Raw genomic sequence first — 72,089 nt, 5'->3', positions numbered from 1 at the left:
ATCTCTTGAAAAATTCATAACTCGCGCTTGTGCCAACATTAATGCACGCACACACGCGCTTAGGGATAGGGAGCTTTTGCCAGGCTGCGAGTGAGTATGATCGAGAATGCGTGCAGATGGATCAACGCTCTGATGCGATGGAGCTTTTCCAAGCCGCATGTCACTTTAACCACACTCGCGAGTGAACACTCTACGACCGACAAAGAAACATTTGTGTTTGATTGGCATCCGTAAAACACAATATAAAACTACAATTTCACGGTACATATTGCATTAGCGTTTGTTTCCCAAGACGGAAAAATTGTGACTCGAATTGTTAGTAATGTTTTAAGTTATTGAACTCGAAATGGTAGAAATATTTTTATCTACAATACAAAGAACAATTTTGAATAGAAATCTGTTGTATGCAATAGATTAAAACTATGCAACCCCTATACCAGAGGAACTTTAAGAAGTGTACAAAGTTGAATGTATTATATTTGAAAACGAAGTTGAATGAGCAATCTGATTATGAATATATACAGATATTGACCATTTATTGCGTGTCCCTGGAAAATATGTAAATTGGACTAGCATCTTAAAATTAACTAACAAGTAAAATCCAATTTGATTTCACGTCCCGCATTTCCTTTAGATTTGTAGCTAAGTGTCCGACTAAGTGCCTTTCCAGGAGGTGCGTAAGCTGTGTCGCAGGTTGCTGGATTAATTGGGGCAGTAAATTATTGCACACAAATGGCGGTGACACCTTTGAAGTCGGTGCTGCGCTTTCCAAGGAGCGAGCGAGCGAGTATGAGAGCGGCCGGAGCAATCAGGCTCACCCAGTTCAGTGGGAACGATGCAAGTGAAAAGCGGCATTGTTTCCATTGAGAGGCGCAAAACTTGACAAGTTAGCAACAAGGAAGGAGAGCGAGCGACCCGCCATGAATGGGAACCGCGCCGTGTTTTGTCAGGAACGGGAGCAGAGCGCGCGCTGAAAGGCTCGGCGTGAGAGCGCGCGGGCCTGCTCTGTTAATAAATTAATAATAATCCGCCATGGATGCTCCGCCGCTGTTTATAAGTTCGCTCGGCGCCGGCATTAATAATGCGTGCTGCTTCTGACTTTGCGTCAGCCTGATTGTGAGAAGGTGTTCTCTCTCCAGCTCTCTCCGCGCGCCGGAGTATCGCCGCTTGCATAATGGAACAGCCGGCACGCCAAATTAATCATGCTGGAATAATGCTCTTAACCGGCGAATAATCGGCCCCGTTCGATGTAATTGTTTATCGCGACTCAATGACAAACATGTCAGCCAAACTGGAGAAGTTGTTCGAGTTGCATTCCGACGAAGCAAATTTAATATCGATACTTAAGTAATATGATTTCAGAGTGGAATAATTGCAGTAATGAGATTGCATAGCTCGGAATAAGCCTTGTTGTCATTGAATAAAACAATCATCAAGGATTGAGTTAAAGCCAAAAATTAATTGAAAAGCAAAACATTTGATTTTCAAATTGAGAGCTCTGTCACCCTACCATAAATAATATTTTAAAAAAATTTCTCTCTACGTGATCATGATGGAACATAATACCATTACATATATGTATATATCTCATCTTGATGGTTCGAAATCTACCAAGTAATTCGCAGTAAATATTTGGCAAAATTTTAAGGCATATTTTTTAAGGAGTGCGTTGAATTGTTGCATCACTTTTATGTTTGAAATTTAAACTGTAATTAAAAGTTACCAAACATTATAAGTCCTGCATATATAAAGATTTCGGATTTCGGATTTTATTTCTGATGATTATGCATAATTTTGAATGTATAAAGCGTGCTTTCTAATTGAATTCTGTAAAAAAAATACCTTCCTGTTTAATCAAACTCTCTCCGGAAAAGAGTTTTCCCTCAAGTCTTTGAGTAAGTTGCATTTTTACTTTGAAAACTCGATTTCAAGTTCATGTTCGGTCGGTCGTAACGACACCTCTCAAACGAAACTATGCAACGCGCAGAGGCAGTGTGCAACGCCGGTTGCTGCCGAGTTGTAGCCGTGGTTTCATTTCATTCCTTCCCTTGATGATGAAATCACCGGCGGGCAGGTGAGTCCGAAAATTTCTCCCGTCCGAGAGTAAATATCAGCTTGATCAGTTGCTCTTTATCAGAGAAAATGCGAAAAATGCGTGTTGCTGAGCACTCCATAAAATTGCTCCCTCTCTCCATACTCTGGACGGTTGCAAATTCGGCCCCTGACGTACAGCAGAAGCGAGATTTGCGCGAATAACGCTGACTTTGCTTTTCCGGCCGTAAAAAAACGGCGAGTGCGTGAGCGCTTTTCGGATATGTACCCGCTGCAAATATAGCGCAGACACTAACTATCCTGGCTCACCCTTCCGTTTTTTTAATCAAAAGTAAAAGCCTTTATTGTTATGATGCAGATGTATAAATTTCTAGCTGCCCTCTCAGCAAGGCACCACACACTGCACTTGATATTGAGCAAATGATGTCAAAAATAAACCCTTTGCAAACAGTATAAAGCGACCAAGATTAAAAGAAAAGTATAATAAGGCAATATTTTATACAAACTAAAGCACGGACCTCCTGAGAAAAAAAACTAATCTCGATTTTATGATTTTATTATTAAAATATAGTTTAGTTAGTAGTGAATTTCAATCACACAAATAAAAATTAAATTTTAATATTCCATGTAGAGTCTCTTTAAACAATGTAAAGAGACCTTTAAAAAATTAGTAGTAAAATTACAATTATATATTCTACTCTAAATGGCTTAGTTCTTCTTCAGATGTTTAAGAAAAGTCATGATTTTTGATAAAATAATTAAGTCTCGTTTTGTATACAATCTGGTTTCAACTGATTATTTTGCACACGATCTTAAAAACTGATATGAATTTAAAAGCGGATTCAATCGATTGTAAATTTTACAATACACGAGCAATGTTTGAAGAATCTTGGAATCAAGCGAATTTCATAGATCTATGCTTAACCGATATGATTTTCAAGGTTAACATGTTTTAGTTTGCTCAATCATTTGTTCCCAAGTTTGCAAATTTTGTAAAAGTATTTATATCAGTATTTTATCATTTTTTCGAATGAAAAGCAAATGAACTATCTTTGAAGAAAGCAGAAAAGCTAGACTTATGTCTTTTGTAAATTGTGCTCCATCAGTGTTTGTTAATAAAGTCAATTCGAATGCCAAATATCACGTTCGTTTGATTTTGAATATCTTTTAAAAGATAATAAGAATAAATATGCAAAATTTATCTTTTAGATTCAAATTTTGGTTTATTACGGATCAGCAGGGCAACTGTGCCCCATACATCCACATCCAGAACTTAACAAAAATATAACAAAGCATTTTTTTGTATTTGATAACAGAGGGAATAGTAAAATCAGTCTATCATATCAGTATTTGGCAAGAAATGTTTGGCTCAGTTTTTGTTTGAATGCACTTGAGTTCCCATTCATACACAGATTCGGCGACAGGTTGTTCCACAGGCGATAACAAATGACTTGGAAGCACTGCTCAGGCACTGTTACACTGACAAAGGGGGCCCGAAGTCGCATTCGATGCGCCCGTGACCTACCCAAAAAATCGACATCATGCATTGTTGTTACAAGATTGCGCAAATATTGAGGACTATTATTATACAAAATTTTGTGAGTCTGGACTAGAATATGCAGTTTACGTCTATCAGTGACATTTAATATTTGGCATTTTTTGTACAACGGGGAAAGTCGCTGACCACGTTTCACTCCGAAAATATACCTTATGAGATGATTTTGCAATACTTGCAGCCTATTGATCTGCGCCGCGCTCAAGTTACAAAACACAACATCAGAGTAGTCGAAATGGGGTAGTATCAACGCTTTTACTAGTTTAATTCTGATTTTTTCTGGAGTCACATTCCTAAACTTCTCTAAAGTTTTTAACGTGCCAAAGACTTTTTGAAAAATTCGCGAGACTTGCCCTTCCCATGACAGGTATCGGTCGAACACAATGCCTAAGTTTTTGACTCGGTCGCTGAAATCAAACTCGACGTAATCTACATCCACCTCGTCACGATACGGCAATTCCGTTTCCATTATGCGCACATTACTCAAGTTCTTTAAGTCGAGCCTGGAGTGAACTCGCTCGGACCCGACCAGCAGAACTTGCGTTTTCCGCGGATTCAGCTTAAGCCCGTGTCGCTCAGACCATATGACAACATCATTTAAAATAGCATTCATTACTGCGACAGAATTTACAATCTCGTCCGGCCTGCAGCTCAAGTATAGCTGTATGTCGTCAGCGTAAAGGTGATAATTGCAGCGCCCTTTAAAGAGATGCACAACGTCATGCGTGAACACGGAAAACAATAATGGGCCGAGAACCGAGCCCTGTGGAACACCTGCCTCGATTTCAACCCATTTTGAGAATCTTCCGCCTTCACCCCTGATCGCGTGCGTTCTCCCGCTGAGAAAACTGCGAAAAAAATTTATTGCCGATTCCGAAAAATTTAACTGCTGCAATTTAATCAAAAGAAGTGAATGATCAACAAGATCAAAGGCCTTGGAGTAATCTAAAAATATCATCAGCGTCAGCTCGCCTTTGAAAATTGAGACCCGGAGGTCTTCAGTTATTTTCAAAAGCGCTGTTGTGGTACTGTGTTTGCTCCGAAAACCAGACTGGAATGAATCTATCACGTTAAAGCTACTCAAATAATTTATCACTTGGTCATGAACGACTTTTTCGAGGATTTTTGACGCGGTGCAGAGGATACTTATTGGCCGATAGTCGCTCGCGGTGGCCGGGCGACTCACTTTTGGCAAAGGCTTCAGTATCGCCTTTTTCCATTCTGTCGGGAAGTGACCCGTCTGTAGCGCGGTATTGATAATGTGGGTTAAAGACGGCAGGATAACATCGACTGGTAGCTTAAGCATTTTGTTGCAAATTGCATCAATTCCTTCGGCAGATGACTCGATGCTACGCAGTGCCATTTTCACCTCCAGCGGACGGACGTACCTGAAGTAAAATTTATCATCGCTTTCAATGACTCGAGGCAGCCGAAGATTGTAGTCTATGCGGACCAGGACCTCCGGCTGTCTCCTCACTGTGAGCCCGTCAACTAGTTCGTCCACCGAGAGGGGGAAATCCGCACTGCTAGCCTTGCTTTTCATAAGCCCAAGAGAACGCAATTTGCCCCATAAATGCCTGCTCGCGCCCGCTTTATCGAGTGAATTATAAATAACTGACTTTTGGAAATTTAGGATTTTTTGCTTGACTCTATTTCTTAGTGATTTAAATATTTTAAACGACTCCTTATTTTTACTCTTTTTGGCTACTTTATGCGCTTTGTCACGTTCCACGGCTAATTTGTCAATGTCGGCAGGCAAACTTGGCCTGAATTTGACTGTCTTAGTGACTCTCTTCTTCGGCGCAACCTTGTCGTAGAGGGACAGCAAATTTTTGTTAAAGTTGGCTAAAAAATCATCAATTGACAAATTTTCAGCCCCTTTATGCCACTCAACTCCACGCGCTTCTCTCAACAGAATGTCACGCTCGATTTTGTGAAACTCACGGATAAGTATCACACTCTCGGTTTTATCACAGACTTCAATTTCGAGAACCACATAGAGGATAGAGTGACTCGATAAAAGGTTGTGCATTTTTCCACAATCAACGACATTTAAATTGGAGGAACAGATAATTGCATCAATCGTAGTGACCGCGTTGTATGCAAGATGAGTGTCATCGATCGGCAGCCTATTCAAGCCCAAATCTCGCATATTATTTAACAAAGAGCTGAGCAACAGCGACTTTTGCTTAAAGTTGCAATTGAAATCACCCATCAACATACAAAATTCGTAATTGGCATAGCATTTTTGTAACTCAATAAAAAATGCCTCAAAATTTACAGAATAGAGTGGTCGCCTGTAAATTATGCAAATTAGAATTCTGCAGCCTTTGAGAACGACTTCAAAAATACAAAATTCCGCGGAATTAGAGGCAGTCTGATCTGAATTTGAAATTATTTTAAAGGCAATATTTTTCCGCAGGTAAAAAGCAATACCGCCGCCTCGTGTTGTTGGTCGGTCATGCCGAACAAATTGATAGCCCGGAATTTCAAACTGCTTGTCGAGGTTGTGTTTATTTTTTAACCATGTTTCAGTTATTGCTATTAGATCTACGCAATTTAGTGACACCTGGTGCCGCAACAATCTCATATGGTCAATGTCGGCGAGGGACTGAGCATTAACACTGATCGCTTTAAAATAACAATTTGAATTCACTTTTTCATCACATATAAAATTTATGATATCACCTTTCAGCACCAGTTCAGGTGTCTTCACTCTGCGGTGGAGCCCTCGCTGCTCTCTCGGCTGTCCATTTTCGTTGACCTCGTCACCCTCTCGAGACTCCGAGCCTTCCTGCCCCCCTGGGAGTTGCCCACCGCCTTTGTCTGGCTGGACGCTTTCTTTTTGTTGAGGGGCGCGGTGGCAAAACCCTGGGGCAGGCCTGCTCGGGGTACGAGGGGCGGATTGTCGGGCGAGAGCATGGCAGTCTGGCGGTCGCGCTTCTTCGCCGCCGCCGCCTGGCCCCTGTTGTTCTGCGATGTGCTTGCCACGCTCTCGCCATCATTGCTGATCTTCTGCCGCGGCTGCCGAAGGGTATCGAGCCAGCCCACTTTTCGTATGTCCACGATAGTAATTTTTTCACCATTAACGATTAAGTCATTTCGTTGGATTTTCACTTGCATGCCTGCCTGCATAGCGGCTTTGCGCGCGTTGAGAAGCTCGCGACGAACAGTCCTCTCCTCAGGGGTCAGATCGTCAGTGATGGCTACATTTGTTCCCTTCAGCTTGGTGGAGTTTTTCATCACGCTGCTCTTTTGCGCCTGGCTACAGAATTTAATCACAATTGGCCGCGTTTGTCCATCAGGCTTTCCAATGCGGAAGAAGCTCTCAACGATCTCCTCCCTGGGCTTTTTTGGCAGCTTCAATTTTTCAAATATCAGGTCATCAACCGCTGATTCGAGGTTGTCCCTGGTTGGGACGCCGAATACCACCGCGTTTCTGCGTCGCCTTTCGCCCTCTTGAGTGGCGAGTTGCTTCTCTAGTCGATCAACCCGCGCGACAAGGGCCACTTTTTCATTTGTTAGTTCTTCGATTTTGTCCGACATTTTTGTCAATCGAGTACCAAAACCCTCCACGACGTTCTTCAGGCCATCGATCGCGTTGTTGGTGACCTTTAGTTTTTCATCGAGAAGCCTGCTGAGCGCCTCCATGCTAATGGGCTCGTCAGCAGGGCCAGGATTGGTCTCGATGTCCATCATGGAAATTAGGATGATGAGGAAATACGCTCCAGTTCCGACGAAACAGAAATAAGCGGTTGTCATACAATGAGAATTTACGCTACCCAGAAGAAAGTAAACTGGGCGGCGCGCCGTGGGCATTCCTGGCATGAAAAGCAGGTGCCGAGCAGCACGCTGCAGCAGCACACCGCTCTCACGCCGCCGTCGTTGTCTGCATACCGCACGACTCTCGGCCACTTCAATGCTTCCATAGTGCACTAGCAGCATCCAAACAGGTACACTCACCCTGTGGACAACAGGGGTGCGAACCGCACCATCCGGTGGTCGAAACTTTGTCCACGGATGTTCATGGGTGTTCTTGCTTCGTTGAAAGGCTCTGCTGGGCCGAAAAACCGCTGATATCGCAAGGCAAAGCAGGAGCCGCTTTACCAAGCGACCTGAGCCAGCCATTACTTTCTCCCCTCCCTCTTTTAGCTGTGCTACAGAGTTATCCGCCGACAATTGCAAACAAATTAAGTGTATCATGTAAGATACACGTCATTATATCAACCGGGGTTGCTCCAAATTCATGGGTTCCCACAACGCCCACACGGTCATATTCTTATGCAAACGCATACAAAGAAGCCTAAAATGTGCTGCATCGTCAAATTAACCCCTGGTCGGGGGATGGCTGCTTTTATTATCGAGAGTTGTAAAACGCTCTGCGCTCATACGGTATTCATCACGCGCGAGAGTAGGGGCCATCTCGCAAGCGCGTAATTATATCATTCGCACGTTTATTATCAACTTTTTCGCGCGGGCCGAATAAAAGTTTGACTGGCTGCTGCCGTTACGGCCCAACTTTGCGGCGTGGAGAAGCAGATTACTTGCAGAGTGCGTATACACGCGACATGCGACGTTTTTCCGTACGCGCCCCGTCTTGAATAATTCGGCGTCGCCAGCAGCGAGAGCGACTAATTCGCTTGTTCGTCAGCATCCATAAAGCAAATCATGCGGAGCAGAGTCGAGGCGTGCGTCAGTCAAGCCTGTGGCGCGCAATGACATCACGTTCTCTTATGCAAATTAGCTTATTCGGCGCACCCGGCTTAAAAATTCAGGCCTTGTTTGCTGAAATGTATTGTGGCATTAAGCCCGCGGCTCTGCTTGATCCTCACTGACAAAATGTGCACATTCTCAAGACGCCCCAGATTTTGCACGAGTTAATAAGGTAGTTAGCTGCTTTGCTTCATTACGGATCTCCTCTTGACGTTGACGTGTTGGGGAATCATTTTTGTGGCACATTTATCGCAGTCAACTTCATGCCTTTGACTTGAAATTTGTTCTGAGCACCTTTCGTTAGCAGGAGTTGGTAATAATGAAAAATCGGATGGGAAATTCCAGAAAAATATTTTTTAATCTACTTTAATACGTATATTTGATGAAGAAAACCACTACTAATTTGATTTTTTATTTGCATATTTAATGTAAATAAAATACCAAAAAATATTGGTGGGGATCAGTAACTAGCACAATTTGTATGTTCCAAATAAAATATTGTCATTTTTATCTAAAAAACAATACCCTATATATATTAAATTAGAAATTTTTTGTGCGCTCTTAATCAGCATTAATTTATAAAGTTGTTTACCCTTCTCCTGCGCGTGTTTTGCGCTTGGGCCGGTTCGTAGTAATTTGGCCGATTTCAAATTTCGTAGCGTTCAACAATTCCACTCTGCCGAAATGTATTCATCGAAGCAGAAGGCGGCCGCAAACAGCATCTCCAGATTTTCCATGTCGGCCTGCTCTCGCGCGCTGGGTGCTGCAAAGCAGTGGAAATATTTGCCCCGCCGAGCCATTATATAATTTTAATGGTTATTTGTTCAAATTAACGAGCTAAACGTCGGCAGTTTGCGAGAGAGAGTCAAGAGGCGAGCGCGCGCTGCTTTGAGCAACAAATTGCTGGCGCTGCGGATCTCTCAAACAAAAAGCACCATAAACTCTCATTAAATAAGCCAAGCAAGAATTTTTAATTAGATATCCATTGTGCGGCCGTCGAGGATGCTTTGCACGCACACGAATTCGCAGAGCCACCGCCGAGGTCTTGTAATTGAATAATAAAACCATCGGGCGGGCTGGCGGACGCAGCAGCAGCACTGGCGGACTTGTTATCGCCGCCACCGCCGACCCACCAACACTCTGAGTGTGTGGCGTTCTTTGAAGTGAGCCACTTGCTTGTTGGTTTTCGCCTCTCCATCGGTCCAGCTGTAAATAACGAAGGATCTGTCGATGCAGCACAACGTGCTCCCTGCCACCGTTCCAGAATTTTGGGGACAGATTTGTCATCACGCTTTCTTCACATCGATGGAAACCTGATTTTTAACTGATGGAATAAAAATAACAAATATGGTCATTTGTGCAAAGTGGATGGCAAGAAAACTCAATTAATTAAAATTTCCTGTTGAGTACCAAGTTCTCGAGCACCTCTCAAACCGTCACACACTTAAGAGCTGATTGTACGAAAATGATTTGTATTCTAAATTAGGCATTTTTAGAAATGCAACTTAAAAAGTTGAAAAGACAAAAATACCTCAATAAAATCAGGTTGACATTATATGAATAATAAAACTATTTAACTTTGTATTTATTGCTGCGATAAATTTTTAAAATGGGTAACATGAAAATACGGCATCTGAGTGTTCCCGTCATATCGAACGGTAACCTTAATCTATCTTACAGAATAATTAAAATACACAGAATATTTTGAAATATCTGTATTTTGCATTCCCCAATTTTAAAATATTGGGTGAAAAAATTATAATAATTTATTGGAAACCAAAGGTCGAGTAAAATTTTTCTTATAAAATTAATCTTCTAGCTGATGAGGGTGTAATACTCAAAACAGTCTGTGCTTGTCAGGGTGCTGGCGATGAAAGGAAAATCATTTTACAGTTATAACTCCAGTGCTTGTTGGATGTGTTCAGAATTTTAGATATTTAAATATATCTCTACGGTTTATGTTGCTTGATTATGCTTTCACTAGTAAGTGCGAGTAAATTCAAACGTAATTAGAAAAGTGTGGACTCATAAGACAATCAAGCAACTAGTCAGAATGGAATTTCAATGTGAGAAAATACACAAAAATTGGAATATTTCTCAGACATTCTTATTTCATTATTATCCGATTATGGAATAGATCACCGCATAGTTTTAAATTACTGTGAATCCGTTCTCTGAAGGGACCGATGCACTTACGCTCGTGCATGGCGAGTCATTTGTCGCTGTCCGCGCGGCGATTTCCAGATTAAGCATGCCTCGGTCGGGGGCTGCAAGCAGAGGGATGAAATATAATAATAATTACAAGCACTTGCATGCACGTTCACAGACTTGTCGAGTGTGCAAGACGTCGCGGCGCGGCTGCTCCTTCTCTCCGCCGCCGTATTCATACACGGGCATGCATGAACGACGTCGCGGCGTAATTAATTAAGCTTTAACATACAATATTACATCAGAGACGAGCAGCTACAAAGGCTTTGATGTGGCGCGTAACGTGTACATTATGTACCAACTTTTAACACAATTCGCGATGCACCTATTGTGCTATGGGAATTAATTTGCAATTATCAGCAACAAACTCGACTCCCGATAAACCGATATTACGTCTTGGGGCGCACACAATCGCTTTAAACTTGCAGGATTATGTGATTAAGGGGCTCATCGATCATGTCTCGCGCGCCGAGGCAAAAGTTAACGAGATGAGCTGCCATAATGTGTGTGCTCGCCGAATGAACTCGTGTCAAAATCAAATTTTCGGGGCTTGCTTCGTTAGTTGGAGAGGGAAATCGAGGAAGACGTCATTGCTAAGTTCCAAACAGCAGGATAAATTTAGTCTCAATAATTAATTGTTAAATATTTTCTTTTCATCATTAGCATCTATTCAAGTGCTTTACTAAACGACCAAGATGCAAGACTCTTTAGTTCTCTACATGTACTAAAGTTTTTATTTTTACATATTATATATTTGATAACCATCATCTTGGAGAAATATACCACGGCATTAGATCAAACGATTTACATTTTAAGAAGCGGCTGAATTTTCTTTTGCTATTTTATGATGGTATTTACGCTCCTTATTTAAGGTTCATAATTCATGCACGCGAATGGATACTACGCTGATTTTACGTTTTGCTATGACAGTAAAATTGAAGATAATTTAATCAAATTTATTTTTGTAACATGTCAATGTAAAATGCGGAAAGCAGTTTCAATTCGACCAACTTAGATAAAATAACAGAAAGTACACCAAATTTATCATATATATACATATTTTGTATATAGCAACATTTAAACACCATCAATATATTTTTTTATTTTTACAAATAAAAGCAAAAATACAATAATATTTTTACGAGTAACTAAAATAGTGTAATTCGTTATTGCAAATAATTTAGTAATTCCTATAAAATTAAACAAGAGTAATAGTAGTTCAATTATAATAAACATTGTATTACACAAATTTTTGTATTGCAAAAAACTCAACAGTTTTTTATATTTTTATTTTTTGTTAAGCAAAATGATCGAATGCGCTGAAGTTCATGGCCTCCAGTCGACGACATCCTGCAGATCGCGGCCACTTGAGCACCGGATAGAGTGGCGAAAAGAAGCTGCTGCACTTGGCACACATGCGGGGCCGGCTAATGTCAGTTTAATGAAGATGTCAACTTCTCAGGTTACGGCTCGCACGTGACACAAGATTAGTTGATAATTCCCTTCCTGGCGAGGGAGGGCGACGAGACACCTGAGCCGGCCGCGCCACTCCAGCCATTCTTTCGCGGGCTTCCCTCGTTTCGTCCCCGCGTATTATCCGGCACTTCCGCACTTGAAAAAGGCTTCCCTACTTGCTGAGTCATGTCGTCGTCGTCGTCGTCGTTTTTGTCAAAGGGTGCATCCCTGCGGCTGCGTGCATTTTTCGGAGAGCGAGAGCGGCGTGTCCGCTCCGAGATAAATGTGATTACGCCGCGTCAATTAATGCCCGTGTCTGGCCCCGGGGCTCAAAGGGTTGCGGCTTTGGATTTTGAGAGGCCCGACACGCTTTGTTTGGCTCGAAATGCCCGCGTGTGGCAGCCCGACACATTAATTAAGTTCATCTGCTGTCCACCGCCGTGCGTGGTTTGCAAATTCTTAATTGGAGATTAAAGAGACGGATGGATGACCGTCAAAGGTGGACAATTATGCTTTGCGGGGACGTTCCGCAGGGCTGGATACGGAAATTGCAGCTCGTTGATATCAAAACTGATTTCATCGGATTATTTACAAGATTTTTCATCTAGATTAAAATACGTATTTAATTATTTAAAAAAAATATGAATTAAAAGGCTCCACTACTTGTTTCTCCAGTTAAACTCCACACCTTTTAAAAATTGATTAATAAACATTGCTAGAGACAAATATTAATACTGAAAAAAAAACAATAAATTGAAAATAGTAAAGAGGCTAAAATTAGACCTGCAAAGGTGCGTGTAAGTGAATTCCCTGCAGTTGTGTTTCCCCTAACAAACAGATAGCCGTTCAAAACACAGTTCTCACATTTCTCCTGATTGAGAAGAGAGCAGATGCTTTCGTTTGACGCACTGTTTCTCTCTGCTGTGGGAGCTATGTTCTCTGTGTTTTGTCAACCTGTTGTAAAAAAATACTGCATCACACGCGTGAATCTAGAGAGGGTTGTGCATTGCGATGTGTGCCATCCCCTTTTGATTCCGCAGCTGGGTGCATTTATTTCGGACGTCGGGGCATGCATCAAAATACATCCACAGCTGGGACCGACCGACCGACCCCGACCGGCCGACGCAAGGACCAGCCAGGGGACAGACACAATAGGGGTGCGCTGACCCAGCTTCGGTTCAGGTACCACGGCTTTTGTGGCGCGAGCAAATACTTCCCTCGTAGAAGAGAGTGAGTGTGTACTTTTGATCCGGAAAAAGAGTGGAACACCTTTGCATTTTGCGCAGATGAAAGTAGCAGATGACGAAGTGGATCTATTTGAATTTGATGCATCGACTTTCCGCTTTTGTGGATTCCTGTTGAGTGCTGTCAGCTGAAGGAGTTAAAAATAGAGCCCTCTGTGTTTGGCGTTTTTTGCTCATAAAAAGAGGTTTTACGCAATATTAAAACGGGGTATGAGCAGCTGTGATGGGAGAGACGAGACGATAGTAAAACCTTGAACTCCCTACTATTCAATCAAATAGTTTTGTAGAAGAATGTCGAGTTAAAAAATATAACCTAAAAAACAGAACAGGCTCCTACGATGCGAAAATATTTTTCTTTTTGCATTAATAGTTTAAAAAATGTTCGGGCTGGAGCAAAATATTTTTAACAATTCTTCGATGCTCTCGATGCTACTACCTATTTATTTTTACTGCTTAAAATGTTCTGCTGTTTGAACGTGTTTTAAAATAAATTTCTTTTTTTTTTGTTGTAAAAAGAGGAATAGAGGCAGATGATGTAATAAGAGCCGATTTGTGAAAAAGTAAAAAAAATCTGCCTGGCAGCGAGCCAACGAATTTGGCCTGCAATTCGAAGGGAAATGAGCAAAAAACAAAAATCAGCAGGACATCTGTTCCAAGTTGATGCGGCGCAGGAGGCTGAGTCGGCTGCGAACGCACGCAACGAGCAGGCCTAGGAAGGTAGGAAGCCGCAAAACCGGATGAGCAGTCCAATAACTGGCCGGACGAGGTGGCCGCTTTTTAATCAGAGATGCCACCCACCCCCTATCAAAATATGCACGCTTCCACCCCATTTGCGCAACCCCTGGCTTGATAAGCCCAGGTGAGCCAGTCCAACAGCTGACGAAAGTAACAATGGGGGTAACGCACGCAACAAGTACGCGCATTGTTGTGTGTCTGCGGTACTCACACTCGGCTCGTTTCCCAGCTGGAGTGACGTCACTCCGTGCCATCCTGTGCCGATTTCCATATTTTATGCACACCACCACGGCACCCTTAATTTATTTTTCTGTCATGTCTCTCCTCCGTATAGACAACAGTTTGCTGGCCCTTATTTCCCTGCATTTCTTCGGGAAAATAATGTATACGCGAGTGTGTACAAGCGACTCTCATGCGAGAGCCAAATAGTGTATGTGCATGCGTTCCGGCCGCCAGCTAGCACTTTATTTGTTTTATTGCCCGCTCATTTGAGCTCGCAATCGGTCGTTTTTCACCAAGGGCACACAACATTTGCTTGTTTTTCCACCGTTTGTCATATTTAAGGGCGAAATAAATTTGTTTTTTGATAGTTTTTATTGCTCGGGATTCAAATGGGTTCCTAATGTTCCCCTTTTTTCCTTCTGTAAGTTCCAAATTGAAGCTATATGCCTTTTAGTAAAAACCATTGATTTAAGAAACAAATACAGTTTCAGTTCTTTCCAGGGAAATTATTAATATTTAAAAAATAAATGCATAGAAAAACATGGATTTAAATACTAGCAAATAATGTCAGTGTTAATAACGTCAATTATTTATCAAGAACAAATTTAGTCAAGCTCAGATAACTGTCTGAAATCACTATAAACTAACGCTTCAAAATCCCAATTACAAATTTGTACTATTTATCCTAGAATTGAGCACAATCGTTTTAGAAATATTGATTGTTTAAATTTTTATAAAGTAAAAGATCATTGAATTAAATTAATTTAAATCATCGCATGATTTTTACTTTCAACAGATGTACAGATTCTCGACATCCGACTCTTTTCAATAAGAAGCTAAGTTGGCTTGCGCAAAACGGCACTGCTTTGTAGTTTTCAACAATTTGTCAATTTGAAAGATGATCAATGGACGCGTGTGCGCGCGCTGTAAATAAAGCTGATAAGTGAAAGCAGTTGGCCAAAAATAGCAAAGGCCCCTTTTTCGACCGATTTATGGTATTGAGCGTATTATTTAATCGTTAAAACGGAGAAACCGCTGATGATTGATTATTATTCCGTTTCCGTGTGCAGAGCCGTAATGTTGGGAAGACGATGACATGAAAAAATATCTTATTTGCATTCGATTACACCGGGAAAAAATGGCTAAAAGTCAGCAATGCTGGCAGAGCAGACAAATAATGAATATTTAACGATTCTGTGCTGTGTCTTTTTGCCTCGGACAAGGGCATTTAGAGCGAGAGAAAGGGAAATGTTTTGATGATGAATTATTGATGACGACTCTTCCAAGGAGAGCTGTTGAGGCGAACAACAAATAGCAAAATCAAGGTTGTTGATGAATGATGATTGATTAGGCATAAATCACTCTCTCGTCCTCACCATCCAAGTTTTTTCCGTCTTCTACAAAGTAAGTCGAGATATTCGTTAGGTATATATATATATATTTTTTCATAATCTAGCACAAGAAAATAGCTTGAAATTCATTTTTCTAATGGGTTAGACCTATAGGTTAAGTCTTGTAGGTCCGTGCCCTTTTGCATTGCAGAAGGAACTGCTCTTTCTTATAAGAATAAGTTTAAATCTCTATATTAATATACAAACATAACTGTCACCTGTTCCCATTCACATGAAACTACAAAAAATGGTATTATCAATTAGTAAAAATATGCACAGTTCAATTTGATATCGTCTCATTCTTATGATGGTGAGAATGGACAAAAAACTATTAAATTTTTAATGTTTTCCTTTCCTCAGATCAAAATGACACTGTAGCTTAAGCCTAATATTTATATATGATTGTTTATTCTCACAATTTGTCAGTACATTCATGGGATTGGATTAATATTTAAAACATCTGCTGAAAGCGATTTTTCTGATATTTTGGAAGGATTTTTTTTAACTCAATGAGCTAATTGAATTCGTCTTTCTAGGTTTGTTAAAATTTAAAATCCGTAATGAAAATTCTTAAAAGCAAAGAAGTGTTGTCGTGTTTCGTACGGCCTGTTGGCTTTGCTCTTCAAAGCATTCTTAGTATACAGTGTTAAAGCAGTGGGCAGTATTTGAACATATCGGAGATCTCAAATATCGGAGATAGCAAATTTGGTTAATTTGGAGATTTGAATTTCTCAAATAGCTCACCGGGCTGGGAGGCGCGCCGGCGCCGACTTGCCACTTGCTGGTAATCGCACCTTTCTAGCGGCTTTATAGAGACTAAGTCTGGCGTTTAAATTTAAGACCTCGGTGCGGGGAGGCGAAAAGATGGCCAAATTGGACTCAAGCTCCTCTCCGGCCACCCGGGCCCTGTGTTCCATGTTTTGTTTCCATGAAATTGGGACCTGGTGCGTTAATAGCCCACGGGATGTGCTGAGCAGACGAGGCTTTGAAAAAAATACAGCATACGAATTGGGAGAGCTCTGCTTGAAGCAATTATTTTTCAATATCCACTCTACACCACCAGTGCCATGTTTAAAACAAAATAAAAAGCGAATTACGGAGCAGAGGTAAATTATTCATAATTCGACGACCAGGTGATGCGGTGCGAGTGGGGTATGAATTTCACGCGCGCTCTTCCCAAAAAAGAGCGGCAGACCTTTTTGTGCTCGGCATTCGTCCGTACTCTGACCCATTGTGTACGCATATTCCGCCACTGCCAGCCAGCCAGCCTACTCCCAGACCCAGACCCGGCAAAGAGAGAAAGAAAAAAGGGGGTTGAATGCACTGCTAATTCGGATCCGCTAGAGGGTAACCTCACCTGCCGGCTCGAGTCGCTGCTGCCGCCGCCACCGGGGGAGGGCGCAATCGAAATATGCAGCTGATGATGCTGATTAAAAAGACGCCCCCGTAAGAGAACACACACGCGGCCAGAGAGAAATAATATGACACACGCGCGTGCATTCACTGCGTTGTTCGCGGGCAGAAACGAGCAGGGTGAAAGTGATTAAACTGAGCGAGATGATGATGACTCGTGATTTCGAATGCAAAGAGTTTCGCCTCCGTGAAAAGCTTGTTCCGTCAATGCGGCACCTTGCCGATTATGACGATGAAAACGCGGCTGGTGGTCCTTTCTAATTTATTAGCGCTCTTATCCCGCCTGCATCGCGCGCATTGTTCTTATTACAAGGCTGTTGCTGATAGACTCCTCCCTCGCCGGCGTTTTACACCCGCGGCGCAGTCCTAATTAACTAATTTGTACCCTTCGCTTTCGAGGCCAACACCTCACACCTTGGTGAAAATTGATTGAAGAGGGTGAAATGCATCGTTTGATGCACGCAGAAAAATTTGATCAAATTAAAACGCACGAAAGATATAATCAAAGTAGATGGACTCAAACTCCACCCTCATTTATCTAGGAGTAGTCTGGTAGTTGATATGAATGATATATATGTAGAGGTAACAATATTTGAAAGTTCAAATGTTAGCTATTGATGCAGCATTCATAAATTTTATTGCTTAATTTCCACAGTTAAGAACCAGCTTGTTTAAATTAATACTTTTTACAATCAACTTAATTAAAATATAGCTCAGAAAAAACGTATGACGGTGGAAATAGAATATGGCTTTTTATAAATTAAAACTTGGCATTAATAGTTCATTCTTTATTATTAATTTTGATCTATTATAACCTATTTATGATTCCATTTGTAAATATTTCATGATGTTTATTTGAAAAAATGGATACAAAAACTAGTGTTGTGAGTGCAGAAGTATTCGGGCAGCAATTTAAATTTCTATGTGCCGTAATACCAGCGACGAGAAAACTACCCCTTTCACTCTCTCACCTAGCCAGAGTGGGACGGAGCCACCCCATCTGTTGCAGCACCCGCCGAGCAAGCAACAAAAGCATCCCTCTCGCCTCGGCAACACGCGGCCCGAGAGGGTGTAATATTCCCAATCTCTTTGCACATCACGGCCTGCTAAACTGCTGATTATGTTCGTCCCGCTTTGCAGCCGATAATACATATTATTTAGCCGCTGCGAAATGAGTTTCGCACCGGATATCGCGGGGATTTTCTGAGCAATTTATTGCCGGGAGTGCCTGCGGGCATTTTGATTTCCCCGCATTAGTTTATTTACAAGGAGGATTTTTCACATTAATCCTGCTGTCGCTGTCACATTTTTGCTTCCCGTGACTAATTGCTATAAATTTAGTCTCTCGTCCGCTGGGCGACACGGCGAATGCGGATTTGAATTAATAAAACAGTGGGCCATCAGCCGTCGGATTAGAAAGACCGTAGGCGCGCAGATTTATTGCTGGCGAAATGGAGGAAATTCCTCGTCAGCCTTCGTCACTGGCTCTGCAAGTACAGAAAAAATTAAAAACTTGTTTTTATAGCAATTTTATACGGCATTTATTTTTAAAAAAAAATATTCCAGTACACTCTTAAAATTAATGATGCTCCGATAAATCTGAATTACTTGTTAATTCTGGATGGCCAAATTGCATAGCATTTGATGCATAATATTAGGGCCGGCCCTATCGCTTTAAAATGAACCATAATTAAAATCGCAATAATTGAAGACATATTTACACAAGCTTATGCAAGTATTAAAAAATGCGGTTAGAAAGTAAAAAATAGCCAATTTTCTGGGCATTGTTTAAGAGTTTCCAGTCTAACTAAAGCTAACCTTATTTCTTCTCTCGTGGACCAAGCATTCATATTGCAAGTTGCTTTCAATTTCTATGACAATGAGAGTGAAAAGCCGCTCTCTTCTGTCTCTGCCACATCTGTGGTATAGAAAACACCTTTTCACCACTTCCTTTTCCCTTTCATTATGCTCGCTCTTCAGTCATCAAATTTCAATTTCACCCTCGCCCCCGACGCAAGCTGCTGATAAAGGTTTTGGGCTTTATTATTTGCGGATCACGGTGCAGCACCCCATTAGAAAATAATTACAGGGTAACGGGCCGCTAAGAGAGCAGAAAGCGGAGCCAGGTGGAAGAAAGTGAAAGGTGAGCGTGCATCTGCGGCTCGCACACACACACACACACATACATAAGAGGAGAATGCTTTCTCACTTGTGTTTGTTTGACCCAAAAATCGAGAGTGAATATTCTCGCGGCGACGCAGCTGCCGAGAGCATAATGACGGAATGACGGTCCGAATGAGAAAAAGAAGAGTGTCTCCGGTACCTGCTTTGAAAATATTTAGCCGCCGGAGCATGGGAGACTCTCTCAGGGCGCAGTTTAAAAAGTGTTTTGCACCACCGGCGACACCAGACATGATGATAAACACGCGCGAAAACAAATAAAAAGGGCGAGTGGCGCAGCAGGAAGATGGATTTTCCGTGCCCGGCAAGCGAGCGCGTCGAGTGTGTGCTAAAGTGGATTCCACGGTGACGAGGCAGTCTGCACTTTAAGGTGGAAAAGCTGCTGCTCCCCTGCGATGCTATATTTTCTCTCCTGCAACCGGCTTACACTCATTCAAGCAAGCACATTGTTCGAGGTGAATAAAGGCCTGTGTTTTATCGAACCGGCTACACGGTTCAAAAAGGAACCTGTCGTATACATCATCTTGTAGTTTAATTTATAGAAGAAAAGTAACTCGGCAGGATTTATAACTCTGATTTTTTTTTTCGTCAAACGGTTCATATCGATGAAGCTTTACAAAGTTGTCCAAAAGCACTGATTTCAGGATATGTATTTTACTGATAACTGATAATATATACGTAGTTGAAATTGGGCTAAATAACAATATTAATTTTATGAAAATTCTCTTAAATTCAGATATAAAATTCAGGTTGGTTTGAAAAGATATTTGTTACGAGTTTGTTTAGCGTATAGTTTTTAAGATTTTGATTTTAATTTTATTAAATGTGTTCTCTCACATTATTTTCAGTATCAGAACTTTCAGATCAGCCCGTTAATTGCAATGTAGGTATATACATGCTAAATTAAAACTTTGGTTTTGAAAAGATCTAAATTTACATCTAAACGAATTTCAATACATTTGGAATTGCCCGCATTTTAAGTGAATTCCCCTGTAACGCAAAACATGGCGAATATAATCCAAAGCTTCCAAGTTGAGCCCCGCGGAAACGGCGTACGCAGTCGTTTCATCCCGAGGCCATTCATATTCGCATCCATCTCGGAATGGGTTTTTCTGCCAAACTTCGGCAATAAAACTTGGGTGCCGGGGCGTCGGGCCGGTTTTTCCGCGTGGCGGCGGCAGGATTGAATCAATTTCTCGGATTGCACGCGGCTCGCATCATCAGATATGATATTAGCGGCCGCCGGTATCGATCGGCGGAAAATCAATTAGAGCGAGCGAGAGCAGAGAGAAGTATATGGCACACGGCGAGCGAAATATACACACGCGGGCAGGCAGACAAGAGTGCGTGTTGGCAACAGTTCGAGCCAAGCAGTCTTTGCGCCGCAGCATACTCTCTCGGTACCAAGGAGTCACCACATTTGGTCCGAATTTGCAAAACCAGAAAACTTGAATTTAAAGAGTAAGCTGCAACAACGGAAAATGCTCATATATACAACCATTTGGTAAGATCTCTTTATTAAACATACTAAACATTGTAATATTTGTTTATATAAATATTTTCAACAAAATTTTTCATTTTATATTTTGATTTTCAGATTAAAAAATGTTTTGATATAAATCAAAAGTACTATTTTAGTTTACAGTTTATTAAATTGTTTAACTGATAATAATTGCTATTTTATTTAAAAAAACAACAACTCATTATAATCTAAGGTTAACGTTATTTATTAACCGCCTTAATTATAATTAAAAAATTATCGTTTAAATTAACGAGATTTCCATTTTAAATGTATCTAATATAACCATGTATTCATTCAACAAATTTAATACTTTTAATTTGTTAAACTATTAATGAAATTGCGAGTAATTCTCCGTTTTTAAATTTAAGCTGAAATGCAGTAGCAGCTTAAATATTCGGACAAAATATGGTCCCCTGGTGGTGAAGCTGGCGCTCCAAATTCGCAGACTGCGCTCACCAAGTATGGATCCATTTTACACACATTCAGCTGCGAGAGAGGGTTCCCTCGCTTTGGTTCGCCCAAATGCAGCCTCGGTTGCAGATCTTTAAAGGGGATCAGTCCAAGTACCTGCGGCCGATGTCGAGTGTGTATCCTCTCCGTCCGGGGCGAAAGCCGCACAATTCGCATAATGGAGTGCGCGCGCGGCCGGCCGGCCGGTCGGCTGGCGTAATTTGCATTTAATTAATGCGGCGGGATGGACGGCTTTCGCATCGAAAATGCCTTTTGTTACTGAATAAACGCGCCGTCAGAATATGGATTTGTCGTGTCCGCCTCCCTCTGACCGTTCTCTCCCTCTCGAATTGTGTTCGTGTGCCGACTATTTGCGCCTGTGGAGTTGTTTCGTTTCTTGTTTTATTAAAGCCTGCGTACATCTCGTCCCGCACCCGCCTGTTCACCCGCTCTCGCACTTCTCTCTGGCCAGGAATTTAATCTTGTTGCTCTCCTCTTGCGGGCGCAACGCTGTTGCTGCTTGTCGTTTGGATTAAATTTGTTTCTCGTTTTGAATGCGGCCAGCAATTTACATTTCTTCGCAGATATCTTTGCCACTCTCTCTCTCTCTCGGCCTTTCATTTCTAAGCTGCCGAGCCGGATTTGCTCCCGGTCTGAATATGAAAACATTCTGCCCGCGCCTGTTAAAGGGGAGATTTCTGCGAATTCAAAAGCCGAGACATCTATATGCAAATGGTCCGTCTGAATAAGGAATGGCCAAAGCTTTCGGTCCACAACCCAAACTCAAGTGGGAAACGCGAAAGAGGAAAAATGAGCGATTTAAAGTTTGTCCAAATCTCCATATATTCAGACCACAAATTTTGCAGGGATTTTACAATATATAAGATTATCTTACGTTGATATATTGAATGATGCTGGAGCAAAAATTTTTAATAAGTAACAAGCTTGTCCCTAAACACCGCGATAACCTTATTTTATAAATTTTCAGTTCAACATTGTTAATCCAAAATATTTAATCGAGTGTTTTCCCGAAAACAATAATCCTGTATTTTCACACAGGTTTTTATACCTTTACTGGGGCTATTTTTTAATTTTTTCAGATTTTTAATTGCTGGTTTGAGCATCTAGGGTATAACTAAAATATATCCTTCATGACTTTTGATCTAAGCCCTTAAATTTGGCGTTTATTTGATTGATCTTGACAAAAGGAAAAACAATGTTTTTGCACAGCTTCCATTGCTTCCACTCATTTTTTTTCTTTCAGAAAGTCACCCGTTTGTAATTCATTACATACAGTAGAATGACACAACTGGAGTACCAAGCAATAATTCTTAAAAATTGGCCGGACTTAAAAAAGGTGTCAAATAAAAATCTATGTCTAAAAAATCATTGTTTTTTACTTGTGCCGACCCTTGCCTTTCGATCTGAAGTTCGTGGGTAGACGATTCCCCCATTTGAATAAGAAAATGCAAAAGTAATCACTTAATATATTCAGCTTGAACCTAATTACCAATTTATTCGCAAGCCAAAAAATCATGGATCATCGGACTATGAACGAGTATTGGATCGTAAAAAGCTTTGCAAAGAATGATCTCATCAAAACATTCGCCGATTCCGAGCCGACGGATGGAAAGCTCATCTTTCGCTCTGCTGGTGCGCACGTTCTTTATTCCCAGCGTGCTTCACAAACATCGACGAGGCAGCAAATCAGTTCAAAAAGCCATCAAGATAGCGGTGGAGCATTTTTCAATCGGAACGCTAATGAAGCCGCAAATGCAGCACAAACACATACACACAAGCATCAAGAGAGAGAGGAGAGCGAAATTTGCATGAGAAAAAACGATGTGAAGCATTGAATGGGTCACTGAATTTGACAGGCATTCATGCGCATTGATTCCGTCGAATAATATTTGGGCTTGGATTTGCCACAAAGGCAAACCCATTTGCTGCAGCGCGCGCGGTGTTGAGCCGGAGAGAGAGCGCGGAAAGAAGTCGAAGAGAATTATACTCACTTTTCCGGGGAGAATAAAAGGCTCCGCGAAGATGCATGGGCCGATGGCGTGTGTCGCGGCAGCAAATCTGACGAATCGTAAATTGCTCTCAATATGCATATACAGCTCGAACCGAAATTAATGTGCACGCCCTTGGCGCATCGTTCGGACCTAATTTATAAATCGCGCGGCCGCTGTGGCTTAATTCATGAAAATTTATTCGGTATCCGCGGGGGACACAAAAGTGCCGGCGATTTTTCATCCCTTTTAGGCGGGATTCCTGCCGCGATAAGCGACCCACCAAATAAATCCAGAGCCTCTTTTTCCCCACACCTTATCTCACCCGGCTGCTCTATGTTAAATGCTCCAATTTATAAGAAATAACAAATTATTTATGCCACACACTTTGCGTGAATAGCTGCTCAGACCCTGTGTCTTGTTTTATCACCGGTTAAAATTTTATCGGCATACGAAGCACAACAAGAGTTATTCCCCCTATATTTAGCGGTCATCTTTATGCTATGAATATTGCCTCCAGGAGAGTGATACTCCAAATTTCTTTAATTGATAGAAAATAATAAAAATTCTTCAATAATTTCTGCAGTTGATTCACCAGTAATCAGGCTTCCCTATTAACCGATTAAACTGTCTGGAAAAAATATATTTAAATTCCCAGCATTTTAAGATTTTCTATAAACTAAATGAAAAATTTGTCAGCTCAACATTTGAAACCAAAAAGGAACGGAACAAAGGGATTTCAATAAGGCCATTCAACTGGTTCGCGAAACAGCAGAGAGCGCGAACGCCGAAAATCTGCATTAGATAATTAATTATTGTGTTGGCGTGGCCATTGTTGTGTAATAATATGACAAGTGACGTCAGAGTGGCTACGGGGGCAAAGCTGTATTATCGGGGCGCAGTGAAAGCACGGTCTCCATACACGCCAGAGATTAATGACCGCTTGTCAAAGCACACACAGGCCGGCCGGCGGTATCAAAGATGTTATTATTATTATAATGATGTGGAGGTAGGCGTGCGCCTCTTTGCAGTGAGCACTGAATGTCGGCCGGCGCAGCATACATTTAATTAGAGTCTCACGCCACAATCAGCCAGTCACCGGCAGCCTGTGAAATAGCTCTTGACACTCTCTAAATGCCTAAGCTCTCTCTCACACCCAGCCATAATGCTTCCAGACCATTGTGATATCCGCGGAAGACCGTATTAGTTCCTGAATGCCACCACGAATTATGCTAATTTCAACATAGGCGACAAGAAGAGGTAACCTGGCACACCGGAGGGAAGGAAAGAAAATTTGCCGTGATTTTCTTTGTTAAAATTTTTGGGGAGCATCATATCCAAGTAATTTGAACTGACTTAGATGCCAGAGTGGCAAAATTCTCATGGCTATAATATTTGCTCTCTTATTATTTTAGTTTCAAGATGCAATTAATCAATTGTATTTTATTATGAAATTAATTTTTTGCTAACGGTATAGTAAACAATTTATCATGGATTTAGCGTGAGATATAGTTTGAAACTAGTTCAGAAGGTGAATCAATTTAAACATTACTGTGATAACAAAGACGTTTTTTCCCATTTTCCACTGCATGTTAAAATTCTTTAATTCAAGTTATTTTTTACATATTTATTATTTTATGCGCAATTTAGACGGGGAAACATATTTATTTTGTAAGTGAATTGTACTTTAGTCAGAGAGTCTAAAAGCTTAACTATAGGATCAACCTATTCTAACAAACTAGCACTCCATTCTTTAAAGTTTTATTTTTATTCTGAATCGCAATAGTGAAAAAGATTATGATTCTGGAGACCATCGTCTATATGGTTTGTCCTGAAACTGATTTTTTTACAAAGCTGAAATGTTTTAGTTTAATCAGCATGATGAGAGTGGCACCTGCGTGATAATTCTAGCAATAACGCTTGGCGAGTTTGTTTGCATTACTCCGTCAATGGCGCCTGTGTAAGCTGCATAAATATGCTGTGTTAGTCAGAGATTTAATCCGATTATTATTGACTAGGAGGCTGCTTTTGTGCGTTGCTCGTTGTTATTGTGTGTACACACGATATTAAACGTACTTTTAACGCGAGCGGCTCAAAGCCGACGGGCCGCATCCCTTGAGCAAATACCAAGTCTACGCAACCCCTACTGCAATTTATCCTTAATGCATTCTCGCTGGACGCAATTTGCGCCGTCAAGAGGACAGGGATATTAATAAAATGCGTGGCTGCGACGGTTGCAGAAACGGTTATTGTTACGATGGGCAGCATATTGCACTGACGATCGGCTCGTGAATGGTTACGTGCAAAGATGAAAATGAGAGGGGTTAGGAAATATCTTTAAATTGGGATATGAATATAGTGTGCTCAAACAGATCTTTCGTTGATGTGATTTCTTTGAAGACATGTTCATTGTGGCAAAAGTTTATTTGTTCTAATTATTATCAAGTATAAGCTGATAATTTTTGTTTATTTTTCTGTCAACCGCATTAAATCGAGAAGTTTAGAATTTGGAATCACGGATGAAAATTTTATTTCATTTTCAACAGTTGTTGGAGCAAGAGGATATAAAAGCAATAGTATTCTTACAGAATTTTTTATGCTATTTGTTATAAACTGGAAAATTTCAAAATTGCATTAATTATTTTAATGACGACACACTCGTACGCAGAGCAGATGCGTCTTTTAAATAGGAGCAGAGCGCAAAGTTGAGAAATCTAAGTATAATTATCCGTGCGTCATTATAAACGCAATTATGGGGCGTGGATTGCAGGAGAGAGAGAGAGAGTTATTATTCCGGGTGGCCGTAATCTCGAGAGTGCATAATTAGAGCGCGGGTCCTGGCTGCGTATTGCGAAACACACGCGCCGCGCAGGTTATTTACACGGTGCGTGCGTATTCAAAGTAGCGCGAGTATCAAATGAGCGGCTGTCACAATGGCCGCAGACGCCTATTTAGCAACTGTTGAAAAAGACGACGAGTGTTGGGTGCGCGCGCGAGGGTCAGATGACGACGTCGACGTCGACGACGAGAGCGAGACCGCCAGGCACTCATGACATCTGTCACGGCCGGCTGCCAGCAGACTCCGTATTTATAAATATACACGCGCTCGCAAATGAGATGTTTGTGTCACCTCCAGCCCCGCTGATTTTTCCGCCGCAAATGCGTCGGCCGGCCGCCCTCCCGAGGCAAATTGGCCGCTCGCCACTGCGGCCGTTACGTGCGTCTGTCTGGACATTTGTCACGCACCTTGTGGCAAATGGTTCGTCTCTGAGCGTACAATTTTCTACGGTGATAAAGTGGGCTGTTTCAAAAGCTGCACTGTAAAGGGATTGAATTAAAATGCTTAATTCTGAAAGCTTGAGCATTAGATTCATGCAAAAAGAAAAAAAATGGATCGAACCTTACGAAAGTTATATTTAAGGGTTCTTATGGTAATACTATTATTTTATGTTTGTTCCATAGTGTACCAAAAATCCATGGGCAATTTTTTAATTATCTTCGAATTTTCTCGAAAAGTTGCACATTTATGTAATTTTTAAGTAGCTGTCTCTGTTATACTTTTTGAATTTAATATTTAAAATCATGAGCTTTAAACGTCATTGATGACTCCTCACAATAGTATAGGCCTTATCACGGAGAAACTCTTTGATATGCAATTAAAATTAGATTCCCAGTAATTATGCAGTTATCTCCATATATTATGGAAAGCATAAACTTTGATGAGGCATTTTTTTAACACTTTGTGGCGCCTTCTCGCCACAACTGTCCTACTACTTTGCATTTAACCTGTATCGCCAGGTGGCAGTACAAAGGTGTGCGACAAGTAGTACACCCTTACTGCACCTTATCCCCCACTGCACCTTAAGCCTCGCACGACAGCAGTCGCAACAAAATATTCTCCCTCCAGCTAGGATGAGATTTGGTGCGAGAAAATTCCATAAAAACTATTTCTTATTAGACCCGCACTATGGGATAAGTTGTAATAATTGTTAATATTTGAATGTGATGTTTTTATTGTTATAATTATTTGTTGTAAATGTAATTTTGATTACATATTTATGCAATTTCACAGTCTTGATTACTAAATACTTCAACCCCGATACTTGAATAAAGACGAATAATTGCACTACTAAAAGACGCATTTCTGTCACGGCTTCCACGTACCCACAACTTAAATGTTTACAACTATAGCTATCATTAATTCCTACCTATATACATAATCAGCATAATATTTCTTTTCTTACAAACTATGAAGTCGCGTTTCTCAAAATTTTCACTTTACCGAGTTATTTTTTTACTAAATTCTTTTTAAGTAATTTATGTAACACTTCAACATTTGTATCCTAAAGCAAAAATATTTAGTGCAGAACTGACTTTGTTAAAATATATCAAGGAGATCGGACCTAGGAGATAATATTTACTCATTAAGGAAGCGCAGTTATATTTTTCATTTACTAAGATGCAGCCAGCAAACGCACTTCATTAACACAGTAAAGTGCACTCGGTTTTCCTGAAATATGTAGTGTAGACCCTCTTTGATTCCATCTCACTCATTTGTCGAGGAGGTGTTTGTGCTATTCGGAGCAGGGTTGCAGTCAAAAGGCGTAATGAGACGTACGCGCGGCCATTAGCGCCGAGAGCAGTGCCACAAACGCTGACCGCATTGAAAGAGGCAAAAGCAACCCTTTCACTGCGCCCCGCTAATGACTACTGGCCCGCTGTAATTTAATATTTAAATCATCAATGAATAGCCGCTTGCCGGACGTCAACGCTCTTTCCCCGTCTGCGTTGCTCTGGCCGACTGCTCATTTGTACGTGTAATTATAACTTGTGTGCGTACTTCTGCACCTGAGCCGCTCTGATTCACGCTCTGGACATGCGAGTAATTAATTTTGCATTTGACAGTGGCGCTGATAGGCAACCAGATTCGCTTGAAATAGGGATTTGGACTTTCATACTACCAATCCAGTATGTCCATTTTAAAGATATTTCAATAGAACAGTAATTAAAAAATTTTAATAATTCCAAAATTACGATTTTATAGCTCTTATTTAAAAAGTAATTTATTGAGAAAATTTTAAACCATTTATTGTCTGACATGTACATCCAACAGAAATTCGCAGTTTGCCCTGTTTGAAACCCTTAATATTCCAGAGAACAGTAAACTCTCTTTATGTGCTAAAAATGAAAGAAAAAAAATGAATTATAAATAGTCTTCTTTACTACGTGAATCAAAAAGCTTTTCATGATTAAATGTTCGCGATTTTGTTAACAATTTTTGCAAGTTCAAAACGATTTGTATCTATTGTCAGGGTCCTCTGGAGAAATTAAAAGTAACGAGCGGCCGTAAACTGCGTGCTGGGAAACCAAACAAACATGCTGGCGCACGTATGTCTATAAAAATTGCTTCAATCACTCATTCAACGCGCACATTTCGGGTGGTTGGGCCGCACGAAAGCGCACATTTCGTACTTGTTCCCAAGTGTGTTCATGTTTAATTGCAATAAAACTTATTCAAATAGCATTTTTATTGCTGTCGGAATCTTCGGGTGGCAATAATAAAAGCGCGGCTGCGTCCGCCGAAACGAAGCACAGCCTGTGCTCACGTGCATATGTACGAGGAATAATAATAAACTCGGTACACACACGAAAGCAATTGATTGTGTGTCTGCTGTCACTGCGTGAAAACTCGAATGCGAGAAATGGCTTTTGCGTGCCGCGCTCGATCCCTCGCAGTTTGTATGTTTTATTTCCAAAGGTATAAATCAACGACGTGATTCAGCCCTCCCACCTTCGTGGACTGCAAAGAGGGGTTGAGAAATCGCGGTGACTAAAATATATATGCGTACATGTGCACGTCAGAGTATCAAGGGAGTTTTGCTCGCTATACGCGCCGGATTATCTCGCGCTCCGCTGCGAATCCCGCGTGAGCCAACCTCTTCCAACGCGTTCCCTCCTCCGGTGCCAAGTCGATTGCGAAGCCACTTTCCAGCCTCTTATGCAGACCAAGCAAATACATCGGGCCAGCAGGCTGCCTGCACCTCCGCGGTGCTCTTCTCGCCAACGGTACCTAAAGGTTTCTTCAGCTCAGAAAAATCGCTCAAATCAAAATCTTTGGTCAGCCTGACTGGAAATAAGTGACAGATGTTTAATTAAATAATTTATTTTACAAATAAATACTTCTCGAACTTTAATTAAAAAAACACCATAACATTAATTTGCTAGGATATCTATTTTAAATTTGACCTCTGGAAGATTGGATGTCTTCTGTCTATCAAATTAACATTGTAATATCTTTGTTACAAATTTTCACTAATTCTCCACGCATGAAATATGCACTTTGTACGAATAAGATGCATATCACCTTTGAATTTCAAGATTTAAAATCGTGCCTATAGCATTTTCCATTTATTATTACTTGGATTTAAACGATTATATGCTGTATGTTTTCTTCCCTATCTTTGTTAACCAAAAATTATGAAGGGTAAATCCAATTCAACTCAGCTGCGATCTTGATAGCACTGTTAATTTTGTAGAGTGTGCAATTAACAATTATTTAGTCGCAGTTAATAATCACGATACGTTATCTCCGCTGGAAAACAGCGATAAACATTTAGTGTATGTTGACTTTTAATCGCGTGTCGATCAACAAGGAAACAAATGCAGGGGATTTCTAGGAAAAAATCAAACAACTCGATGTTTTTGTAATGTTTCTACACTATTTATTATGAAAATATAAATACAAAATTTGCTATTACCAGAGTACATTAGTTGCCCCGCGTTTAAACAAGATGCACGAACTCGAGCTACACCGTGACTAATCAGCAGCTTTCGAAACATGCGACCGACAAGGTGTTGCGAGGTCGCATTTACAAACAGAGACATCTTTGATTTAAAATTGGGGTCTGGGTGACTTCTGTGTGGCTAATTTCTCAACTGTGGACGGCGGAACTAACAGGGAAAGGGAGCGTTACATATTAGTAGAGATCAACCGACTAATTAGATAAGAGTGGAATCACTGGACGACTACTCAGGCTAGATTAAATCTCCTTTTTGTTTTTCAATATAACGGTTAACTTTGAAAATTACGTTGTTTCGTGAGTATTTTATGTAGAGAGTGTGTGTGTGTATGTATGTATTTATGTGTTTCGTTCCTTGAAAATATTGCTGCACGCGCGAACTTTTTGAGCAATCCTACGTTTTCTCGTTGCAACTGATGGATTTTGATGTTGTGTTCAAAACAAATGCTACGGATTAATAATTTAAATACAACTCCGAAATCGTAAACTGTGTAGTAGTACATAATATTTATTCAAAGTTGAAATTTCGTTTTGTTTAACAGCTTTTAAAGTTAATTAAATATGGGCAGTCTAAGTCAGGTGTCTATGTACCTAATCGTTGATATTTTTCTTATGATTACTTTCAATATTTTGAATCGTGTTAACTGTTTGTCCTTAACTTTAAGTGTTCTTCATAGCGGCCACAATTATTGCTCAAAGAGAGCCGGCCGAGCCAAAATGTGACTGCGGATCCGACTCCTTATTGCTCATGGCCAGACTACGAGATTTATTGCTTGTGAATACCTGGCACTTTCTGGCACATGCCGAGAACTGGAAATCGCCTCAGAATCCAAAACGCCGTCCGAAAAATTGACACCCGATTAATTGAATTGAATCTCACGTCATTTCCTTTTTAAGCTCGTCGTCGTCTTTTCTACCTGGCGAGTTCCGAGCTCGTCAAAGCACATTAACCAGAGTTCAGGCCAGTTAAAATTGCTCGCAACAATAATGTATATAATCAGAATAATGCTTAAAATTATTGCTATCTTATGATTAGAGTGCATACATGTTGCTCGCATTCGTTTCTTTCGCTCACATGACCGAAACAATTTCGTGTGTAAAAGCGCAGATCGTGCACGATCTGCAGACAAAAAATCGTTGTCTGTTTTTCTGTGTCAGCGCAATTCAGGGGTAAAATTCGTTGCGAAATTTCCTTGATTATTGCTCTCCGTAAAGGTGAGTGAATGGAAAAAAAGACTAGTTGTTGTTGGTGCTGCGACGACTTTTTACGAGACTTTCAGACTAGATAATAAACTAAATTGGTTATCATAAAATGGAATGTTCGCCTTTCGCGAGTCGCTTGCTTTTTCACAATTGAATAAATGCAGAAGTAGCGTTTAAACAAGACGAGGCTTCTGCTGTCACGACCTTAAATGACACAGAGCATCCAAATAATCATAAAAGTACACAAACAAATAGCTACTTACACTAAAACCACTCGAGTCTGCCGAGCGCTCTCGAGATTAAGACGCTCAAACACGTGCCAAAAGGCGAAGATAAAATTATTCGGCAAACTTTTAGAAAATTGGTTTTGGCTCTTACCGTCGACGGCAATAAAAATAGGAATACGTTTCCTCGAGAGATAGAGAGAGATCAAGAAAAAAACACAAGTCTTCAAATAAAGAAGTAACTAGTCTTTCGTCGTAAATTTGAATCACCGGCCTCGTAAAAACACAAACCGATATATATCTATCCGCGAAAGCAAGGGAGAAAAGTCCATTCGACCAATCATCTAGCCAATCTTACTTATAGCTTATCAAAGTTCAATATTAATCGCAAGTTAATAGCTATTACGCTAAACTTGGGTTAATTACCACGACTTTGCGGGACTAGATTTTCACTCATTTTCCAATATCGGCGCAGAATCAGAGAGTTACGAGTGCGTCCGTCCTTACATTTATGACACACACACACACAGCCAGAGCCAGCAAAAGCGGAAATCGGAAAGTAGACGACAGGTGGAAGAGGTTTTTATCAGCGCGCATGCAAGCCGAGGGCCGCAATAAAACGCACTGCGCCGCGATGGCAGAAATGTATAGGAAAGAAGATAGGAGAGCGAAAAGAGAAGAACAGATAGGAAAGTTAGAAACGTGATAGCAGAACGAGGAAATGGAAGAACACGCGGTGAATAGAGTTCGTGTGCGCGCACGAAACAGGCGGGGAAGAAGGAATCGAGCAAATTACTCGAGAAACGTTGGATTTTTCATGAAGCAAGGCGAAGGGAAAAATCAACAGGCGCATCGTCGAGGCCGAGGCCGACGGAGAAGAAAGGGAAAGCGAGAACAGTACTCAGAATCGAGTTAAAAGAGAAATCTTGATGAACTCTGGCATTAATTATTTACCGTGTGCCGTGTGTACGCGGGCCGAGATTGACACAAAGTCAAGAGAGGGGTCACTCGGACGGTTTGTGTATTCGCCCGGGCGCTCGAGTTCTTCTACATAGCGCGGGCACCCACTCCGACGGCAAAATGTTTGTTCAGGACCACGCGCGCACGCCGAGAGAAAGAGCTATCAAGTGACTTATGCATTATACGTCCGACAAGACCGACTTTCACAATATTTTCACAGCGGACCATTGTGGGAAATTTGCGCGCGCGCTCTCCCTCTCCGTGTGTTCATTTTCGCTCGGTCTAAAAGGATTGGAGCGCCGATTTTAATTTGCAAAATGCTGCGCCGGCGAAACGGAGGCAGCGGAGAAAGTACGGAGCCGGAAAATTATTCGCCGCCGCTTTTATTTTTTCCTTCTCGGGTAACAATTATGCACACACTCACGTACGGATTCACTAATGACTCTCTGATATCGGGTTTCGCCAATATATATTTTTTTTCGGGGGAAAACGGGAATGCAGCACAGTGCCTGCGTTGTATGTACAGAAAAGTAATTAAGTAGGCGGTGCCGCGTTCCGGGCGCACAGAAGCACCGAATCGAATCAATCGCTCAAAGTTGCGGTCGTCTTACACGCTAGGCATACATTGGGAGTTTACACGAGTACATATGTACAGACTGCAGAAATACCGCTTTGTCTTTTCACTGCTCAACCCTCTCGACTAGTTACTGCTACTAGAATCTAAAGATCGCTATAAGGTAGAGAAATCTTAAATACCTAGTTACTTAATTTTCAAATTTTTGGAATGTATTCGAAGTTGGAGATCATATATATCAACGTTGCGGGTAAGAGGTGACTAGTTACAAAGCCCTTAAATTCCGAAAGTGCTCTCTCGTAAATGTTAGTTACTCTTTCTCTCTATATATATGCATTCGTTGCTAATAAACTTTTTATTGCATTTTCGTTGCGCTTTTCCTACAAAATTATGCATGCTCAGACTTATTAAATTTATTTTTGTCGTTACACAATTCAATAAATGCATCGTTTTTCATTCTCGTAATTTACTATTTTTTGACCAACCGACTTGCGTTTTGCCTCTCGAAATTTATTACGGCAGCGTCAACTTATTTTGCATATTACACTCACAGACCAAAAAGCGCGCTAAGGCCCGAATCGATTTCTGCCTGCGCCGCGCTCTCCTCTCGTCGCATAAATTAGCCAGCTGAGCTAACTCAATTAATCGATTTGCATATTCGATTTCTGTTGCGCGTTTGTCGGCGGATAATTGAAAATGCATACAATACGACAGCAGTTTGATGCTGTTGTCATAATATGTAAAATAATTGAGCTGGTATATGTGTGAGCTACTCTATTTAATAGTGAGTGTGTTGCTGAGTGAGTTTACATACGTACGCGTGTGTTTGTTGTGTATTAATTTTTTCACCATAATATTTGTTATTTTTATATAGGTTTATGTGACTGTGAGTGTATATAATATTCTGCTATGCACTAGGTACTCGAGATCCATCGCGTTCGATGCAATCGTTAGAGCTTGACTACAGCAATCTTTATTTCGTTGTGGCTGAAACATTGCGCGCCCCGCCCATGTGAGGAGCGGAGCGCTTTTGAATCGTTCGAAATCAAAAGCGAATCTCTGGCTTCTAGTAAAATAGCCACGCAAAATCACGAAAACAAGTATATCATACTTTTCCTCTGTCCGCAAAAGTTTTCACAGCAAATCGTTGCTTTTGTGTTTGACTACGCTTATAATGGTTTTGGAACTAATTACATCTAAATGTGTATACCTGGGGGGCGAAAGTTTATTGCGCGATATTTCTCTGGTATATCGTGCGGAGCGTAAAAATTTAATTACAGCCCCGCCCGCGTCCGAGTGTTTCGCTTTTGAAACGCTTGCTGCACGCCGCGTGCGATCGCTCGCAATAAATTTCGCTCCAAGTATTTACAAACTCAAACCTCTACTTTTTCATGTTATTATCTTTTGTTTTGAGGGAGATGATTTATGGGCGTGACATCCATTTAATATGGTCGTTGTGTGAAAAATACTTTTTATCAAAAAAATTCATCTAAAAAGGCAATGTGCATTTTTATGTCACCGTTCGCGTTTAATGGCCTCCAAAATCGTACTTTTGAAGTCAAAACTGTTTGTTTTTATTTTTTTTTCTTGGATTTTTTCATCATCCGTCCTTGAACAATGAACCCTGTTTTCACAAAACTTGTTTTCACTTTTTAACAGTGCTTAAGTGACCGTCTGTAAAAATAACATGCAATTCGACAATATCAGTTTTATCAAAAATTTCCTTTTTACTTTGGTGAGAAAATCATTTCAATTCATTTTTTTTAACTTTTAGGGCACTTGCGTTTCATAATTCATTAAAAACGTCTTCTCTTTTTGTATATTACCTTATAAAAAGCGTGATGCGCGTTTGTAAATATGCGTTTTTGACTGTTTCGAGTGGGTGTGTGTGTACCTTTTTGAACGAGATGTTTCAGCAAAAAAATCACACCTAAAGTCCAAAAGAATCGTGTGGACAAGCATTATTGAACTCTTATAAAGCTGTTTCAACCGTTCTACGATGGCTGACTGATGCGAGGGTGTTGTCTGGGGGCTGGGGGGTGCAAACCAAACGAGGGTGTGGTGAGTGTTGAGTTGAGAGACAATGCAAAGCGCGCGGAATTCAAGCAGCGTAGACTCCAGGGTGGAGGGGAAGTGGCGGGGGGTAGGGCGGCGGCGACTGCAGCAGGTGGAGGTCGGAGGTGGTCGGACAGCAGACGAGGCCGTCGCCCGGCGAACTTGGTGGCGTCAGCACGCCCGACGGGCCGTCCTTGAAGCAAGCCGACTCGTAATGCTTGTTCAGGTAGGACTTGAGGGCGAACGACTTATCACATCGCTTGCAGCGGAAGTTCTTGGCCGCCGAGTGCGTCTGCATATGGGCACGCAGGTTGGACCTGTCGGCGAACGCCTTGCCGCAGTGTGCACAGCCGTAGGGCTTCTCACCGGTGTGCGACCTGAGGTGGCCCTGAAGCAACCACGGCCGTGAGAACGCCTTGCCACACACGTCGCACTTGTGGCTGAGGTTGTGCGTGAGCACGTGCATGGCCAGCGCCGGCATGCTGACGTACGCCTTGCCGCACGTCGGACACTTCTTGGCCGACTGCGAGTCGAGACTGCGGTGCGTCTGCTTGTGCCGCGACAGGTTGGACGACGTGGCGTACTGCTTGCCGCACTCGGGACACGTGTACTTGGGCTTCTCGGTGGGGTCGCGCATCGGCGACGCCGAGCCGAGCGACGTCGTCTTGCGCTTGGAGCGCCCGTCGCTCACGAAAAAGGCCTCGTAGGTGTAGGCCACCGTCTTGCAGGACGGCGTCGGTGAGGGCGGCACTGTCGACGGCGGCCGCTCGTCGCCGCTGGTGGACGCGTTGCCCGACGCTTCGGGCTGACTAGACGCGCTCAGGTCGAGGATGGCGTGCGCCGCGCTCAGGTCCTTGTGGCTCGGCTTGACCGGGTCCTGCAGCGAGTACGGCCGGTAGATGTCCTTCTTCTTGGGCGGCAGCGACAACGCCGCCCCCGTGCTCGTGTAGCACATGGCCAGCGACTTGCGGGGCGGCAGCGGCGCCAGCGGCGCCGCCGGACTCGGCTGGTGCTCAGCCCATCGCTCCTCGTAGCGGTGCGGTTCTGCTAGGTAGGTGGGCGGGTAGTGGTGGTACGCCTCGGCCGGGAACTGGTACCCTTCGTCGCCTCGGTGCAGCAAAACCCCAGGTGGAACATGGTGGTGCGGGTGGGGATGGTGGTGGTGGTGATGGTGGTGTGGCGGCGCCGGAGGCCCGCGGTGCGACAGGTAGGGAAAGCTCAGCCCGTGCGACAGCTCCTGGACGTAGCCTGAAACAGACACGCACAACCATCAAATGTTTTATTCACACCGTGCCAGGGGGAAGTAGTCGATCCGATCAGACTAAATAATTGATTTTATAATCGCTCTGCTTGCATCTCATAATCACCATTACTGACGCATAATCGATGCAGATGCATCTGAACCGTAATCATGTTTTTTTAAACTATCGTTTATAGTTTACTCTATATATGTATGCAACGAAATCGATTATACTCTGAATAAATCTGCTACATTTGCAAATTGTGCACCGTCGGTGTTAATCTAATTATATATTTGCTTTGATTAAATTGGAGCATTTATTCTTTTCAATATTAGATTATCAATTGTTCTTTCATTGATAATTTTTTTATTCAGAATTGCAGATATTTCCTTTCTTCCTTCAATCAAAATACTGAAATTCAAACCTACATATGCTATTTGCAGAATTCACGAAAATAGTTCACGCCAAAACTGCGTTTGCTGTTTTGCAATTTAATTTTTTTGCACAACGGCTACGCTTCTCACAGCTTTATCGATTGCATTTCCGTATTTTGCGCCCGCCAGCCTGCAAATTTAATGCACAATCCCGGCTGCTGTTTCCAGCTAAAACCGTGCACAGCTGGCTTTTTTAAAAATTCAGCCCCTGATTGCCCCTCGCGCGCACACACTAACTGAATCGATGTGATTGTTATTTATAGGGCGCAATGCTTTTTATTATTTCCCGAATAGATTCTGCACAAGTGTGCAGAATGGCGTAGATCTCGCCGGTGGTGTGCCGTACAACAGCTGGAAGCCGGGGCCAACACGGTCTGCTCTAATATTCCATATTATAGTGGTACTTTTTGCTCCACGCCGTGAGGTCATGCAAGCTGCGAGAGCGAACTAGCGAGCGAGTGAGCGCGCCGACCATCGAGCGAAGAGAGAGAGAGAGAGAGAGATGGAAACAATAAAGCCTCCTATGCATCATACAATATTAATGTGTAGCTTGTTGAACACACTCGCAAAATCCTCGTTATGGATCGCATGACCCCTCGCTGGACGAGGGATGTGAAAAGCAGTTGATCATTGAAATAGCCAATTTTCAAATATTGCATATAGCTCGCTTTAAAAATTTTTCTTAAAGTTTTAATTTTTTTTAAAGCTCATGAAAATTTATAAATCAATTTCGATATTTACGGTAACTGATAAGCAGGAAAAATAAAAATATTTGCACCAAAGGTCGTAACGAAAATTGATCCATGAAATGCTAGTGATATTTTATTCTCATCCAGTACTGAATGTAAATCGTAAATGAATATATGATTTAGTTATCTCAATTATCTCTATAAGCTGAATGCAACGAATGAAGAAGTTGGAATATGTGATTCATCTGTTTTTACACATCCCTTTACTTCATTACGTCTCAACACGTTTCTCGGCGTTGTTATATAGCCTGGGCGACCCCTTCTTTCTCTCCACCCACCCACGTATTTACTCTGCTGTTATTATTGTCACACACACGCAGAAGCAAGCTTGTTTTTGAAATTTTAATAAGCGAACATGATTTATTACTCAGGCGGCGCAATATAAAAGGCACTCTCCTTCGTTAATAATTGAGCGGCTTAATGAAAAATAAACCTTATCAAATATTCACGGCCGAATTTATCGCGCTTGCAAAAGAGAGAGCCTGTTGTCGCTGGCTCGGCGATTGCTATCGCGCGAAACAAGCAGTTCATTCTACGAAGCCGACCAGCAGTTGCTCGTTTGCGCTGTTATTGTTATTATTTTGCAGCATATTTACACCTTTTATCGGGGCAGATGATTAACATCTGCATGCGGCCGGCCAATCTCTGCAGATTCGTCTTGATCCCTTTTTGTCCCCTCGCTGGGTGACTCGAAATAAAACTCCAGGTGCGCATTGTTGCAGGCCGCGCTATTGTTCGCGGCAAAATAATGCCTCGCGCCGAGAGGGAGGCACTACTGGTTGCGAGTTGCACGCGCCGCGCCACAGCATTCCGCCAGGTGGAATAAACGCTGTACATGCTATGCACCCCTCGTCTGCCCGCCGTGCAACCCTGCATGCATGTTTGTCGTCTCTACCGATGTGTTGGAATAATCATATAAAAAAGGGGAGCGCGCGCGATGCGGCACAGATGAATTTATACTCACTCTGCGAGTCAGGCGTGCATGGAAATCGTGGTTTCAGCATAATCCTCGTTTGGAAATTGAATAAATCTATGTTTGCACTAAAACTGAAGTTCTGACTTGCGTGTGTGTTTTTTTAATTATATTAACAGTTTTTCCACTTAAATGAATATTTCAAATATATCAGAAGGAGCTACCATGCAAACGTTAACAACATTTCGTAGTATTTTAACAAATAAAAACAAACAATATTAAGCATCTCGTTTGTACAGGTGAATTCTCTTTACCGATTTTATTTACTAATTAATATCGAGTGCATCTTGGAATATTTTATTATTTTTATTATTAAGAGAAAACTTTCACATCAACTATTAAAACATCATGAAACTGTTTCATTTTAAAAGCGCACCCAATATTCCTTAATAATTTAAGCAGAAAAACAGATAATACTATTTATGTTGCTGCTCAAATGACATTGAACAGAGCCCATAAAATAATTATATGATTAATAATTTTAACAGCGCCTCTTAAGTTTTAATGAAAATTTTCCCCAACGCTAACAAATAATAGTGCTGGCTCGCCTTTATTTCGCACCCCAATTTATTAAAATATCTGTTTTGCATATTCATAGTGAAACCCGGTGCACACCACGGCAAAAGGATTTTGTGATGAAAGCCTGCCGCGTAATGAGAATTTGAATCAATTAATTAGTCTTTGTGCTAGAATGATGGAGTATCCGTGCTGAAAAAACACGACAGCCAGGGCTTTCAAAGGCGCGCCTTTCACTTTGCCGCCACGCTGAAATTCCTCGTCAGGCAGTGAGCAAGCGGCCAAAAAATCCCGTGTTAGTATAAACACACTTTGATGGAAGCGCGCGCGAATCCAAGAGCCACCCACCCCTTCGCATGTGTTGACACAGGCGTGACGAGCGGGCAATCCATCATAGGCGAAACAAGGCGCAAAAAGGGACCGAATTAAAACTTGTCGCGGCCCCTCAGGTGTCGTTAAAATTTTAATCTGTTCGCAGCGACTGCCGTATTTCCCCGGCTGCACTGCTTTTTCCTCAAAATCCCTTTATTAATTAGTTTTCCCGTGCTAATTATGCGCGCCCTCATCAATTATTCGAATTAAAAATGCAAACTCCAGCAGGATTCTTTAAGCTCATGCCCTCCCCCCAATGTCTTGGGAGAGTTTTTCTTCTCAAGCGGGCGAATTTGCTGAGCAAATACTCATTTGTATGTTTCTCGAGGAAAATATGGGGGCTTGTTTGAGCAAGTGCGCGGCCCCTTTCTTAGGAGAGCAAAGTGTGCATTGACTCGGAATAAGAAGATATAGAGAGAGAGAGAGGAACGCGCTTCAGATTTTCCGGCGCGCAATTATACTGCTGCGCCGTCAAAGCCGTTTCTATTATTTCTACTATTATTCTCGCATTATTGTTATTCCGCCCAGCACTAGCTACAATTGCGCAGAGAGCAGCGCCTCCAAGGGTTGCCAGACGACAGCTAAAACCTGCACTCAGATTGGCCGATTGAACAATTATCAAACAGAAGAAAAAACAGCGAATATATTTTGACAGAAAAAAGACGATAATTTAATAGGAACTTATCAATTCCCTAGAATTCTTATCATAATAAATATGAATATTCTCTCTTAATACTCAACTCTATAGCAACAAATAACTCCAGCATTTTTTCAATTCACTCCAGTGCTCGTTGCAGATATGTTCAGATTTAGATAGTGTTTCTAATTTTTAAAATTGCTCCCAACAATTCGTGTAGCTGGAAAATGCCTTCCCTGAATTCAATTTGAGTTTGACCTAAGGTTTTCCCTGAACTAGGCTCTGGCGTGTGGCAACCCCTGCGCTCTGTGTACGTTCCATGGAGTGCGCCCGAATGCCTCTGTCTGTGCAAATATTCGAAGGCAGCGTGTAGTACGCGTTTAATGCGGCCCGTGTGTAATTTGGCGGGCACTATTTATGTGTATCCATCACGGTATTGTGCACATTTAAACAGTCAGCTGCTGGCTGACGATCAAAGGATTTGCATTTTACATGCATGACAAGCCTGTTTATTGTCGGCGTGGAATTTATGCGGCGTGGATAATTGCGGCCCGCCGATTATGACAAATTTCAAACTCGATTCGCCGCCGCAGAGTGATTAAAAAAGCAGTTATTCTTTTCAGCCACTACGCTGGGTCACGGTCTTGACACGGATTCCGTGAGTGTCTGATTGGAAAGGGCCGATCAATGGACGGATCAATTACATCGCATGCAGCAAAGGGTTGAAATGGTACTCGCGCGGCGGCAGCGGCGGCGGCGGGCGGCCAAGGCAGGCTTGCTATGTTGAAGTTGGAACTGTGCCAAAAATCCAGCACGCCGTAATGGAGAGCTGCTGCTGCGAACCAAGATGGCGCGGGCGAGAACTGACGCTGCTCTCTGCTGCTCAATGAAGAGCCGCCAGCCCGGCTTTTTATTACCGCCCGACTGTTGCACTTTGCATTGTTGCTGCCGGTGCAGAGGATATTGGTATTTTATGGTCGCGATGAATTTTCTAATGGCCATAACATCTATTGAGCATTAGCTTCTCAAAATGTCGATAAAAGAAAAGTTTTCCATATATGGGGGAGTTTGCACTCGTAAAATAATGATTGGCGCTAACACCAAATAAATCTGATATGTACCATAATTTTAGGAAAGAATTACGATGATGTTTTTACTGTTGGATGTCGAATTTAATTACGACATAATCGATACAGGGGGACAACTATATCCATCCTCCTTTCCCAAGTTGTTGAAAAAGAGTAATAAAAGCAGGAGTTTATTTGTGCAGGGCCAAGCGAGAGTTGGTCGCTTAATCACATGTAGACAGCTACAACAGAAGTTACACTCGCTTTTCTTCTTTAATGCACACACTCGGGTGCGGCGGGCGGGAGCGGAATACGCGGGAAGCAGGGTAATCTAGATTAGGCTGGAGCGAGAGAGAGGGTTGAAGGGTCTAATTAAACTGCTTCTGCTGGCGGCTTCTCGTTTCAGTCCTGCTGATTGTCCGAGAGGCGCATTTTATGGCTCCGGCCGGCGCGCGCCCTTAATTCACTGCTGTGCCATTCTTATGAAATCACCCTCCGTCGCTCCAGCCTGCTCTGCGGCGCCGAGCATTTTAAATTAAAAAAGAGCAGCCACGCCGATTTTCTGGCCTAGCTTGCGCAAAAGTTCGCCTCTCCCTGAACGCATTAAGCCGCGCTGCTTGAAATTTTATTAATTGCCTTGGTGGCCGGCGCGATGTATTGATCACAAGCCGGGATATTTTTTCTTTATTTAAACGCAACGCCGCGAGAACAACATTCGGTCACGCGGATACACATATGTGCATAAAAGTGTGGATTTGAAGGCTACTTTGGGAAACAAAAAGCGTCACTCGGCAGCAACAGCGTGTGGCGATCGATGCGCGAGAGAAGAGCAGCGAGCGGGCGCCGCGCTGCAGGCTCTCGCGTTTTGTCACGCCAATCGATACTCGCCAACTGATGGCTTTCCTAAATCGATGCATCAGAATTCAGACACAGGCCGGATGAATGGGCAGCCAGAGGGGAGAGGGAGAGAGAGAGAGAGAGAGAGAGAGATTCGCAGCGCTTTTTGTCTCGCAGCCGATTCGATGCGTGCGAATGTGTTTGTTTGATGCATCACAGAGCGGATTAGAGTGCGGGTGGCGTGGTTCACGGGCGCAGCTGTCACTTCCCGCATTTAATTAATGCGCTCTCGTCCAAACAATCAGAGCTACACACCATGTCAACGTTGTCTTGAAATGCAACACATGTGTTCGCTTCGCTCGCCAAATATTAATTAATTAACGCGCCTAGTTTGGCGTTTGATGCGAGGGGAGTGGTTAATTTGCACAAATCCTGCAGCAGGCTGGCCGCACGCTTTTGAATTTTGAAAAAGCCCATCTTTTCGGCTAATGCCGCACTAATTTATATGCAAATTAGCACAGCAGGGCCGAGGCCGTAAAATTTCGAATTAATCTCCTCTCGAAAGTTTGCCGTCTGCAGTAGCAACATCAAGGGCGAAAATTAAAATAATAATTCAAGTTATGAAGGGAGGAATTACGACTTTAAATGTAAATCGGCGAAGAAGCCGTTTGAAATTACCACCAAAGAATGGACAGTACAAGAGCTGCCACCTTAACCATGAATTTAATTCATTTTTCAGTCCGCGGTTCCTAATTTAAAGTTTTATCTCTACAGGCTTGAAGTTGTGAATTATTTTTTCAATGAAATGCTATTTAATTTTATTTAATTTATAATGATATGCACAAGCACCAAAATTAAACCGACTGGTGAGTTTTAGTTTACTTTGGCTCTTTCTGACTTAACTCAAAATATTATTGGCAATGAAAGTACTCAACACGATGCGTTTTATATGCGATCATTTAATGCACGTAATGCTGTGTTGCATTAAAATGAAGTTGGATTAATAAAACAAGATGATTTATGACGCAATTACGCGCAATTCGAAAAAGGGTTGCTTGCACCTCCTGCGCAAACTGCGATATGACAAATTTAATCACATACACACACACACCCTCACATGTGTGCATAGTCAGCTTCAACATTATCGCGTTAATTCGACGATTAACCCCTTCTCGAGAGAGTGATCACGTGACGAAAGACACGCGATCTCGTTATTTTTTGTGCATGCATGCAATGTACATGCGCGAAATGATAACGCGCATATAATACACAATTTTCGCCCTTTTCTCTCGCTTACTCTCCACTAACGGCTGGAAATTCTAATTAAGAAGTAGCTGTTCCAGAAGGCAAATAAATAATTCATTAGTATATGTTGTGCACTCATTTGAATAAACCGAAGAAAATATAAATAAGGGTTGCGTCACACGAATATGCGTAACTACAAATTATGTCCTTTCGCTCTTAATCCCTTTTGTAAATTATACCATTTTTAGTATGATAATTTATTGTGCATGTGTGCGCAGAGAGAGCAAAAAAGGTCAGCCGTGCCTTTCGATGCAAAGTAGGTCCCGGTGATAATTGTTATCACGAAATTATTGTTATTAAGTAGCGCAATATGAGTTATGGCGTGCTGCTTTTCGTGGATTTTTATACAAAAATAATATTAAGGAAAGGTGATTAAAACGAGAGTTCTCCAGCAGCGGCCGCTGCAGACGTATATAGAATTCGTACAACTTTATTTGATTCTATTATACGATAAGGCCACTCACAAAAAGCAGCAACTGTGCTAAAATAAATTTTGTTTTAATGCAAATGTCTTGTTGTATGCTTTTTATCGAGCCAAAATGCAAATATCGCGCGACTGGAATAAATTCCTGCTTTATGGTTTTCGTTAGCCCATTAGACACACGTATATTATTATTATTTCTCCTCCCAAAGTGCGACCGCAGAAAAAGAATGGTGGACCCTCGTAAAAAAGTCGCCAGAAAAGAGCACTGATGGAAAAACAAAGCTCGTTTATACCATTTTGCCTCGACAATCGATCGCGGCGAGCGTTTATTTCAGGTGGCTATTTACATGTAGATTAAGACCAAATTAGTCTGAGAATAAAAAGCACCGGCCTGATGAGGATTGCGTGTGTACGCCTAGTAATAAAGCAGTTTCTTTATTGTGTACCGAGCAGAGACCAAAGAGTGCTGAGCACTTAATGTAAATCGAGTGTGAGTGCACCGCTTGCTCCGACACACACTCACATGTGTGTGTGTTCTTATTTATGTTTACACCCGGTGACTAATTGAAAAACCAGCATGCAGGGCTATAGGCCAACAATTAGCACGCGAGAATGTGTTTCGGTCGAGGAATGACTCGCGAGGACAATTCAGCTGTACAATATGGCGGCCGCGGTCTCCTGGGGGCGCTCAAATAGTGTCTGGCTTTTTTGTGTGTCTAAATCTAATATTTTTTTTAGGTATTTGAGAAATTTGCTACGGATTTTGATAAATTTCCATTTTAGAGATTTGGTCCTATGCGAGCCTCTTTGCCGTGCGCGATTACATTTTTATTGCGAGAGGAGCAAAAACGGGTGCACAGGTAATTTGCGTGCCACACATTCGTTAATAACACCCTCATTAAGAGTGGCGCACACTCCGTGCAATTCAAAGCATTTATTAAGCGGACAAATTTAATTACGACTGATAATCGCTGACGGATTTGTCAGCGCCGCAAAAAAGTGCCGAAACGCGGCTGGCACTTTGTAGATTTCGCGGATTACGGGCATGCACTTAAAAATGGCGGACACACAGACATCGATTTGTTCGGTTTTGGCGCTTACCATGACGGATGTGCGTTTTTTAGCTCATTCCCGGCCCGAGAATGTGCTGAGGCAGCGGTACGTGGTCCAGAGGCAGTGCACCGCTTCGTACTGATGCTGGAGAACACATCTGGGTGCGTGGACCGGCACCGCCGCCCCTCCTCGTCATCTGGGTACCGCCCTACGCCTGTGCTCCACTTTACGTCACCTACGAATGGGCGGCACCCTTATCGCCTGATATCGCTGATGGGAATGGCGATATCCGTCTTATCACGACTCTCACTCACTTTATTTCAGCCAATTATCTTTTGCACTGTTAATTCAGTTCTTTTATACAGAACTGTTTTAAAAGAAAATTTTTAAAATAAATTATTCAATGTCTTAACCTGACTAAATTTTAGTAGGATTTTATTTTTGGAGTTTTTGGAGAGTAACTACTAAATTAAAACAAACATGTTATCGTTGCATTGTGGGTGTTTTTGGATAATATAAATATCGGATTTGAAAACGAATGTTAAAAAAAATAAAGGAAACAAAAAAAGGTGCTTGTTTTTAAAATATATTTTCATGTTAATGAACCGACACAAGGGGAAAATTAGAACCAAGTGCGCATATGTTAATTCAAAAGCATACTTTTAATATTATCAATCACGCTTTTAGCTCTCAGGAAACGTATTTTTAATCGTTCAACGCTATAAGAATGTAAAAATTATTTTTTTTAGGTATTTTTGTTTTGGCACAATCACTATATACATCAAACATGTTCATTAACTTTACCCTCTGGAATTTGGCTGCACAAAAAATTATCATGAATGCGTTGAACGTGTAATGGGACAAGAATTAATTATCAGCGAATATTAATTACACGAAATGGCAGCAGGAAACAATTTCGTCAAGAGAAAGAGCGAGAGGCGAGGCAAACCCCATAATTATAAATCAGCGGCGCTGTCTCGCCATTTTTCCCCGAGAGTCAAGAGTCATTAGGGTCGGTGAGGTTCTTATCTCGACTCTTTGTCAAAATGCGGTGCAGCCAGAAGCAAAAGGGGGTTTCGATCGGCGCGTGTGCGTTGCACGCCCGCGTAATTTATGTGCTTGCATTCTATTCCCTTCGTACTATTTCTCGTGCTCACGCTTGTTTTGAGCTGCACGCCGGGTGGCGTAATTTACCACTTAAGCTTCGGTTTGTTAATGAGCACGCCGCTTAAATGCAAAATAAATGGTGTGTGTGAGCGCGCTGAGAGATATTGCCGCCAAGTGCAGCGACGGGAAACGCTATAGCTTTGGTTTCCGAGGATTTAAATTCCGGTCTGGGTCGCGAATCAGCATTCCACGGATTTCACGGGGCATGCATGCCCGGTCAGCAGTTATGCAAATATTAGTTTTGGCCTACTGCAAATATAGCACTGGGGTGCCGGGTACGACCGCAGATGGGAAATAAGTCGCCTCGGAACAATGTTATGAAAGGCCTGTTGACTCTCAGAATGTGTGCTCCTTTTTACTTATTAAAATAAAACCTATATATAAAAAGTTGCAAACTTACGTTTAGGACTTCAAACTGGTCTAGAAACGAAAATTGAAATTATCCTATTTTTTCATTTGAATCTGATATAAGCCTTTTTGAGAGTTTGAATTAAAAAATTCAAATTTAAAAACTCGAAGCTTATTTGCATAAGGGCGGGAAGATAATAAAACTAGGATCAAACAAGTCTGTTGGAAAAAACAGGCCTTTTATGGATGTTGCATGCTCGCTGCTCCGTAAGTATTTTAACATTCTCGAGTGTGCAAGTTTTGCCTTTCCTCCTTCGCATAATCGCGCGCATATCTTAATTAAATTGACCCCGGCGTGTGTAATGAAATCTTCATCAGCATAAGAGCTTTAAAAGTCGCTGCTGATAAGCCGCCAATATAACCCTTCATTTGTCTCAGTGATACGCCGCCTTTATGACCTTTATTGCAAGCAGCGTGATGCATAAATTACGCGACTTACGAGTGCACGCCGATTCTCCTCCGCACATGCACATGCTATATTTACTTGGCTTGCAGCACCGCACCGCACACCCAGATTACCGTTATTGTAAATTGCGGCAGGCTGTTATGCATTAGGCCTTCATAACGGCGGAACGTGATTTGCTGCTCGAATAGGCGCGCGAGATATTAAGCGAGGCCCGGCCGTGTTACCGCCTAATCTGCCTGATCACGTGTTGAAATTCGCAAAATTTATGCCACCGTTACTGAAATTTGCACCCGGCTTAAATGGCTGTTATGCTCGTGTAAGAAAGAGTTTCTCGTTTGCCACGCAGAGCGGCATTTGTGAAATGTAGCCAAAATACCATTGGGGGATGGCTGGATAATTTTGGTTGCTGCGGATTCAACATTCGCCATTGACTAGATCAGGGAAGGAAAAAGTACGGAAATTATTTCTATTATTTTTAATTCTCGTTAAAAAAATATTTAAGATTTTTGAATCCATCAATAAATGGCAAATGCATCAAGGAGAAACACACAAAATTTAATGACATTGTTATTACATTTTTTAATCGGTCATTGATGCTGAATTGCCGGTTTTTTTATTCAGCTTGTTGCATGCTCAAAATATTGAAGCCAAAAAAACGCATCATCCCAATCATTATCTGAAGCAAAAACGATGTATGTCCAATAACATAAAATATGAAATAAATTGTATGTCTATTTTGATTTGCAGATGCTCGTACGTTGCAATAAAACTTGCTCTCTACTTTTGTAGAGAGGAAAATCGCTTTTCGGGTTTAATAAATCGACGATCCACCGCAAGCCCCTCCAAGAGGGTGAGAACGAGGCTAAACCAGAGTTTTCCGGCTCAGTTGGAGAGCACAAAGGTGTATATTGTGTGTTTAGCGCCGGATTATTTGTTGCACCTCCTCAGAGGGCTGGGGCTCGGCGAAACTGCTCTTGAGAACCTGGTGCGCACATAAACTTGTGTTATTTTATATTGCGAAATATATTACGCGCACGGAATATAATGTCGGGGAATTTAAGCGGCGGTGGCAGCGGGCGCAGGCAAGAGAGGCGGCACGTCATGTTGTAATCTATAATTTATGAATGACACACACAATGCATTCCTCTGGGATGCCGGCAAAGTGCTTTATGTGCGTCAAGTTCTGAACCTCCAACCCCTTGGGTTGTATGCAGATGTCGGTGGTCGCCGACTCAAGTTTATGGAGTGCATATGCGCAAGAGACGAGCGAGCGCAATTAAAATTAATTAGCGCCGAATCGATTAATGCCTCGGAAAGGCTTTAGTGCCACCAAATTCCGACGCAAATTTGCACTTTGCCTAATGGTCCTGCAATGATTAACGCTGCTAATCGGTGTAATTAAACTCAACTGGAATGCACCAATTCTCTTAAAATTCCAACTGTTGCAAAAGCCAATACTTCTGTGAGTTTTGAAATTTGAAAAAAATTGTGAAGGAGTTGGATATAATTTTTAAAATATTGAAATAGGTAAATAAGTTAAAAAATACAATAAATCATCACTGGTAAGCTTTTGAGTGAATGATACTATTAAAATTTTAATCAGAATGGTTGGACTTAGTTATTTTTTTTTAATTATTTCAAGGAGGTAATTAAACGCTCAAATGCTTGCCACATGACGTCCAACCCAGATATCTTTAGAAAAAATATCATTAAGTTAAGCATTGCATTATTAACCCTTGGCTTGAGACGTTGCAAATTAATTTATAATTGTTTCAATTGCCCAACCCATATTCATCGACGAATTGCGAGTGGCGGATTTTGCCCGTTTCGTAGCGAATCCTAATTTCCCAATTGGAAGGTGTGCTGGACGATTTCCAACAGCGGATTACGACGTGAGTGGCCGTCGCTCGCTGGCCGCGCCCATTACACTTACAATTAGAACCAGCGCGCGCGTGTGTGTGTTGGCGTTCAGCAACACATTGATAATAACCACTATCAATTATGGATAATTGCAGGTATTAATTATACAGACCAATAACGTGGCGTGCACATGGCGGAGCACCTGATTATGTTTGCGTAAGCCCAACCGCGTATTGATTTATCGCAGGCAACATGTGCTGCTGAATTATTGTGATTTATGGCGTTCGACTTGGTCGGTCGGGCGGCGGGCGGGCGGGCGGTGCGATGCAGATATAGAAAAAATCTGCATTTGGTTTTCCAGCCTGGAATGAGGTGTCGTTCGAACGAAAAGGGCACAGGCAATCTTCTTGATTGTAATATTCCCGAGAGTGGAGTGTTAAAATGCTCTTTTTCTCTCTCTCGTTCTGCATGTGGATGCACGAAATGGCGTACTTTCTTGCAGCAGACTTATTCTCTAACCGCCACACAGCAGCAGCAGCAAGAATAACGTTGTAATATTGAAAGTTTATGGCGAATGTACTTTAAAACTTTACTGTGCCCTGTTGGATTATTCAAGTTACAACAACTGAATGTAAAAGTTTTAAAGCTCCTGAAAAAGACGACGCCGTGCAGTGCAGCGAGGCGGCAGCATAAAGTGGCTTGTGAAATTTATACTGTCAAGCCAAGTTGGTTGCTCGCTCGTTCGCTCAGTGGGCGAATTTCGCCGCTGTTTATATTGCACGGCCACTTGTAAGCTGTATAATGCCGTCCTACGACCATATAATATGCTAGAAACAACAACATCGACTGCCAAAAGTCACTTTGCACTCTGTCCCGCGCAGCCTAGCTGCTCACACACTCCACAAACTTTTATGCATAATTCACTCGGTGGATTTTAGTGCGGCAATCAAGCGTGTTTGCGGTAAGCGGGCCAATTCCGACGAGGATGCGCAAATATTGCATTTTCGGGGTCCCAGAGGTAATCTACATGCTTGTACTGGCAAATAAAACCATAATGAGGGGAATAGTTTTATACTTTCAATAGAGCTACCAATAAAGATTAAGAAAAATAGAACTGAATTAAAAATCAATTAAATTTTGAATCTTGGTGAAAACAATTTGAGGGATATATTTTATATATTTCTTATTATTTCTAGAATTCGAAAAATACATTTTAATTATAGCAGTCACGTCAAACCTATAGAAGCCACTATTATTTAGAAATTGATTTTACAAACTTTATTTCGCAATGTTATTCTTTCTTTTCTTTTTAATCATAAGAGTTGTAAATTGTGTTTTCCAGGGCAGTAAATCTAATTTAGTATTTGACCGCACCTAATTCTCTGCAAACACTTGTATGAATTTCCACTACTTGTCTTTCTCTCACTCATCCTAAACGATTTTGACAGTTAGGCAACAAGTTTGACGGCGCCGCTGGGCGGATTGCCTACTTCTTCCTCCGCAGGCGGAGCAGCTCCAGTGGAATTCGAGAAATTCCTTTGTCGCCAGAGTCTTTTCTTTGTTTTCATATCTCGGCGCGGGTAATTCGGCCAGACAGAGGGTAATAAAATTCCGCGCTCGCAATCTTTATAAATTATGAAATGCCTGCTGGCGATTCAATCCCCTCTGTTTTTTCCGTCGCCACAGCGGCAGCGGCGGCAGCAACCACGGTTTGTATTCTCGTACGTACACACAGAATGCGTATAGTGATGTAGTGCACAATTGGGAGGTTGAGCAGGGTTGGGGTTTTGGCCTGTTGCCGCGACTGCTGCCTCTACTGCTGGTATAGCAGTGTGTTTTGTAGTACGAACGCACACACAGGGGTGGTTGGTTGTGAGTGTGTGTGTGTGTGTGGGAATGCTACAAAGGCTCTGCTCTCTCCGCTGCAATTCATCCACGCAGAGCAGAACGAGAAGAAGAGAGCAGAAACTTTCATAATATCGATCTCGTCAGACTCGAGCGAGATATATATATATATATATATATATATATATATATATATATATATATATATATATATACACACACACACACTCTCGCTGCACGCGGTGGCTTAAAATTATTAAAGAGAGGGCTCTTCTGGCCCCACTCGCTATGCAGTTTTTGACCCTTGAAACGCTTTTGTACGCGCCGATGATTTATGCGAGACGGGATGTTCTTTTCCGCGCCGCCCGCGATTTATTGCCTTTTCGAATTGGCCCACGCTCAGATTTTGAATTATTGCAGCCGAGATAATCGGCGTAAATCGAAGTTGTGGCACAGGGCCTCCAAATGCTATAAATGACAGGTCCAATCGATTCGGTCGGTGCAGGTAGTTAATTAAGGCGAGAGACCGGCTTTCGTGAAAATTTGCTAACACGATGTAAACAAAAGTTTAAGAAAAAAGATCGATCGGAATTTGACACGTGATTGATTAGATTGGTGGAAGGCAAAATAAAATAACACTCACCGTTGTAGAGAACGGCAACCCTCTCGGGAGTTCCGGGCGCGTTCGGGGGCGGACTGGGGGCGGTGGCACCCGCCGTGGGGCTGGAGGGGCCCCAGCCGAGGCGGATGGTGGTGCTGGTCGAGCTCGACGAGGACGGAGGAGGCTGTTGGGCCGGCGACGACTCCTGAGACGACGGCTGCGGCGCTGCCTTCTTGTCAGCCTCCTCGGAGGCGGCGGCGGAGGCGGCTGCGGCGGCCGCCTTCTCACGGTCCCACGGATACTTCCACTTCTTGGCCATCAGGCAGCGAGGCATTTTTGGTGCTTTGGCTTTGAGTCTTCTCTTCTATAGATCCGAGAGTGAAAAAATATTATGCGAGAGGCGAGTAGAAAAATTCTGCGGTTGCTGAGTAGGACGGTTTGTGGCTCGCACGCGTCGGGACAGTGCTCAAGCTCCGCGTGGCGACAATTGCGGCGTGTGTCGGTGGTGGTGCCAGCGCAGGAGCCGATCGCCCATTTCTTGCTTGTTGGGCGCGTGGAACAAGACTGACTGCGAGTGCGAGAAGCACGTGCTGGAGCAGCCGGCCGCTCCCCCCTCCCCCGGCCACCCCCTGATTAAAGAGCGCGGTCTGTCGGCCGCTCGCTCACTCAGTTTGTTGTATTTTTTATGCATGTGTATCCAGCACGAGCGGCGCGGCGGCAGCGGTGGCGGCACTCTCGCGTAGTATTCCCCTCGCCGCATTGTGATAATGCGCGCGCAAATCATCCCCCGTTGTAGGGGGATGAATTCGTATTGTGACCAAAACACGGCGCAACGCCCATCGCGCTACAGACCACGCCTACCGCATGCTTCGTGGGACGCCCACGGCTACCGGCGGCGCCGCTGCTCCAACACGTGTGGACGCTCCGGACGGTGTCCACATGCTGCGCTTCCTCAGCCGCCCGCAACAGTGCCTGCCTGTCTGCCAATCATTTGTAATTTGAATTTTAAAGGGGCTATATCTTTTGCACCCGTCGTACATAAACTTTAAATTGTAAGTAAATTTATGAGAAACCCGAGAAAACTAAGAATATAAATTTTGAGCAATATTCAATAAAGAAAATTTCGTATTTCTATGACATGTCAAGCATCTTTCTTCTTAATGATTTTTATTTATCAATGCTCTTTTCAGATAATCTGAGAGTTGATTTTGATATCTAAAATTGGAATATACTTTTTGGTGTTTATTTAAATGTAAGGCGTAAGCCTCTGTCAAAATTGGACACCCCTAATTGGTTAAGGTACATAGGATATATTTTAAAAGTAAAAAAACTTTTAACAATATCTACGTAAATTTTATTGATGCGTATTGATAATTTCCTTTCACTTATAACACTATTTAGTTTCTTTATTTTACTCAAGTGGATAACATGGGGTCCAAGTGGCCGCACTGAGGTCTTCTTTGGAAATGCCCTAAATCCGCTGGAAAGGTGCGAAAACCGAAAAAGTGGCGAGTTGGTGCTGGTTCGCCTCCCAGCCAGCATTGAGCTAATTTTTTAGCATTTCGGATCTCTTAATGAATCACCTTTTCCTTCAATGGCATTGGGCAGCCAGGAACAGATCCCAAAAATGATCAAAATATCTCCCTTAATATGCCTTACATAATTGATTAATCCATGTTTTCTTTTTATCTAAGGAATGTGGATTTTTAAGCTATATTAAGTCAATTAATAACAATTTATTGCCTCAGCCTATGTAATGTAGCCGCTGCTTTTTGATTGATCGATTACAAAATCGAGTTTGCGTGAAACTGTCGAATTTTATATTTCCAATTTATTTTACATTTTCAGGCAGCTAAATAAACGAAATAACTCTTCTGAATTTATATATAAAATTCCTATTCTTCAACAACAAACTCATCGCTACCCAGCATCTACAAATATCTTGCTGTTCCGATATTGGTGCTATCGGGATGGGGATGAGGGTTTGTACATGCGGAGGACCATAAATTAAAGCAATCAGCAGCACACGCAGCGTTCCCACGAGCGCCTTTTATATTTTGGCCGGTGCGGCCGAATCGGTGCGACCTGCCACAGGGAAGGAAGCGGGGCGAAGGGTCCAGTCGCGGGCAGCGCTCACAGCATGCGAGGGCCTTCCTGTGGAGGAAGTGGCGCCGGCGGAGCGGAACGGCAGCGCGTGTGCCGCGCCGACAGCATGTGCGCGCCATTCGAAACCAACAAGGAACGAACGCTGGCTGTTTGTTGCACAGCACACACCATTAGCTCCTTTTTTTCTCTCTCTCTCTTATGCCCACTCACTCTCTCATGTGCATTTTTATCAATTCATTACCGCTTGGCAGCCACCCTGCGTGTTTGTATATGTTTCTGCTCGCTCTCGTATATTTTTCAAATGTGCATATACGCAAATGTTCGACGCCAGGAAAGGAAGGAGAGACGCGTATTTTTTTTCCAGCGCCCACTGAAACGGACCCGTGTTTTCCTGCCGATTTGTTCCTTGAAAAGTTGAACAGTGTCAAATGGATCCATTTCCTTCGCTGGAAAGTTGTCTCTCGCACACGGAAATGGAAAGTGCACAGAGACAAATTTTTGTTTCACCAGAATGTCTGCATAGAATTCAAACCCATAAAAAAATCTCCTTTACTACAACTATAGTTTTTAGAGGCATTTTTACGAAGACAAAGTTCAAGCCGTTTCTTAAATTTTCATAAAATTTTCTAATTTTCTAGATAATTTCAGTATCAGTTTGTTTAGAAAGATAATAATTACTTTAACACCATGATGTCATGATTTAATTAACAGTGCGTGGCTTGTGACAGATAATCTTCAACGTAAGAAGGAAACCTAAAAAGAGAAGTAGTGCTGCATTCGGCAATATCATAGCCCTCTTAAATTAAAAATATAATGTGAATTGGAAACACACTGCAAACTCATGTTTGACATGTTCGTCATTTGTTACAAATTTGTATATTAGTTAAGTACCATTGTGCTTTGACTCGGACAAAAATAAACAATATAATTTTGTTACAAATATGAAAAATACAATATTTCTTCAATCATCGTCATTAAAAATATTTAATTTAGCAATTAGTTAGTTTAAAAATATGAATGTATAAAAGTCGGTCAAATTAATAAAAATAAACACCAAATGGAAAATATTTTTAAGTTTGTAAGCATAGTAAAAATATTATGATAAAAATTAGCACACAACTGTATCTTTACTTCATTGATTTAAAATAGTACTTTTTCAAATATCTAAAATATTCGCAACATTTTTAAACAATGCTTACTGGCTTAAGAAAGGCAATATTATATTTTAATGATCTTGATAGTATAGCACTTTTTTGTTAGATGGTGATCGATGGATATGGAATTTATGGGAAAATATATATCAGGTGGTTTCTCGCGCTCTCTGCTGACGACCGGGGCAGCTGATATCCTGTTTGTCATCCATCGGGCGTGTTGAATTACGTAGCTTCCTCGTGAGAGAGAGAGAGAGAGAGAGAGAGAGAGAGAGAGAGAGAGAGAGAGAGAGAGAGAGAGAGAGAGAGAGAGAGAGAGAGAGAGAGAGAGAGAGAGAGAGAGAGTGAGTGAGTAAGCGACATGCTTGTATGCACTCGCTCTTCTGCGTGAATTCATCCAAAACGTTTTGTGTGCGGCACATCCTTCCTCTCCGCTAATTTATTTTTATTCGCGGACGAGTGGTACTATAGAAATTCCGGCGGAATTCGAAGCTCGCATGCTTGCATACTCCGTTTGGGCTAGATTATTTACAACTGTTGCGGTTCCCTCAAGAAATCTGCGTCGAATTGTCAGGCACAAAAATCATTGGTTGTAAAGCGAACGGTGGCAATTAAGGCCGTGATTGATGTCGATGAATTTCCATATTCCTCCGCATTTTTGTTTATATTCTCGATTTTTATTGTTCACCGCCGCACATCCCTGCTGTGTGTCTGCCCTATCAAAAATTAAACCGCAGCCCGCTTCTACATATTTACTGTTGTGGGTCATGCGATGTCAAAGAAGAAAAAACGAAAGTCAGTCAAAAACACACGGCGCGCCGTTTTTTTACATATCAGCGCAGATGCCACGGAAAAATTATTTATTATGCACGTGTATGGCGCGCGAGCACGAGTGTGTGTTTGGCGAAAAAGTGCGCTAGTCAGCGCACAAAATAGAAAATTGGGTGGAATATAATGGAAGCGAGTTAATATCAAAAAGTGTGGCAGGCCGTAAAATAGGCGTGAGCGAGGCCATAACGCTTTCAACGAAAAGCAACCGTGCGGATTTTAAATTTAATATACAATATGTTGTTTTTATCTCTGCTGCTTTTATCTGATTGTTCCGGCGCGCCGCAAAAGTGATGGTGTACGTATATTGCGCTATTGAAATGTGTGTGAGTGTGCTGCTACTGCTGGGAAAACTTTAAATTGGAATTCGTTTTGGTGCCGGGGTGAAGAAGCTAGCTGTAATAAAAATGTAGGGTTAAATTGTGTGCGGGTCGGCATAAATTCGGTTTTGAGCCTTTCACAAGCTATCGCATGAGAATGGATTGTAAACGAGTAAAATAGAAGGATACAATATCTATAAAAATGAAAGTGATCGTAAAATTAAATTCTTTTAACTAACGCGCAATCAAGACCTTTAACTATGCCATCAATAATTTAAATATCCAAATATTCGTGCTATAAAATCAACACAAAAAACACTTGACCATTAATGGCATTCAGAACGGAAGTTTTAAATGATTACTATTTAAATCAAAATGATCGATTGATCTATCACGTCAAATAGTTTGGTGGTCAATTTGTGACAATTACAAAAAAAATCCAATATTAATTATGCGTATATCTGGGCTCAAATTTGTCACATTATCAGCATTATCATTAAACTTGAACAAATTGTACATGATACATTTCGTTTGTATGTTGAATTAATAAATACTATAATACTACTTGTATTTTGTATTGATTTGTCACAAATGTAATAAAACGGCTTTAAAATCGAGTTTTTTCGATTTAAGGGTATATTGTTTGATCCAAAACAAAGATTCTAATCTTGAATTTTGATAACGGTATAATTTAATTTTATAGCGAAATGTTTTGTCTGCTCTAATTTATTCATCAAATTCACTTTTCAAGTAAGATAAGCTCGGAAAGTCGTAAAACGCTCGGAATACTGCAGCCGTGGAAATCCCTGCCAAAGGGGTGAAAGCGGCCTTTAATTTATAGCCGGACCCAAATTTACGTCCATAAATCTCCGATTGAACAGTTCTCATAAATTATGCCGAATTAAGAAAAAGCCCGGCTGGGCGGCGGACACAGCGAGCTCAGCTGGATATCAGTGGATAGATATAAAATATTCGGGGCTGGCAGTGAGGCGTAACTGGTTGGCTGGACCGGAAGAAAGATCGGTGTACAGGTTTCCTTCCTATTCGTTCGGCCGTATGGCGTGTGGCGAAACGTGCACACGCAGAGACTTATTACCCAAACTTCCATGCAAACTGATGCTCGCTATTTCTCGTCAGCTTCGCATTAAACCCATCTGAGCAATTGGACTCACGGGAAAATGTCGAAAGTGCACTGCGCAGAGAAATTTCTTCCAGTGCATGAAATTATATATCCAAAGGCTGATATCTGATCTGTAATTTAACTTAGAGCATGCAGATTCTGAGAAAATATAGATGATTTGTAAAACTGCTAGACATGATTTGGAATTTAACCATACCTTTGAAAATTATAGCAAATTTTACTGGCATAGTACAGATGACAGAACTGGCTAATTAAAAAAAGTGGAAGAAAAAACAAATAATTGAAAGAAAAACTCACGTAGGAAATTTTATGAAAGCTAAGAAACACTCTACTCTGCGCCGATTGATTAAGGATTGAGAGCAAAAAGTAAACGTGCGAGATAGAATTTCTCTTCCAATTTGAGTCCTATAGTCAATCCCACGCAGAGCAATTTCTCAGGTGTAGATTACTGCAATATTTAATTAAAAAGGGTGGTGCGTAATGGAAGCTCAGGTTCTGTAATAGAAAGAAGTGTTCTTTGAAATTATTAAACCAATAGAAAAAAAGGGAAGATTTCCTCTTCAAGCTATTCCAGTAAGAATCACAAAAAGGAAAGTAGCAAGTTAAAACAATTTAACATATTTACAATGTTTCGAATCACCAGACCTAATTTGTTCCTCGCTATCTTCGTTGGCCAAGAGTAATGGATCCATTTTTGCTTGAAATTGTTGCCGCACAGATTAAAAATGCGCATTAAGAGAGTCTGTAATGTGGTAGAAAATTGAAATTGCCAGTCCAAGGGGCGAGTGTATGAATATATTACAAAGCGTGTTGTTTATCTCGGCTCAAAGTCAACAATAAATCCAGCAATTTAGTGGTGGCCTGGCCAAGTAGAAGTGGTCCAATTTCGTGATTTTACATATCAGACAAATATTTTATTCAAATTAATGCCGCCTTCAGTGCCTGCGCTGAACCAACATTCTGCTTTACGCTGCGCTTTCTCAGGCATGTTTTGTTGCGCGATTTGATAGCCGCCGCACAGCTCAGAAGCAGTGAGTTAGTTATTGATGCCTTAATGTCATGCGCAAATAAAAAATTATATGGTGTAAAAGCTATAGAGTAATAACCGGCCGCATTCATGCTGTGCTCTACTGTTGTTAGACACACTCAATAATCAAAGCCAGCTATAGGGCAATTACGATGGAAAAATTCGACTGGACGGAAACTTGTTAGTTTCTTGGTTGACCCCTGCATCCATATGTATATTTTATTTACCGATAAAAGGCCCCCTGAAGAGTTTAATTATCTCCATTTTGATCTAATAATTGAATTCAATTCAGGTGTCAGGGCGCAACAATAACGTTAAGACAAATTTAAGGGTTTATTGATTTACTCAGAATTATAAAAATGAGCTTAGTGCCATTTGAACATTAAATAGGCTCGAGCTCAAACCCTGCAGAAATGTTACAGAATTTTTTAACTTGTTGAGCAGCGTTCAATTTTATAAAATATAGATCCAATAGATCCCATTTGAATAAATTATTGTTCTCCCAGGTTATTCTAGTTCGTGTTAGATCTCGGAATCGAACAAGCAGGAATGCCGTGCAGTGCAGGGTGACAGGTGTGAAAGAAAGAGAGCATATTCACACTTGTCAAGGAATATGAATTCCAATTTAAAAGTTTCTCCTGCGAATTCCCATTTTATTTAAATGCAATATTCCATTTGGCGAGAAAAGTGCCGTTTCCTTACATTTATCGTGTTCTGAATTCAAGTCGTCCGGAAATCGCTGTTCACCCTTTTATTCCAAGATTCAGAGTCCGATTGTGAAACTGTACCGGCTTTCTGTCTCGTTGAAATACACAAAAAGCGTATACACACGCTAAAGCAGCGTGCAGGTAGCTGTTTAGTTGGATACATATGCTTATTGCGATAAAAAAGACCAGCCGGAATAAACCATATATAGAACATGGGGAGAGCAAAAGAGATAAAAATAAAACTGCGAGAGCAAAAACTGCCTGGCGCGTGGACCCTATCAATAAATAAAATTGCTGCTGAATTATGCAAATTATGTGAATGAGTGTGTGTGCATAAATATTTATTAATAGGAGTGTGTCTCCGTGCAGCTTATTTCACGTGAAAATACACGAGTCGTGCCCATTTTGGTCTCTGCGGAAGTATAATAGATTGTTTGCGCCGAAAAACGTGCAGCATAATTCATGAGAAACCGCTGCACGTAAATGGCTGCGGAGCATAGCTGGAAAGAAATAAAAACTGTCAGCACCTGGTCGCTTTGTAATCTGGCAAATAAATTCAGCTCTTAATTGAGTTTGCTCAAGGTGCTCGTTTTGATCACTCCTGGCTTTTACGACCTTATTTCTCCAGGAGGAAATTTTACGGCGCAATAAATAAACACGTTAATGTGCTAATTTATCACTTTTCAAAATTTCCGGCCAAGTTTAGGTTCTGCCACTCATTTGCATGTGGGTGCCGCAGTCTATATAAAAAATTGGTCTCTTGTTGACATCAACAAACCACAAAATGAAGAGCTTCAGAAGAAATTAAGAGGATAACGATTTAAGACGATAATACTATTAATACTAGTTTTAAGGAGGACTCAAATGATATTTCGAAAAAAAATTTGGTATGAATATTGCTCCCCCTTAGAGGCATGGTCTGCATTTCACACCTGTCCACCTGTCATAGCCTCCAATTTTTAAAATTTCAAAATGATTTAGCAAGCAACTTTGTGCGTATTAATTTTAAAATGTTATTTAATTGTAATAATTGATCCATTTTAGAAACTCCCAATTTATTCAATTTCTTGTCAAATAAAATGAATTGTGATATTTTGAGCTGGATATTCATTTCCCCCTTAGCATGAATGTTTATACTTGGTATGATAAAAATATATTTTTAACGATTTGAAACAAACATAATGAATATGCTAATAAATTTGAGAGAAATCAATCAGCACTCTTTATGAATTTATCAAATTAATTTTAATATATAATTTTGTTACTAATCCTTAAAAAATATTCTTCCCTTCTTACAATTAAGTGTTTATAAGCAAATAATTTAACCTAATTAATGAATAATAAAATGAACGATTTTTATTCCAATCAAACTGAAGGCGTTGCTATAGAATCAAGTATATTGCACCACAGGTGCAACGCGGGTCACATAATCACGAGAGTACACAAACACAAGGTGAGGGGCCATTTGCTTTAATTGTCAATAGATTTGGCTACGACCCAGTGATTGCCATCGTGTGTTTGCAGAGGGGGTGGGTCGGTCGCCGCCACCACCCGCTATATTTACAGGTTCACGTGTTACACGCCGATTTTGACTTTGCGCTTGGCTCACACTCGAACACGTGTATTAACCCCTCGAACGGCGCTCGCGCCCATGGCCGGGTGGGTGGCTCTGTTAGTGCTGGATCAAATGCATGCACGTGATTATCGCTTTTGCTGATTGATGCGTGTGTTTTGTGACCGTGAGAGAGCAGAAAGCCGACTCGAAATTAGCACGCCGTGTGCCGGCCGATTTGGACAAATATAAACATCGTGTGCACGAACATGAAGACATGCCGTGTACGCGATATTTGACCCACGGCCGATTTCTGTTGATAGCACGAAATTGATTGTCCGTGCATTAAGTTAGCATGTCCATAATATATCATGCATGCATACGCATATATCAATAGTGAATAATCTCTTACAAAGTCAAAAGAGCTGGATGAACACAAGACTTTGGTTGAATTATAAAGTAAAATTGTTTGCAATGATAAAAAATAAGGTTAGGCTTAAAAAAGGAATTTAATTTTATTAATAATTTTTGCTTACCACTTAAGAATAAGAAGCCAGGAATAAATTGTATATTCAGATTTCGTGATATGATTCATTTGATAAATTTTTCCATTCTCTGCGGATGACAGCTTATAGCATTTTTTGTATATTAAAATTTGTAGTTTTAATAAAAATCGACTGAGGCTACTGCAGAATAACTCTAAATGAATCAAATAAACCATTGAAAAGACTGTCAATGGTATTAGGGGTTTAGTAAAAATTACCCCTGAGTATTTTAAAGTTTCCTGACCTTTCAAGTTGTTTCAGCAACCGACAAAAATATTCAGTATGATACTACACAAATTCACCTTCCAAGACCTAATTCTGCAACAAAAATTTGAAATTCTGACGGAATTTTGCGTTGGCTCACTTAATGTTAAAATCATTGTTGTCATTTTTTCCCACACTGAAAAACCCCGTTCATCCAAACCGCAGGCGGGAGCGGGAGCGGCAACAAAAGCGCGAAACAAGCACGCATCACAATTTAAAAAAAAACAAACTCATCATCAGATATGACGGCAGCCGTTCGCGGAATCTCACACTCTTTATCTAAAAGCATGAAATATGTGTGCCGATTAAAGATCTGACACCAGGCATGGGAGTGAAATGGATCGAAAAGTGAAATCTGACACCGCCACACATCATCAAGGGCGTGATGCGTAAGCCATAAAAGCGGGTGGGAGAGCGCATCTTCATCATCTCTTCTCACACACACCCAAGCTTTTGTATTTCGCGCATGCAGATGATTTGATATTCGACGGCAAAATTTTTGGAAGAGAAAGAAGGAGCAACACTCGGCACATTCGACGCGATAACAAAAGGACCAAATGACTGCGAAAGTCGGCAGCTATTTCGGTCCGGAAGTGACTGCTATAAAGCCAACAATGAATACGTATAAAAATAATGTAACTGTTGGATGCGGAAAAAACGACGAGCCGCGTGGAATGAAGAGAGTAAAGGGGGCGTGTAAAACTGTCGGGATACATAAACATAAATTTCATACAATTTCCATATGTTCTATATTATTTAGCTTGATTTTTCAAACCTTCTTGCGACTTGAATGTGATGTTGGGATTTAATAATAAAAATCCTCCTGAAAAAGCTCTGAAGCCACAAATTGATTGGTACAAAGCTCTTAAATCAATGAAAAGGTGGCAAACCTCCCGACACTGGCGAGCGTTCGTGGTAAAAACAAAGGCTGCGGGTATAGTGTTAATCGTAAGCGCTCGCAAGACCAGCGAATCTTGGTGCCGTCTTGTATAAGCAGAAAATATTCAAAATATTAAGTGCAGCGAGCAATAAAAATGTTAATATAACTATAATATAAAATTAATCGAACTTTATTTAGTTTTAAAATTATCTTTACTATATGGTTCTACAGGGTAGCTCCTTATCTATTATGATAAAACGAATGAGAAAAGCTTTATATAGACAAAATAACATCTATTCAGGAAAATTTGTTCTTCTTCTAAGCGATTTAATGTGCTTTAAAAGGCTCAGAATTTTTCACGGCCCTAACGCGGTGGCGGCAGGCGGGCGAATAAGTATTCCCGAGGCTCCGCCGGCAGAAAAACAAACAATTTTATTTGAGTGAGTGTGTGTGTCTGATGGCAATAAATCGCACAGCTTTGATAATTTGCTACCTCGGAAGGCTGGAATAGACCGCATGAAAATTCGATCGAATAATATTTGCATATCGCCGCCGGATTACTCTCGCCGAAATTGAAAGAAGCCCTGTGTGTTATTTCGTCCAGTGTATTTTCTAGTAATCCGATTTGCATGCCCCTATATAATGCGCACATCCTTGTATGAATATGCTGCCTCGAAGAAACGTGTTTTAAATCATCTAACGTGTGTAATCAAGCACAAACGCAGTCAGCAGAGGATGAATATAAATTATCTTTCTTTTGCATCAAATTTGTAGCGGTTGACTTGGGAAAATTAATTGTTTAAGGAATAATTTTACATGTTTAAGTCTATCAAAGCTATTTGAATAAGAACTCTCATCATTATAATTTAAATCAGGGTTCGGTCGAAACAAAATCCTTATCATTGAATTTTAAAGTATTTCACTGTTGATTGTAGCTTGTATAGAGCTGGCTTTCAATAGGATTCATGTATGGCTAACAATAGCTTTTGACATGAATTTTATTCTATCGATGACAAATGAAAATAATAATGCGATATTTTACTAATTTAAATGCGTTTTTAATTTTTCAATAACTTAAATATTTTTCAAATTTTTCATTTACTTTCATATACATCTGACCTGTAAAACGGAAACTGTTGTTATCTGTGTTTTGCTTTAGATATATCATGGGTGTATGCAGCTGTTGGGTTTGGAAAGCGTCCGATTCGTGTTCAAAAACAATTGAAAAGGATATTTTCACCCGTGTCATTATGTTCAACCACTGCGCTTGTTACTTCCTACTTTGTATAATAGTTATCGTTTGCAGTAATGAGAAAACTGCGGGCAAGTAGCGAAAGTTTGTTTTTCTTGCTAGCGCCGTCGTCATTAACGAAGAAAACAATTGCGAAATGAGAGAGTTTTTCCTCTCTTTGCAGTAAATCAAGGCCGTCTTTTCGGCCGAATCTCCGCATACACGCGTAGCAAATTAAAAAGACCGCAACGACAACGAACTCATTGTAATGTGCACACGCACACGAATATTCATAATACATGTGCGGCACATAGTGCGTTTTGGAATAATTCTCTCGTTTTAGCCGCCCCTGTTGTAATCAGCGGTGAACTTTAGCACGCATCATTAACATGCAGTTTGCGTCTCTTTCCACCAAAATTGGTATCAAAAAGTCAAGCGTGGGCGCGTGTGTGCATGAGACTTGCTGGCATATAGATCCGTATCTTTCAATTTTTCTCACAGTGACGGAAATAAGCGCACGCATTACCGTAGAAATGGAAAAAAACTATGAAAATGAAATTCTTCTTGAAATTTGGTTATATTTATCTCATATTTTTTTTTATAAATTATTGTTTCAAAAATACATTTAAAGGGATTGCTATTTATGCAATTGAGTATTGAACGTCTCGTAGACAAATAGCTTTAGCACGAAGAAAATAATTATGCGAAACCACTTTTCATCCATTACTTCCTATACAAATGCTCATATTTTAGAGCAATTGGATTTGTTTCCAAACGCCACATATATGAAAATTTGGGACCAATGACTTCATTTTTTGTCTCATACAGTGATTAAACTCTAACATCAAACATTTTTAAATGCCCTACTTAATATTATTAAAATCTTCAAGCTGGTGGCATGCAAATTTTACATTTTTTCCGCACAATTTAAAAACCCGATCCTACGGTACATTTGAATGATAATCACATTACGAAAAGTGGAGAATTGGGTGAGTAAAAGTCACTAGCTGTTGATCACGCCAACCGTGTATTTGAAATAATTAGGGGCGAGTGTCCTTTGATAGTGGCCGCGATTGCGACATTCAGACAACGGCGGCGCGTGCCTCCGTGCGAGTGTGTTTTCGTTTTGGTCCCTTTTTGTGCTTTGCCAGAAAAGTGTCCAGCTGCGATTATGCAAATGTCGAACGCACACCTTGAATGTTTTGTGTAACGGCCGCAGATGCTAATTGGACTTCCAGATTGCTGATAGACGCGAGAATACATTTTCATAATTCACGAAGTACTTCAAGCATTAAGTTTCAGCTTTTTGATACGGCCGCATGCGCTCATTAGCATTCTAACTATTTATTTAGTTCGCTCGGAATCGGCCACAACATAAGTTGCGTTTTAACAAAACGGGGGAGGTATTGTCATTTTGTGGTCGAGTAATTAAAGAATAGAAAAATGTAGACTATTTTTTGGTTTGCTGATTAATCTAATATTTGGTTCAATTCAATTCGGCACAGCTCGTATCGCCTTTAGTTATGCGGATACATACTGTTTTGAGCAAACTCATATCGGTATTATCAATGACTAATTTTGCAAAGAAAAATTTAGTTCGAAGCTTTAAAATTTTGAATTTAACAAGTTTTCACTGATGCATGTTTAGGTAGGGGCTAGTGCGTTCGCCGGGACGGGAATGTCTCAGGACTCCCGGAATCTCCCGGGAATTCCCGGCGCCAGGACCCAAATTTTTAGGCGGGAGCCACGGTCGGGACGGGAGCGGGAAAGTTTTGCCGGGAGCGGGAATTCTCGGGAACCTAGTCAAAATTCATATTCACAACTCGCTTTTAATTTTTCTAGAATGATTAAAAAAATTGTTAGGAATGTTTTGTATATTAGATATTTTTCACGGTTTGATAACTTTATGAACTGTTCTAATTTCAATTTGTGGAGTACAAGCTGTAATATTTCTTTTTTGTCATTCACTTCAACTAAAAATGTTACAGAATACAGAATTTTCTTTCATTGATGATTCACGCCTCTTAAAATAATCGGGAGAAAAGTTCTTGATCTAAATCAAATGCAGTTTTTTAGGTTTTGTTTTAGTAATCTCTGCATCTACAGAAAATTAAATTTTATTTAAAACTTGGTATTTAACGTTGACCAGTAAAAATTGCCTCCGTGGATTTTTTATCAAAGAAAAGTATAATTTATAACTTCAACACGGAAAATAAAAGATCATAGTAAGTTGGTATTTGTAAATATGAGAGCTAAGAATTAAAAATTATCAACGCACATTGCTGGTGTCTACTTTCGATTTTAAAAATTTTGGCGGGAAATCGGGAGCGGGAAGGATCGGGAAATAAGAGTCGGGAGCGGGAATTCCCGGGAAAAATATTTGGTAAGGGCACCAGGAAATTCCGGTAACAGGAAACAATTTTTCGGGACCGGGACTCCCAGGGAGAAAAATTTGCTCCCGAAGAACGCACTAGTAGGGGCAAGACTTAGGCGATTCTATTTGACAGTACAAAAATTATTTTGTTTGGTTTGTTTTGGAATTAAAAATAGTATTGCGTAATTTTTAGGTAGTCAAAATTTACATTTTTAATAAAAAATATTCCTGGCTTTTTTTAAAATATATATTTACCTTATTCACCAGTTTTTCCTAGGAACAAAATACAAGTAAAGAACGAACATGAATGTGCATATCACCATTTGAAGATCCAGCCTTCAAGTTCTGCATTCATGCCAAGAAGATGTCCGAATATTTTTCTTCATCTGATTGTATTGGCCGTATTCGCAGAGAAGTAAAAAAAATGCAGCATCTATGACAAATGAAGTTGCAGTTCACTCCAACTGCTCGTGTATCAAAGAGGCAGCAAATTGACTTGTCAGAAATGTGGTGCTGGTTGTTTGTGTGTTTGTTGTGTGGGAAAAATCGCACGTGTAATTTATCGCAATATGGTATTTGCGGTGGCCAGGGCGTATTGTTATTTATGGGCCCAAAATTTGGCACAGATTGTTGGATTGGAGAATCAGTCACGCCAACGCTGCAGTGTTTACATGCATCATCCATCCAGCGTGTTACTGGGGGCATGATAGAGTGCGGTCGGTCTGGAATTCAGCTGGCAGCGCGCGAGCGAGTGCAGTTCCACCAGATAAGCCGAGGCCAACATTCGTCATGGACTTATCTAACTAGCTGCGGATAACAAACTTTGGGAAGCTAAGCAATTGCGCGAGATTTTTCTTGGCTCCTTAGTCCAGAGCAGTGTCAACAAATCGGCAGCCAAATTGCGCGCAAAGCTCCTCTTTCAGCCCCTAATTCTGAACCCCTGGATGCCTCCTAAAGCTAGCACTTTTTCAGTATAAAATCCCTAGTTGATTTCGATGATTTAGAAATTGGCTAATCCTCTCTTACTTTGAAAAAAATACGATGGCTCCAAAAAACATTTGTTTTAGATGCTGATTAATATAAAAATATAAAAAAACCCTTGCGTTACAAACTCAAATTTTCGGATCTTTACGATATTAAAAGAATAATTCGAAAAAAAAACAATTATTTACCTCAAATTAAAATCTGATGAGAATAGCCGAGTGCTGTTCGTGTTACCTTACCGTTTGACGGACCTTGGTTCAAGTCATGGTGGGTGATACGTGCGCCAAGGGTGGTTTATATCCGCGTATGAGCAGCGACGAATGTTTGGGCCTGGTGCCATGTCTTTTTCTCTAGCACCTCGAGGGCCATATCTCGCGCAGACACCGGAAACTACAAGCATTGAAACGCGGGAACATCCTGTCATTGCGAGAACGCGCGCGCGCTTCTCTCCGCCACTCTTTTTCCCTTTCGCTGCCCGCATCATATCCATCTTTAACGTCGCGCTCCGCATCATTTCCTACGACGGCCTTAAAAAACGGAGGAGAGAACTTAATGCCACAGGTTCGCGTGATTTGCATGTGCAATTTTTCACCGAGGATTCCTTCTTCTCTCGCCAAGCTGACTCCGAGTAAATGTCAGTGCTGAAAAACGTTGGAGGAGACTCTGGATGAACCTTGAGAGGCCCACAACCGTGTTGTAACGAGAAAAGCACAATAATTTAGCTGCTGAAGCTCATTGCGGCATTATACAAATTTTTGAAGATTTTACGTCACTTTTTTTGGCCTTTTTACTTGATTTGTTAATGATTTTAATAAATTGAATATCACACTGCTGGGTTTATTCAAGCGGCAATCAAAATTATATTGCAGTAATGGATGCTATTTCAAATAGTCTGGTCTGAGTGATGCTGACTTAAAACTAAATCCACGCAAAACGCAAGTTCTCATGGTATAAAATCTGAGTGGCATCACTCTAGGCTCGACCTGGAGAATGTTAAGTCCGTATTTTGGAAACCGAGCTGCAATGCCGCGACAAGGTGGCTGTGGATGTGAGGATTACGTTGAATTTGACTCCAGCGACAAAGTTAAAAACCTTATAACTGTTTTTGACAAATTTCTATCTTCGGAAGGGCAAGTCTTTTCTTTTGAATGCGTGCATGCATGGGGGGGGGGTGGTAAAGTTACTCTGCTGATCCGAAATAAAAACAAATTTGGATTCTAATATGCCATGCAAACATGTTTTCACAGTAGAAATTTTCCGGTATCTTTGCTTATTTCAAAATGACAAATTTAGACCTATTGTTTCAGTACGGCTTTATTTACAGTTAAAAATAAAATTTTTGACCTTTGAGTCTAAAACAAACGTTTTCACTAAAAATGTAATATTTTCAAATCTTGTTTTCATTTTATATTTATTGAAGCTCATATTTTCACAGTATATTTTAATCATCATTTGATTTTTAACCATTGTTCAAAGAAATATATATTGCTCCACTGCTGGAAGAAAATGGTACAGAGGAAATCATATATAAAATTTATGACATTAAAATTTTTTATTATTTGTCAGGGATTGAAAGCTCAGACGAAGGATGGAACCATTTTTGTACGGTTATAATTTTTTCCCCTAAAATAGTTGAAATTTGTGAGCGAGAAAATAAATAAACAGCCAAAAGATCAAACCAAGTCATCACAGCGTGTCTAACTGACTTTGATTGTCACTCGCACGCGAAATGATAGAATTTAAAGAAATTTAGGAGTTGTGCCTGCCAGCAAAGTTTATATTTCGTTAAGAGATTTCAATCAACCACTGTGCAGTGAATATAGAAAACGAGTCAGCTTTCCTCTGAGCTGATTTCTCATTTTCGATCTGACGAGCGGAGGCCGCAAGACGCTAATTACGCTGGTAGAAATCAATCACGCGGAACGAGGTTGCGGCGTTTTAATTGAGGCACGCAACAAATAATCCGGCATTTGACTCGCGCACGCACACGAATGTTTTATTGACGAGTGCTGCTTTGCATCGCGTCTAATGGTGGCCCCGCGCCGAAGAGGGTGCCGTCCCCAGTTATCAGAGGGCGTCTTAATGCGTCCTCAGATGCACCCTGTCGGGGGTGTCGCGTCCTTATCGCTCGCGCCAGCCCCATCACCTAATGACCTTTTGCACTCGGGCTGACGTCAAATTATTTCGTGTTTATCTGGCCCTTTTCTTGACGTCATTAGCGAAGAGTGCGCCCGCCGTGCGCCGGTCAAATTTATTTATTTCGACTGACAAAGCGCTCCGCTGATGTTCTTGATTTGACACTTTTATCGCCCGTCTTCCTCAAACGGCGGGAGGCTAAAAAGGAGCTTTTATTTTATCAACGTTTTAAAACCAATCAATAGGTTCTTATCAGAGTGTAATATTTTGCAAAGGGCTTTTAAAATTTTCAATTTCAAACAATTTAATTCTTGAAAAGTTATATTTTCTCTAAATGACGAAATCGTTTTTATTTTAATCTTTAAGGAAACAGGAAACTCTTCCTAATTAAATTTGAAAAATCGTGAATAATTTATTTTAAATGTCTTAGCTTTCCTGAGGCCACTGTTGATGAGAAGAAGAATGTCGCAAATTATTTGGTATTGGGATTTCTACCAGATTTTGTAAGGGCAGTCAGTAGATTTTATTTATAAATTGCATATACGATGAAAATCGTAGCCAATATGATTTATTCTCCAAAGATAATTTATTACGTTAGTTTTTCACCACTAATTATAAAGCTATGTACTTCATTCAAACTCTTATTGGCAATTTTGATGAAAAATGTTAAATTATGACCATTATATAACCCTGTATTTTAACACTTTGCTAATAATCCCCTTGGCATTATCTAAAGGATAAATGCACAGGCTGATGCAATTGATTTTTGGTGGATGCCAATGAACCAATGAAGGCAGGTGTACTTGATGAGGTCCGGCTAATTTCCATTTGATATTGAACGCAGCTGTTTTTTCTGCATTGCAATAACAGTAATTTTAAACTTAAAAGCTGTCCTAATGTGAGAGTTGCCCTCTTGAGCGCATAAATTTGGGCTGCAGTCATCATTTAAAATAAGTTTAGCAGCGTAAAAATGGCTAAACAATTAAATTCAGTTAAAAAAATCGAAAAACAATCCTTAAAAATTAACAGATTGATATACTCTGAGGAAGCTGCATTTAATTTCAACTGGGAACGTGCTAAAATTAATTTCATACCCCCATTCCCTGCTGCTGAAATTTGCGGCAATCATCACAAGTGCCCAACAATCAGCACGGGCGGAGAGCAAATTGAAATAATAGCGTTGCGAGACACGCTCGGATGACAGATTGATCGGTTAAATGATTACGCAGCGGGCAGGTGTGTGCGCCGTAAATTATAATATATTCACCCGCTGGACGCACACACTGCACTGCACATGTATATAATAGACGGCGAGTGTGTGTGTGTATTATCCTGCAGCAGTCAAGAAATAAGAGCTGGCCAGGCGGAGTGGCGTGTGCAGACTCCATTAATCAAGCTGCAGTGACCACTGGCTGCGTGCTGCTATATTTATACTCTCTCTCACTGATGATTCAACTTCTCATCTGCATTCAAATACACACACTCGCTCCCGCCAGCAGATTTAATTGTCTTTGGTATATCCAAGCCGACTGTGAGTGGTGTGCTCTATTAGTGCGGTGGCTTGTATGTTCTCGGGCATGGCACCCTGCAGATAGGGTTGCCTAAAGGGGGGCGAACGGCTCAAGAAACCACATGCAAGCAGGGGGTTTTCTCTTTGAAATTTTATGCTGTGCAAACTTATACGAATATATCAGTCAGTAAAGATTAAAAGAGTCATTAGAGTATCCAATGTCATCATAAAGTGTTTCCAGATTGATTAAAATTTTAAAAAATCATGCTTTGTGGTGTTTATTAAGTTTGTTGACATATTTTCTGTTGTTGTTTGCAACTTTCTTGTAAACAGTTAAATATTCATAAATTTAATGAACAATAATTGTTCTGGCTATTGCAATCTTGGATAAAAGCGACGAAAGAAATTATATAGTAATTTATTTAAAATAAAATGGGTTCTATTATAAAGAACGTGAAATTCGAACATCCAATGTTCACTTCGTGTAACGTTCACGTCTTGAGAAATAATCATAATGTTCTTACATCTGACATCAGCTGGCACAAAAGTTGCACCTCACAATTAGGCATTAGAGGTTATAACTTTAAAAAATTAAATAATTGAAACAGTTACAATCGTGTCTAGAGAAATGTATTGACAAGAATCGAAAGATCCCTTTCCAATTAACCATAATAGGGTATAGCCAAAAAATTGAAGGTCAATATCAGAAGCAGCAAAGCTTAGCCTTTTATTCATTAAAAGAGTCTGTCTCCCGCAGTGACAAACTTGAAATCAACTTTTTGGTACACAAAAATCTATGGTGTTAGTCTCTAAAAGTACTTGAAAATAGTAATAAAATTATTCTTAGTAATGTCACTCTATATAGTCAGTAAATCGCAAAACCTCACGCTTCTAACAATCAGAAATATGGCCAAAAGATCACAACTATCATTTTTATATGTCAAAGCAGCATCTGACATTTTCCAGAAACATTCTGCAGTGCGCGTTTTGAATCAACAAACTCGCGGACAATCGCTCTCTTTATATCGGAATCAATCTATTTCTGACGTGTTTCCACTTGGCCACCGCCGCTGGAAAGAGGAAGGCGAGGGTGGTATTCGACACACACTCTGGCCATGAGCGGAAATGGAAGGAGAGCAGTCTTCTCGTCTGCATTTGATTTCCTGGCACACGGCTCTCTCTCTCTCTCTCTCTCTCTCTCTCTCTCTCTCTCTCTCTCTCTCTCTCTCTCTCTCGCACAGACACACACGGGCCTTTAATTGCATGCGTGCAGATTGCAAACCACACGAGATAAAATTTTAATTTACGACCTGCTGAGGGCGAGTCCACTGGCGGGAGTGTGTGTTTGATTAAAAATTCACATCATCCGCAGTGACTTACGGCGTGGCACTTGTTTATCACTAGCAGCACCCCGGTGCATGGCATGCAGTTTATTGCACACAACAACACCCTTGACGAGCGTGCCGTCCATTTCGCTGACTTGCACTCGGCTAATTACCACAGAACGCCTCGCTGCAAAGGCGCATAAAAGCATTCAGTAATTTTCAGATGCCGATGAATTTCAGTGGAGAAAATTCATATTTCTGATGTAATTTTCTTTATGTGCTATTTTATGTAATCAGTTTGCATAATTCAACCATCAATTCTAGTATTTTTGATCAGCCTTGGCCTTGACACAGCTCTTTTTGAAACGATCCGTAACTATCAAAATGTATTTTTCTCCATTTCTTGCGTGATACAATATTGTAAAGGTCATCTAAACGAGTTCCATTCAATTACAAAGATCAATTCAAAAATATTTTCATTCTATTGTCATTATTTTGTTTAAATTGACAAGAAATATTTAACAAAATCCTATAAAACCTGATCTTTTCTGCGATTTTGAGTGCTAGTACACTACTAGTACAATAAATATTTTAATTGTTTTATATACTTCTTTTTTCTATAATGATTCCAATTTTTATTCTAAGGTGATACCAATAAAATCGGAATTTAAAGTTGAATTTTTAACAATTGAAAATATCGTTTTCTTGAAAAAGTGCTAATAATTCCAATGAAAAGTATTTAAGTAGGAATGTCAGCAAAATTTCCCCAACCGTATGCGGCGTTGGTGTCGGGTGGTGTGCTCCTTGTATCTGGCCATTAATAAGCAGATACGGCGCCACAATTGCGAGATGGCGCCATGATAATTGTGTCTCGCTGTTTCCTGTTGCTGAGAAACAAGGTGCAGGCAAGGCAATAAAATGCATCCTCTGGTGCACACTCCAAATGCAATTTCGCGCAGCTTTTACGACCGCGCGCTCCATCTTTTTGCCGCGCGTGGAATATTTGCAGAAGAGCGAGCGCGATTAAAATTTTATGGTATTATTCCGTGCATATCGCTCGCTCGCCGACGCTCAATGAATTCCATTGTGTGCTTTTTAGCTCGCGAAGATATGCAAGAAATTGTAAGAACACGCCTTAAGAGAGTGG

At 41.1% G+C, this 72,089-nt stretch overlaps 1 protein-coding gene across 1 annotated transcript; it reads right to left on the bottom strand.

Moving 5' to 3' along the window:
* Window positions 1–29,849: 29,849 nt before the first annotated feature.
* scrt (scratch) lies at window positions 29,850–51,494 on the bottom strand. The gene is made up of 2 exons (XM_065482790.1): window positions 50,904–51,494; window positions 29,850–36,214 (listed from the first exon to the last, which is right to left on the bottom strand). The coding sequence occupies exons 1-2, from the start codon at window positions 51,193–51,195 to the stop codon at window positions 35,013–35,015; spliced, it is 1,494 nt and encodes a 497-aa protein (XP_065338862.1). The 5' UTR covers window positions 51,196–51,494; the 3' UTR covers window positions 29,850–35,012.
* Between the last annotated feature and the right edge of the window lie 20,595 nt (window positions 51,495–72,089).

The sequence above is a fragment of the Cloeon dipterum genome, chromosome 3, assembly GCF_949628265.1.
Source record: "Cloeon dipterum chromosome 3, ieCloDipt1.1, whole genome shotgun sequence".
Classification (NCBI taxonomy): domain Eukaryota; kingdom Metazoa; phylum Arthropoda; class Insecta; order Ephemeroptera; family Baetidae; genus Cloeon; species Cloeon dipterum.
Note: the sequence above shows the minus strand (reverse complement) of the source record. Positions and strands in the feature narration are given on the sequence as shown.

Coding starts and splice junctions, on each gene's coding strand:
- scrt (XM_065482790.1), bottom strand. CDS start 51,195: ATGCCTCGCTGCCTGATGGCCAAGAAGTGGAAGTATCCGTGGGACCGT. Junction 36,215..50,903: donor GGTTGCCGTTCTCTACAACG/GTGAGTGTTATT, acceptor TGTCTGTTTCAG/GCTACGTCCAGGAGCTGTCG.